This window comes from Myotis yumanensis, unplaced genomic scaffold (assembly GCF_028538775.1).
Source record: "Myotis yumanensis isolate MYYU_CA2020_CCGP unplaced genomic scaffold, mMyoYum1.0.hap1 SCAF_13, whole genome shotgun sequence".
Lineage (NCBI taxonomy): Eukaryota > Metazoa > Chordata > Mammalia > Chiroptera > Vespertilionidae > Myotis > Myotis yumanensis.
The window spans coordinates 55,023,467-55,084,901 of record NW_027223764.1 but is presented as its reverse complement, the minus strand read 5'-3'; the positions used below and the strand labels follow the sequence as shown (position 1 = coordinate 55,084,901).

Sequence of the window (61,435 nt, the reverse complement as noted above, 5' to 3'; positions counted from 1 at the left end):
TCAAAATTTTAAATGATCTGGGCAACTCTTGTGAAGATCAAGTTTTCAAATTCTTTTTTTTTACTGTAATTTTATTTTATTTTTAATTTCTTTATTGATTAAGGTATTACATATGTGTCCTTATCCCCCCATTACTCCCCTCCCCCCACTCATGCCCTCACCCCCCTGTTGTCTGTGTCCATTGGTTAGGCTTATATGCATGCATACAAGTCCTTTGGTTGATCTCTCCCCCTTACCCCCACCCTCCCCCGCCTTCCCTCTGAGGTTTGATGGTCTGATCGTTGCTTCTCTGCCTCTGGATCAGTTTTTCTTCACTGAAGGCATCCTAGGTCACTTGTGCGCCCAGGCAGTGTTCAGGTAGCAGCAGTCTAGGCCGCCAGCATCTACCTCTCCCTGCCAAGTCGGCTCGGCGATACTCATCCGGTTTCCGCCGGGTTCTGCACCTGGACACGGCGGGCAGGATCTAAACCTTAACTGGCACTTCCACGCGGGCTGATTTCACGCGTGACATGGGTGGACTTCCACGAGGCCGTTCCCTTTCACAAAAACCCCTGGCTTACATAAAAACTGCGGGCATGCAGTCGATGACCAGTAAACTCAAATGCACTCCAACCAATCTCCCCATTTCCCGGCGTGGGGCCCCCGCGGTTCCGCGTGCAACGTGGCTGAGGTCAGGCCCAGGGGCTGCCGCCCGCGCATTCGGGGCCCGACGCCGCCCCGACGCCAGAGACCACGCGGCCGCACACACCGAGCCCCCGGGGCCCCGCCACGCAGGAGCCGCAGGCGCAGCCCCACCACCCGAGCGAGCGCGGAGCCCAGAAAGCCCCACAGCGGCTTCTTGGCCTCTCCTCCGAGCCTTCCTCAACGGCCGTGCGCCGCTGTGCGCACTGTTCCCGGGGACATGTTCCCAGAGGGTGGAGCAAGCCTGCATGGGAATGGGCTGCGCGGACAACGCCAGGTAAGGAGAGAAAACGTTCAAGGAGTTGGCTGTAGAGGAGAGCAAACTAAGAGGGAAGCAGAGAAAACAACTCGTTTGTTTGTTTGTTTGTTTGAATAAAAAATTGCTATCTTTTCGTTTTCTACCAGGAAGGGGCTACCTTCCTGGGCCTTGTAAGTGGTTAGTATCTAAGTTACAGCGGGACTGGAAGAATATTCAGGTAATTTGACTAAATGTGCTCACTTTTTAAAATGATGCCTGCACCTTCAAAGGCATTTTACGGAGTCCCATCTGACTGTAGAGGGTGACCTCAACTTTCCCACATTTTGAGGATGGTGTTTTCAAAGGAAGATGCAAGCTGAATGCACATTAGACAGGCATGTTCCCATTGTACCTCCTTTGCTGCCACCTGGTGGCAGTTCTAAGGAACGTAAAGAAGTGTAAGAAGCCCAGGTCCAGAACAAGACTTGTATGGCTGAGTCCTTTGTCCATGCAGTGCCCTCGTTAAGCTGGGGTGCTTCCAACTGAGCCAGAGAAACACCCCAGATATTTACTTCTCCAACAACATGAAATTACTTTGTCTCCCTAACATGGAGAATAAATATAATGGCCATGTACTTCTATTTAGAAGAGGTACTCCTACTACCTGTTAAAAAATTCATATAGGTGTTTATTTACTTATTTATATTGGTTTTAGAAAGGAAGGGAAAGATTAATGTGAGAGAAATATTGATCTGTTGCCTCCCACACACAACCCTGATGGGGATCAAACCTGCAACCTGGGTATGTGCCCTGATCAGGAATAAAACCTGCCAGCTTTGGTGTATGAACAACACTCCAATCAACTGAGCCACACTGGCCAGGGCCGTACAGGTTCTTAAATTTCCCTTAGGAACGTATTAGGTGGTTCTGGGGAAAAATAGAACTCACCTTTAAATTTATAGAAAGTATTATTTTTGCCGACAATTTCAGATTTGGTTCAATAGCTTCTCTGCCTCTCATGATCTAAGTCAAACAGTAAATTCTAAACAATGTCCCAGACTCTATGCTAAGCTCTCTACCTGCATTATTTCATACTAGAGGCCCGGTGCATGAATTCGTGCATGGATGGAGTCCCTCGGGGTGGCCTGTGGGAATCAGGCTCTAGCTCGCACCCCTGGCCTCACAGCCCTGCAGCTCCGCCTGGCACCCTGCCTTGGCCTGGCACCGCCCCCTCACCTGTTCCACCATCCTGACTGCAGGGCAATAGGTCAGGTCTGGTCCCCCATCCCTCCCCCCCTAGCCCCCCCCAGGCTCCCTTAGCACCTGGGAGCCAGGCGGTGGCCCCACCCCCCGCAGCTGCCACTGGTCACCATCTGCCGGGCGATCAGGCCCCCACTCGCACTGGCCTTGGCCTGGAGCCACCCAGTAACTTGCTCCACCATCCCACCGAGGTCCCGCTCTCATCAGGGCCCATCGGGGCTACCAGCACCATGTCGCCTGCCATGTTCTCCGCCGCCCCCTGGTGGTCAGCCCACATCATAGCGAGCAATCAAACTCCCAGTCGAACTCTTGAGGGGACAATTTGCATATTAGGCTTTTATTATATAGGATAACTCCCCCTACAACTCAACCACAAGTATCTTATCCAACTTAAGAACACAATTCAAATTGACCAGTTGCTAAGTGACCAAGATGCAAACCCAAGTATGTTGCCCTAGGGCCCAAAGTCTTCATCATTAAATCCTGCCTATCCTTATCAAAGATTAGTATTATGTATGCTACCCTCTCACGTAGCACACACTGCCCCCAGTAAATGGGTTATAGCAGTGGTCCTCCAAGGGGGTCCTGGACCAGCATATCACCATCACCTGGGAGCTGGTTAGAAATAGAAATTTGGCTACAGCCCAGACCTACTAGAAAGCAATTCTTGGAGTGGGCCCAGAAATCAGTGTTTTAACAAGCCTTCCAGGTGATTCTGATGCACCTGAAATTGAGAACCACCGGGTCTCTCACAGTACCGTTTGCTTTACTCATTTACATTCCAATTCCTCTTCTTGACTACCCACTTACCCTTAGTTCCTTCAAGCTAAGGCTGTCTTGTCCATTTTATTTCTACTGCACTTATTAGATTGAATAAATTAATAAAGAATGTGGAAGCCAAAGGTTTTAAACATCTTATTCATTGGTGTAGGGCAGAAGAAATTTCAACAGTATTAAAAAACAAACTTGGAGCTCCCCTTTCCCTAAATAAAAAATCCAGAGATTGTATAAGGAGCCAGGGGAATAAAAGGATTCAGCTTGATAAACCTGAGTTATCGTGGAAATTCAGCAGAACATTGAGGGCAGCGTATTTTCATACAGGAGTGTAGTCAGAGGCAGTGCTTAGACTCATGTTCCACTTAGTCAATTTCTAGTAGTGGAACTTTTCCATTCACAAATCAATGTAAAGCAGTTGTAATTTCTTCTCTCCTAAGGGGCTCCTAAAAGGAGGAAAAGGCTGCAGTGCCACATGTTGGTTACCACAGGCTACCAATGTACTGACCTATTTGCTCCCGGTTTTAGGGCTCTAAGAAGAAATGCAAACCACAAACTGAGAATACGTCACACTCTGGAGTATTTGCTTTATTTTTATAGAGATCAGAGTTTATTCAGGATAAAAATGTAAACTATTCAATCTAACAATTTACAAAGGTCTTTCTGTTGCAGGATCCTATGGTTGCTGTCAAAATTGCAAAACTCATTACATTTAAGAAAGTGGTGTTGGTCCAGCCAGAAGTTACTCCAGACACAGAAGTGCTACACGCTAACGGTAGGTCCTGAAAATGGCCCTGCTTCCAAGTGACTTGGCCGATTAACAGGACACCTGCTAAGCGAAGTTCAAGTCTTTTGTGAAAGATGACTGCAATCACCGCATAGTCACACAACACTCTGTGGATATCCCGTGGATGGAACTATCGCCAGCAAGGCCATCTTCTAAGACCCCACACTAAGTACAAGGCCAGGAGGAAGACAAAGTTCAAGTTTGAGGAAATACAAAACAGGCAAAACAAGTGATTCTTCCAAAGCTGTGCTTTTAGATGTTGCTTAAATCCTTAAAATAATTTCCCGGGAGAAAAATAAACAAAAGGTGGTAGTATGCAAAATATTCCATTTTTATGAATAATTGTCATTAATAACAGTAGAAACTGACATGATTATAAAAGATACCAAAAAAACCAGAATGTTAACATTTAAGAGAATTAAAATCTGAGCTGAAGGCTGAACAGAATGTTGGACACAGCACTGTTCTGATGGTAGCTGAGATGTTTACTAGACTGTAAATAATTAATTTCACTCAGAAAAGTTTAACTTAGATTTCAAAATCTACACATTGAGCTACATTTGGACTAAGTAACTTTTGCTTTATGTAATTTACTATTACTTAAAGTTTTCCAAGGGGAAGGAAGGCAGGGAGGTGTGTACATTGTAGATTTTTATTAGCAAGTTGAGATTGTTTTGGTTAGATATGGTTTATTTATTCATGTGGGTCTAAAATGCTATCTCAGTTTGTCAGAGCACAAAAGAACATCAAAAGAAGTCAAAGGCATAGAGACGGATAAATCCATCCTAACTTCTGGAAAACAACTGACACAGTGTAACATCATCACAAAGAACTTGTGGCTTATTTCAGTTTTCATTTTGACTTTTAGAGTATCTTTTAATAAGAATTTGGTGAAAAACAGGAAAATTCTGATTTAACAGCTGTTCATAAGAAGGAAAGAAATAAAAGAAAGTTAATAGAAAGTGATGGGCCTTAAGAATCAGTGAAAAATCAATGCATTTTAATATAGTGAATCTTGAATCATACTTACAAACCAATGATTAATATACTACAAAACTTTACAAACATAAAACTTCATGTTACAGAAGTCCAAAACCAATGGAATTCACTTCTTTTCCTTTTTAATTATTCCTTCAACAGAAAGTCTTAAAACTGAAGTTAATGAAATTCCTACATTTTTATACATGTCATTAAAACATGATTGTTCTTGTCAAAATTATGCAGGGAACACTTTCAAATAAGGTCAAGAATTTTATATTCTCGAAAAAAATGTTTTTAGTTCTCTGTACTCCAGGTCACAGAAATGAGAACAGTGGGACCCAGGTCATTTCTTTCCACCCGCCCATGTCATTAAACCCCTGTGTTTCAATGTCTCCATGCTAGGGAAGGACACACAGTGTTTAAGTGCTCTATTACAAAGTATCTCCAGTTCTGAGACAGCTTTTCCTTTTCCTTTTATTTTTAAGACAGGGCTGAAATAGTGCCCTTACTTAGCGGAGGCGAGCCACCGACTTCCTTTTTGTGCCAGTTTTCCAAGCTACTAAGTGAGCTTTTGCCCTAATGTTTTTGCCTGGAGTTTTGCGCGGCTTCTCTTTGTGCACCTTCATGTGCTGCCTGAGGTGAGAGCTCTGGCTGAAGCATTTGCCACATTCACTGCACTGGTAGGGCTTCTCCCCCGTGTGGGTTCTCTGATGCTGAATAAGGTGGGAGCTCTGGCTGAAACATCGGCCGCACTGATCGCACTGATAGGGCTTTTCTCCGGTGTGAATTCTCTGGTGCTGAATGAGATTTGAGCTCTGTTTAAACCTTTCTCCACACTCATCACATTTGTAGGGCTTTTCCCCAGTATGGACCCGTCGATGCTGTATGAGGTTAGAACTCTGGAAGAAACTTTTCCCACAATCGGCACATTTATGGGATTTCTTTCCAGTGTGGATCTTCTGGTGCTGAAAAAGGGTCGAGCTCTGACTGAAACTTTTTTCACAGTGTGCACATTTATACGGCTTCTCATCCAAGATTCTCCTCCGTCTGGTCAAGCTTGAGTCAAACCGAATAGCCATTCCCCGTTTCTGCCGCTGCCAGCTTTTCTTGCGCTGGTTCTCAGAGGTCTTTCCTTGGCTTGCGCTCCGAGAAATACCTCCCTTCAGTTTTCCTAACCGCATTGTGAGAGCCAAATGTATTCTTAACAGAGTCCACTTGCTTCTTCTGAACTAACGTTTCTCTTCCTAGAGCTACAGAGCTCAGAATTTTCTGGGTGTAGAAGAAAAAACAAAAATAAATTACAGATGATTTGTTAATTATTCAACTTGATACCTCTTTAGATCCGTCAAAATTGCTTCCATTTTTAAATTTAAAAAGTATTCAATACATATGAAAACAAAAACAATTCTGGGGAAAAATACTTACAAAGTAATTTTAATAATTCCAGAGTTTAAACTTAGTATTAGCAAATAAATATCATTGTTTTAATATTTACTCCCATGTTAAATGTCTCACTGGTGGCTATCTAATTAAGGAGTCCAAATTAAAGAAATGACAAATCATGCTTTTATTAACTACAGAATGCCTCAAAATGTATACACACTTTAACAGCTAAAAGCACAATTTTGAAAATGAGATGTATTTTAATAAACACTGCCTTTATATTTAAAGTGTGTGTGTACATTTTTTGGGACACCTATATTTGCCCTTATTCATTTAGCCATTCTACTTTCACAGCTATAGATAACAACTTTGCTCTAGCTTTTAGCGTAAACTGTTTTGAAAGTAGGAACTACTCTATAAGGAGTAGTAAGTTTCTGTGAGTTAATTTAACAAATGCTGGATGAGAGAAATGTCAATAAAGAGATGCTTTATTTTTCTAGATTTGAATGATCAAAGAGGACAATTCTTTGAAAACTTGAGGATTGTGTTTTGAAAGAGAAAGATTTTTAAAAAACTTTTACAGGATAGTGAAACAGTAGAAAAAAGGGTGCAGAGAAGAAAGTTTACATATAAAAACAGGACTGGAATTTAAAAAATACCCAAATGCCAAATAAACTCAAAATTTCAAATAAATCAATTTATTTACATATAAAGTTATGTAAACTCCAAGTAGGTGAAAATGTACAAGAAGCTAGGCTGCAAAAATATTAAAATTATTTGAACTATTTTCCATATCGGATGTCAGGAAGTAGACTTTGAAAAATTAGGCTGGGTCCTTGCAAACAGGCTTCTAAAGCAAATAATGAAAACACAAATGACATCAGTGTTCCGCCGTCCCTTCATCTTATTGTATAACTGAGAGTTCAGGCTTGATAGCGCTGGGGAATTTATCTGGATATTTAATAATATCTGCTGCAAGTATGGTAAGTATCAGAGAGAGCAAACTGCATTCAAAACAAAATCACAGCGATATGGCTACTCATTCTTTAACTGTAGTAAATATTTATAGTATAGAACATCTATTACAAGGAGAGATTTATTAGGGTCCATGGTACTGGAGTTCAAAAAAACAGCTATAAGCCTGAGGGCAGCGCCCGCTGCTCTGGGAGCCGCTAACAGGACTGCGCCGGGTTTTCATGCCTGAACGGGGAGGACACTGCAGCAGCCAGGCCACCAGCGGTTAGCCTCTGTGGTTCTCAACCTTCCTAATGCCGCGACCCTTTCATACAGTTCCTCATGTTGTGGTGACCCCCAACCATAAAATTATTTTCGTTGCTACTTCATAACTGTAATTTTGCTACTGTTATGGATCGTAATGTAAATACCTGATATGCAGGATGTATTTTCATTGTTACAAATTGAACATAATTAAAGCATAGTGATTAATCACAAAAACAACGTGTAATTATATATGTTTTCCGATGCTCTTAGGCAACCCCTGTGAAGGGGTCGTTGGGCCCCTTTGGGGGTCGCGACCCACAGGTTGAGAACCGCTGGGTCAGAGGCTGAGAGTCCATGTCGGGGTTCCTCAGAGCAGCGCGGTGCTACCCGGACCTCGCGGGGCGACAGAGGCACAGGAAGCAGCCCGCCCCCCGGCCCCGCTGCAGGCCCCTTAGGGCCTCCCGCTCCCGGGGCCTCCGCCCCCGCCATGCCCGGCCCGCCCAGGCCCACTAACCCCCTACCTCCCCCCGCCCCCCGGGCCTGCCGCCCGCTCCCCGCGTCCCCCGGGCCCTCATTCCCCGCGCTCACCCCCCCGCTTCCCGCGCCCCCAGACCCCTCTCCTCGCGGGCCCCACTCACCGCGCCTCCCGGACCCCTGCCGATCCCCCCGCCGCCCCGCTCAGCGCGCCTCTCGGACCCCTGCCGACCCCCAGCTCCCCCGCTCGCCGCCCTCCAGACACCGGAAGTACAGGCCCCGCCGCCCCAGACGCTCTAGGAACGCGGCGGAGCGACTCTATGGTCGGGCCCCTCTCCCAGTGATTCGCTCCCCCCCCGTCCTCCCGCTCCCTCCGACTCCCCGCCCCCCCGGCTCCCCCCGCTCCCCCCGGCTCCCCCCCACTACCCCCCCCCCCCCGCTCCCCTCGGCTCCCCCCGCCCCCTCCTTGTGGCCCAGGAACCACGTGCAGCCCCGTGCCATCTGTCAGGGCTCATGCGCCGCCACCGAGACCCCCGCTCCAGACTTTTTTCTGCACATCTGCTGGGACTGTTTGCTCAATGTACATTAAAATAAGATAAAATTTATTTAAAAATATGTTATTAGTAAGACAGTCATTAATGAAGACTAACTCCTTCCATGTCCCACATAAAGGTGAATTGCCTCTTTTAGTTACCTGAAAACAATTTGGCCAACCACAGAAGGCCCAGATGTGTAGATCAGAGACGTAGAGAATTAGATAATGAAAAATGAATTTTGAAAAGGAGAGAGATGAAAGTCATGCAACAAAGGTGTATAGGTAGCCAAGAATGGACAGAGTAGGAGGTAAGGATGGACAAAGGCAAGAAACAAAAGGATATGGGGTGGGGAGGAGGAGAAGATGAAAAGAAAAAGGAGAAAGAGAGGGAGAGGAAACAAGCAGGGTTTTATGCCTTCTCCTTACTAGTATAATTATAGTCAGTTCTTACTGAACGCTCATCCTGTGCCGGGCACTGTTTGAAGCATCTCAGTCCATGTTCCTGTGATAGGGTTGTTTCCAAGCATTTACTCCGCCCTTTTTGTATTTTACATCCCTGCCTATTGCCGTGTGACTTCCACTGCCTCCTAGGGAACGACAGCCCATCCCACTAATGTTGACTTTAGGTGTGAATAGCATTGGCCAACTGCGTGTGAGTGAGCGGACATGAAGTATATCATGTCCCAGAAGAAGCTTTAAAGCATTGTTTCTGCCTCCACTCTTCTTGCCTCTGCCTTGAGAATACTGTGGCTGCTCCTCCAGCAGGACCTGAGAGAAGGCATGTGGAGCGGAGATACATATGCCCACCTGCAGCCACCTATAGTCCCATGTAACATGACAAATAAATGCTCTGTTTGTAGTCATTGAGATTTTTGGAGTTATTTGTTACTGTAACAAAGTTGACTTAAAAACCTCCCATAACTTTAAGAGATAGGAACTGTTATTATCCTTATTTTACAAATGAGAAAATGGGCACAAGTAACTGCCTTTGCTTTTTTTTTGGTAAAAAAAATTATCTTTATTGTTGAAAGTCTTAGAGATGTCCCCCTTTTTCCCCCATTGACCGGCTCCACCCCACAGCAGCCACCCCCTACCCCCGGCCTTCACCATACTACTAGAATGTCCATGGGTTATGCATATCTACCTATCTATCTATCTATCTATCTATCTATCTATCTATATCTATCATCTATCATCTATCTATATAAAAAGCCAGTGTCCCTGACGACCAAAACGACCAGAGACCAGAACACCATGGCCCCTCGCCCAGGCTGGCCCTGCCCCCGCCCCAGGGAGCAGTTAGGGGTGCCCCTAGGCAATGTGATAGGGTGCGAGTTTGATGGGGGAAACTCAAAGAAATAGGGGGGAAGGTCTTCAGGGTCTGCGGGGTTGAAGTGGTCGGCCCGGAGTAGGTTTGGAGTGTGCTCAAATTCATCAGTTGTCATCAGCCTATCCAGGTTTTCTGATTTTTTCCGATTCAGTTTTGGAAGATTGTATTTTTCTAGAAACTGGCCCATTTCATCCACATTGTCCAGCTGTTTTTACACTGGGAACGGGCTGGCTCTGATCGCACCTCCTGGCTGATCGTGGCTGTGGGACTGAGGCGGGCTGCTGCCCACCAGGACACCTGCTCAGGACAACCTGCTCCTGTTCTGCAGCTGCAGGGCACCTCTGCCCGCCCCCACGGGCACAGTGTGCATTGCCGGGTCCTCCACCATTCACCTGGCCTGCCCTGTGCTGTGTTTCCCTGGGACCAAGGGACCAGATGTTCCTGGGTGAAAGGCCCCATTTTATTTTGACAGTGGGAAGGTCTTGAATCCATTTTCTGGTAAACATCCCAAGCAGGTAGCGTATGGTTGTCACCAGGGGAAAAACAAGCTGTTTTTCGATGCCTTTCTATTTGTTCTGGCCAAACCACCCTGTTTTTCCTGAGTCCACTTGCTATTTTGCAATCATGTTGATTTCATCCTGTTTATTATTTTCTCTGGTTCCTGAGCCCGGGCCCGGGCAGACAGTCCTGCTGTAGGAGAGGGCAGGCTCTCACCGGAATCTTCAGTCAATCTTTGGATACACTTATTGCCTGAGACACTAGTTAGTGAAGGGGCATCTGAGAAAGACGTAAAGCCTGTGGAGGGAGGAACATGGAGCTTCCACACGAAACAGCAGGAAACCACAGAGCCCACTGGGGAGGGTCTGAAACGGAGGTGCCACAGGGAGCTGAATGAGCAGGTTTTCAAACGGCCTCTGAAGAGTAGATGTAGTGCTGATAAAAAGGCTCGAGAAGCCCTCAGATGATCGTGGAAGTGCCCGTTTCCCCTTTCCTGTGCATGTCCCCTCTTCCTGTGCTGGTGGCTTTTGTTAGCCATGATATGCAGAAGTTAGTTTTGATAATGTCTATTCTAAAAGTGACACTTATCTAGACCAGCATTAAATTAAATAATATTGTAAGAACTGCAAAAAACACCTTCAATCTCTTGTCGGTGGAATGGGGTTCTTTGACGGACTCGCAAGGGAAGCATTCTGGAAACCCAGTATGGGGGGTTGTGATGTACAAGATGTAGTGTGGCACCAGATGCAAAATCACAGGACTGCCCCTGGGATCCCCATGTCTCATCTCAGTCTGTCCCGCCATAAAAAATCCAACCTTGCTCTTCAGGCCCAGTAATAGGGCCAATGTCCAGAGATTTTGTGCCATCCTGCTACTGTAGTGAGCGGCAGCTAGGGCCGCATGGTTACTATGGAGAGAGAACGCAGGAACCAACAGGCCAGCACTGTTACCCAGCAAGAGAGAGAGCTTTGTTAAGCTTGGATTATACTGTCTCGGCCTTGGAGAAGGACCATGTATCCTTTCAAACTAACCAATCAACTTCCCAATCTTTGCTGGGCTTGTATGGGATCCTCCCCCTACAATCCATTTCCTAGGATTGTGTCCTGGGATTGTGTCCCTTATCCAATCCGATCCTTATCCCGGGCTAGACTGTCAGGCCTCTAAGTATCATCTTGGCTCCTACTGCGCATGCCTCACAGTAGAAGCACCTCTCCTGCGTCATCCACCCTCACCTTGGCTTCTGCTGCGCATGTGCCCAGCAGGGGAATTTCTCCTGCTGCTTTTACGCCTCCCTTGGTGATGACCAGTAACAACCGTTCTGCTTCCTTTGGGAATCAGAGGTCCCCCGGGGGGGGGGGGGGGGGGTGTGAAGCTGTGGCTGCCTAGTGGAGCAAGCAGGCTCAGTGTCCGATTCAGCTTCCCAGCTTATTATGCTTAATAACGTCTGCTTCCCTGTGCTCCCTTCCTTCATTAATATCTAGTTATGGCCCTGGCCGGCTGGCTCAGTTGGTTAGAGCATTTGCACGTACACCAAAAAGGTTATGGGTTCGACTCCTGGTCGGAGCACTTATGGGGTGACTGATTGATGTTTCTCTCTCACATCCATGTTTCTCTCTGTCTCCCCTCCTCTCTTTAAAAATCAATAAAGCATATCCTCTGGTAAGGATTAAAAATATATCTATATATCTAGGTGCCTACATGAACAAACCCACAAACAGGTGAGTGCTTACAGAGGGCTCCTGACCCTATGGCTCCCGCGTGCCAGGCCTGGTCTGCCCCAGGCTGGCAGGTGTCTCTCAGGCTGGCATGCCACACACAGTCGTAACCACCCAGGCTCAGCCGTGGGCCTCCTCCCAGGGCCCTTCACTGGCTCTCTGCTCTCAGGGTGCCTCCCGATGAGGGGGCCCTGAACTGCGGTGGACTGGGGCTCTGTCCTTGTCCCTCCAGGGCTGAGCAGAGGCCTGGCACAGGAAGTCACTCAATTACTGCTGAGCACTGGCTGGCAGCTGTGCTACACCTGAGGTTGTAAATAGGGGCTGGGGAGGAAAATGACCTGTTGGATTTCTTTTCTACCCTCGCCTTGGCCTTGCCGCCACTCACCTGAGCCCGTACCTGGAAGATTCCTGATGCTGAGAATCTGTGATTCGGGATGACCCTACATTCCCCGGCCAGGCCACCCACAGACCCCCACAATGGTGACCCCTCCTCCATGTCCGGCAGCCACCTCTGTCCTCAGGCCCCACACCCATCCCCAGGATATGCACAAAAATGAAGGAGTTATGTCTGTGCACGGGCAGCGATGGGGCTCAGCTCTGGCTCATCTGCCAAATTCAGCCACACACTCTCCAGGGTAAGAGTCTCAGAAATACAGCAGGGGGTCAGGTGACACACCTAAGCACAAAGAAGGCGTGGTCCTGCCTCCTCCAGCTCAGTGGAGCACACCTTTATTGAGCACCTAGGAAACCGCACTGCCAAGGGGCGCAGACAGCAAACTGCGCGGCCTGGCTGCTCCCCAGCTCTGCTCCTGTGGGCACTGCCGAGGAGCCGCTGCTGAGGCGGAGGGGGAGTCTCGCCGCCTGCATTTGGAGGCCTCGCTGGTCCTTCCCTTTAAGTCTGCCCCCCACCGGCAGTGGGGAAAGAATTTGGTCTCAGCTTGCTGACACACACGACTGACATAAACTGTTGCATAGTTTTGCAGAAGACTTCTTATTCCTTCCAGAAATTCTCCATCAGCTGAACCAACCCACATGGTTCAGTGTCTGGCCCCAGTGAATTCAAAGCCCTTTCTCCGCAGGCTGACATTTCTCCTCATCGCACGCCTTTGAGGGAAGTACTTTGCAGGGAGGCTGCAGCCCAGAGAGGGACAGTGTGGCGGGGCCTGGGCACGGCCTTCTCGAGCCGCTGACCGCAGCCCCTGGACCCCGGACTCTCCCACAAGGTGTCGTACATCAAACGCCATGTGGGCCACCTCCTCAGTGAGTTCCTTATAAGAATTCCTTCAGGTCTTGCGGAGGAAGTTTAGAGTTAGTGCTGCAGAGAGAAGAGGTGCTTGTGGTCTTATTCCTGCCCCGCCTCTGCCTCCGGCGGGCTGGACTGTGTGAGGCTCACGGAGTGACATCAGATGTTTGGAGGCCAGGAGCCAGGGACGCCACGTGAAGTGATGCTGGGAGTAGGCACATTCCATTCCTGCAGGCAGCCCCTGCCTTCCCGGCAGAGCTCCTGAGCGCAGCACAAGGTGGCTCACATGGACACAGAGGACGGGGCTGGGCCCTGCGGGGCTGAGCCAGCTCCCGGGCTCGGGTAGGCACTGCTCTCCTAAGCAGGAGGTGTGGCGTGAACAGGACTAGCCATGCCAGCCAGTGGCAGGTGTCAGTGCCAGGGCTGTTCAATGCCCAGAGCAACCTTTTACGAAGCTCCCACTGAACCAGCAGGAAACCCCACCAGCAAGTTCCTGCTACTCAGGCCAGTGTCTGGGTCCTGCGAGTGCTCACCTTGGAGATAAGAACCAGGGATGTGGGATTCGTGGTACTTAGGCAGGTAGACAGGTGCTGATTCCTCAGGTGGGTCCGCCAGTCAGGGCCCGCTTGCAGGCACTGGGTGTGCATTGGCTGCTGGTGGCTTTGGAAGAGGCGGGCTCTGGCTGGCTAGTTGGCCTCCACCAGCTGCTCCAGGCGCTGCAGCATCGTCAGACGCAGGGCTTGGAACCTGGAGGGAGACACAGCCAAGCAGACTCACTGACACTGCAAGGGCCGGGGCCGGGGAGGGGAGCAGAGCCGGGGAGCTGCAGGTGCCTGGGCCAGGAGACACAGGGTTCCTGGCTGGCTGATTAGTGCCACCGCCTGCCTTCTGCCAGGAGGGAAGAGCCAGGCGTATACCCTGTGGGACCACGGGCTGCCAGAGGCAGGCAAACAGGGCTGCACACACTGCCGGCCTCACGGCTACACGCTGCCACTTCTGTTCCAAAGACTGTCCGGTACGGACGGGCGCGTGCTGGAGTGGACAGAGCACAGAGCCAGGTTCAGAGCCCTGGGTTCAAGCCTGTGCTGCAGGCTTCCTCACCTTGGGCCTGTTTCCTCTCTACACCCTGAAAGGACTGACCGGGTGGCCCCAGGGCCTTTTCAGGTCCTAAATCCTACAGTGACCCTGCAGACTGCCCACATGGGGCTCAGCTGCACAGATGGAAGTGTGGGGGAGAGAGAGATGGGGGTAGGGGTGGGGGTGGTGGTGGGGGGGGAAGGGTGGCTTCCATGGATCATTCAGCCAGAATCCTAGCCAGTCCTCAACTTCAGGCCCTAGCAGTGAGCAGTCCGCCCCCCCACCCCACCCCTCCCTTTCTAAGAGGGACTCTTTCTGGCCCTGGCACGGTACCTCGCACATGTCCTCTCCATGCTTGGCTCTGCAGAGGGACACGTAACCTGGCTAACCTCACACAGCTGGGCCCTGTGTAGCTTCCCCAGGAGCTGCCAGGTGACACCTGCTCACCTGTCCACTAAACTGGTCCCCTGCACCTGAGTTATAACAACCGCCCCTTTCACAGGCTCAGACTCCCACTAGCATGAAAGCCCCGAGCAGGCTGACCGTGAGCAGAGCTGCATCAGCGGCAGAACTCCCAGCCCTGGTCCAGGGTCCACCCATGCTCCTGCCTGACTCTGCTGCCTGGTTTTCAGCAGCTTGTGTCCCTCCCATCTGGTGAGGTGCTGGATGGGGGTCTGGGCTGCTTCCTGCTATTTTGGCAAGTTGCCACCCAACTTGGTATCAATGCCAAGCAGGGGGCCAGAGGACCTGGCTGGAAAGCCAGGGTTGGCAGGCTTCCCTGAGCCGTGCGAGGGCACTTGGCACGTCTGGAGGAGAGAGCTCTCCCAGCCCTGGTCCTGCTGCTCTACCCTGCAGGCTGGCCTGATGGACAGGGCCCAGGACTGGCCCTTTAAGCACTGGCCCTGGATGCTCTACCCTGCAGGCTGGCCTGATGATTAGGACCCACGACTGGCCCTTTAAGTGCTGCTTACTTCATGGTCAGTTTGATTATTTCTCTTTGCTCCTCTTCTTTTAATTTTTCAATAAAACTGTCCAGCACCGGCATTTCAAACTTAATGTACTGAGCAACCTAGAAAATCCAAGAACATTTTATTGTGCTTTAAATTAGAAGCCAGGAACGTTTTCTTTTCCTCAGGGTTTCCAGAGGTCCAATTCAGCAACGTCTTACGCCCATGGAGGTGGCTGCCCTCCTCCCACCCCCAGCACTGCTCTGTGTGCTCTAGGGCGGGCGGGGGACCCTTCCCTCAAAGGCAGCTACTCTCCCTGGGAGGAAAGATTAAGCCAAGTATTAGGGAAAGCATTAGACAGTGATCAGAGGCGCGCGGGGTGCTGTCTGGGGTGCAGGTGGGGAAACACTGTTTCATACAGTGGCATCAAACTGTACTGGCCTGTGGACTTAGCTGCCTGTGGACTTAGCTGCCTGTCCACAGGCCCAGCCAGGCCCTCGCTCAGAAACCCTGTGTGGACCTTTAGTGCAGTGACAACGGAACACTGCAGTGAAGGAAAAGGTTCCACCTGCCGGGGAAAGCACAGGGGTGGCTTCCTGGAACCAACGTCTCCCTCTGAGCCAGCCCATGGTGCTGGTGGTGGCACAGAGGGGTGGGGCTGGGCTGGAGCCATCATCGCCCTTGCGTGGGGCCCTTCGGGACAGCCACGCGGTCCCTGGAGACCATGTCTGAGAGGGCTGCGGCCAAGGACACCTTTGGAGCCCTGAGAGCCCCCACGCTGTCCGCCAGCCCCCCCCCAGGAGCAGGCCTCCCAAGCCGCGGCCCCACTCACATCATGGGGCACCTCTTCGCCCAGGTCGGCTTCCATCAGGAATATCCTGGCAATTTTCTCACTGGGCCCGTGCAGGATTCTGGAAATCAGTGGGTACTCACAGTCTTTTAATTTTGTCCGCTCTGAAAAGAAAGGTGGTTTACAAAATTCAGGGGGCATGAGGAGCGCCTTGTTCCTGGACAGTTCCTGGATGGACGACAGCCGTCAGGGGCCGCAGGGGCCCTCCTCCAGGCCTGGCTGAGACCATGGCCCTGAGTGTGTGTGACCATGTCATTCACAAAGACCCACTTGGGCAGGGACCATCCCGGGAGGGGAGCGGGGAGGAAAGCAGACCCGGGCCCACAGTCGCCTTCCGGTGCTGGGCAGGGGCTGCCGAGAGGACGCAGGCTCGGCCACTGCACTGCTCGGTGCTGAGGGCTTCACTCCAGCTCGCAGACCCCGGTAACCCTCCCCAGCCCTCCCAGTAAGTGAGCTAGGATGGAAGCTTCCCACGGGGGGAAACGGGGGTTCTCACAGGGACAAGTGTGCCCTGGTCGGGCTGGGAGAGGCTTCGGGGTCCCACTGCAGGCACAGTGGGTCCCAAGGCCAGGAGAGCAGGCTGCCCTGTGCCTGCCACACAAGCCACACAGCCCCGGAGAGGGAACGTGGTGGGAGCCTGTCTTCTGTTTTTATGATCTGGGCAAAGGCCGACACTCACCCCCCGACTCGTGAACAACGTAGAGTGCGAACTCACTGGGGCCGTTCTCCACCTGCAGCGGCAGAGACTGAAGTCAGACCCGGCTTCCAAGACCAGAGACAGAGGGGCTCCTGGCAGCAACCACACCCCCGGGGCCACACACATAGATCCCCAGACCACCCGCCCCCCATCTCTGCTTCCAACCCCAGAGCCCAGCTCAGCAGAGAAAACCTTGCTAGATCTTCTACCAGGGGCTACAGACAACTCCCTCCCCACCCCCCCACCCCCCCCTACCCCCCCACCCCCCACCCCCCACCCCCCGTCGCCAACCCCTGGCGCAGCAACAGCTGGAAGTGGAAGACCACCCGCTCGGGGACCAGGCGCTCACGCCAGACTTACCCGGAACTTGCTGAGCAGCAGGCTGAGCACCTGCAGGGTGGTCATGGTGCTGTTGACCCTCACGTTGGTCACAGACCCATACGCAGGTGTAAACACGGAGGTCTGCACAGGAAGGGGGAGGTCAAGGCAGGGCCGGGGACCGGGCTGGCACGCTCAGGGCCTGGGCGCACTGTCAGCCACGTGCTGAGGAGCGCGGAGCAGCAGGCGGACGGGGCTCTGGGAACACCGGTGCCTGATCTCACACAGACCCACGTACCAGCCGTGGGCACACGCGGGAGGCTGGGACAGTTCACGTCTGACTGAGAAAGACGCCTGCAGAGCTACCAGGGCAGCCTCTGCTCCTCGGAACCAGTGGGCTGAGTAACTCACAAGGGACGGGGGACCGGCCTCTCCCTCCTCGTTCTATCCATCAGTGCACCAGGTGTTTGCTGATTCTAAGGCAGAGAGTTCTCGAGTCTGTCCACTCCGCTCCACTCTCCCATTGGTGCCCCAGCTTCCCACTTTCCCCTTCCAGGCTCAGCCCTTTCGATAATTCCACATACCAGTGCCCAGGAATAACCTTTCAAAAACGCTGCCCCACAAAGCGTGCTCTGAGCTAGCCCCATGCTTCACCCCCTTGGCACCAGGGCCTCTCGTGACCCGACTCCTGGGTGCCCCACTCCCCAGATTCAGATGCGCACATCCTGTCTGGCCCTCGCTCAGCTTTCCTCAGGAGGTAACTGGGACTTGTTGTGTGTCCCCAGCTGGTCCCATTACCAGAGCCAGGCTCAGGCTGGACTTGCCTTCTCCACAGAGAAGACGTGGAATGACTCTGGGCTACAGACGCAGCCTAGGCCTTCGGTCCCCAGGAAGTATGGGATAAAGAGAGGAGCCAGCCACTGCAAGGGGAAGAGACGCAAAGAACACCCGAGTCCTTAGAAGGCTTTACTGCATGCAGTGCCTTGGCAGCTAACCCATTCTTAATCTCTCCTTCAGCTCAGTCTGGGTCCGCTCACTCCTTCAGGAAACAAACGGCACTCTCAAGCTGTCCTGGGTCTTCCTGGGCGGAGCAAAGCTAGCCCGCTGCCCCTCAGCACTCCCCGCACCCTAGCAGGAGGGTGGGGGGCACTGGGAGGTCCCAAGAGCAGAGCAGGGTCCTGTCCACTTGCCATGCTGACGTCCTCATCCTGAGAACCAGGCCACCCCAGGCTTGGCCTGAATGGCTCCGGGCAGGCCTCGCCCGGGCTGCTGCTCTGCAGCTGACTCTGGGACCTCCCTCCCCACCCACTGATTCCTGGGCTGCTGCTCGAACTGGAAGCCCCTGCTCCATTCCCAGGGCTCCAGGATGTGCCTGTCACAGGCCACTCCATCCAGGCCTCACCCAAACTGCCACTCGTGCCTTTGCAGTAACGACCAGCTTCTCCTCTTGCCGTTCAGTGTGTTTACGGAATGATGTCACTCCCTGAGCTTGGTACAATACACGCTGGGACAAAGGCTGCGTGAGGGGAACCAGGGACAGCGCGCTTTCTCTGATGCAGCTGCATGTGCCCGGTACACCTCGGCCTTGCCGGCTCACTCGCCCTGCAAAGTGCCAGCAAGGTGCATGGTCCCCAGGACACTGAGCCCAGATGAGCCTCAGGGAACACTGCCCAACGAAGACCTGCACAGACTGAAGACAGACTCGCCCCACGTCCACGCAGCGTGTGAGTGGATGGACAGTGAGTCTGTGGTGAAAAAAGTACAGGCTTTGGGGTCAGGAACTGGGACGTTATTTTGATGGGACTCTGGGCTTGCCCTGACCCCGCTTCTCCACCTGCACGGCACCTGCACACAGGGAGGCGGAGAGGGTAACTGACGTGGCCATCCTGCCTGGTGTGTGGCGGGCCCAGGGGTTCTGCCTGTGCTTGGGGCTGGTTGTGGTCAGCGTCAGGGCCCTGGGCAGAGGCGAGGCTGGGACGTCACCTTGTGGTTGTAAAAGTGCCCGTTGATGGAGAAGCGGTGTCGCCGGGTCCTCTGAGTCTCGCCGGGTGCGCGGCACCTGGGCCTCCTCTGGATCACACAGGCCGCGTCGCTCTTGGTGCGCATCAGCTGTGGGGTCTCCTCGCCCTCCTCCAGGGGCCCTGCAGCGGGAAGGGATGCGGGGTCAGGCCCAGGTGGAGCACCGGTGACAGGGCACTGCTGTGCTGGGGTCGCGTGGTGTGCGTGGCCGCAGACGTGCTGTGACGCTGTCTCTGTGTGGAGGAGGGTCCCGGCAGGGAAGGTGACCCCCAGGTAGGACCACCTGTGCGACCACATCACCGCGCCGCAGCTGTGGGCACCCAGGGCAGGTCTTTGGCAGCTCAGCCCCTGCTCTGAACAGGTCCCTCACTGGGTATGAGGGGGGCACGGAGGCCAGGGGGGCAGTTATGGACCCCAAGTGTGAGGATGAGGCCCCGGCCTGCGCGGCCAGGAGGGCTCCAGGCCCTCTGTGAACTGTTCCCTCTTCCTATAACACTGCACGCGAGGGGCCGGTCACCAATGAACGACGTCACCACTGCTCCCTTTCTGTTGCGTGAGGAGTCGACGAGGACCCCGTGTTGCTCCTGAGGACAAGTGGGGCTCCCCGCTACTCCCGGAGCTGCTCTCAGAGGCGGGGCCACGGGCCAAGCACCCTCCCACCAGGCTGAGCGCAGGCTCCGCCACTGGGCTGCTTACCTGAGCTGTCGCTGGCACTCACAGGCCTGTGCTCGGAGGGCTGAGGGCCTGGCTGCTGGGCAGTGCCACCCTGCAGAAGTGGCTCCTTTCTGGAAAGACATGAGCACGATGCAGCAGAGAAGAGTAACCTAGAGGGCCAGCTGCCTGTGTGGACGGCACACAGGCCAGACGCCGGACAGGCCGAGTGGAGGCTGGGATTTCACACCAGAGTCAGCATAAATATTGAAAGAAAAGCACAGTATGGCCAAGTGTCTGCTGGGCAAAGGAGGGTCTGCTCCAAGGACCCCGTGGCTCTGCTTTGCCACTGCAGGACACGGGGACACCGCGGTGCTCGTGGGCACCGGGCCACCAGGTGGAGGCGGGCAGAGTCCTCTGCCCCATGCCACGTGGGCTCGGGCATCCCTCAGGCCTGGAGAGAGCTGGGCAGGGAAACCTTCAGGGGGCCGACCCCTGGGCCTCTGGGCTGGCGAAGGAATAGGTGTGATGGGAACTAGCCCCCTAACTTCGCACGTGAATGAGCTTCGTGCTGAGCCTGTGCTGCTCGGAATTTGCTACGCGTGACTGGGCACACCTGCGGGTGTGCCAGTGGGTCAAGGTGCTGAGGGTCCTTGCAGCAGCAACTTGATTTGAATATTTGAAGGGGGAAATGATGACATTAAATGTTGATAAATTTACAAACATAAATTCTGATATTAAAATAAAAGCAGAGCAGTAGCAGGTGAAATCTACAGCCTTCTCTTTGCAGACCAGGTGGCTCATGTGGATGTTTGAGAAACACAACTGGCGGGATGGACCCTGGGACATTCTCAGGAGGGCAGCGCCTCGGCTGCCATCTAGAGAGACCCCCCTGGGGCGAGGCTGCCCAGGGCAGGGGAGGCTGTAGGCTGACGCTGTCATGAGGGGGCAGGGCTGAGCCGGACTATTGTGCCCCCCTACTGGAGCGGGCTTTGCCCTGAGGCCCAGGACCTCCCACCAACATCCCAAACAGTAAGCTCAGGTTGACCAGCTGCCACGGAGGCCACCCCGCCACCCGAGCCCAGCACTCACAGGCGGCAGCTGGGCTGCCCGGCGTCCAGGCGGCCCAGGAGAGGCGCCGGCTCCCGGTCGTCCTGCATCTGGAGGCGGATGGGCCGCCTCAGCCCCCAGGCGATGTTGAGGAGCCCCTCGATGACCAGAGCTCCTTCCTCCTGTGGGACCTGCACAGTCAGCCTCTGCCCGGCCCGGCCCTCGGAGTCACTGCCCGCCCCCCTCAGTCCCCCGGGACCCAGCCCTTCGGACATGGGACTCCCCGGACACTCAAACCCCCCAACACGCACCCTCCTCCTGGGGGACCTCCCTGGGGAAACCTAGGTGCAAGGCCAGGCCAGCCAGATGAGGCCTGCTTGGCCCACACCTGGCAGGGGCACGGCGGGGGACAGAGGCTGGGACGGTGTCCCACGGGAACCCAGCCGACGTCCACACAGCAGCCAGGAAACTCGGTCTGGGAGCCGCGGCCGCACCGACATCAGCGCAGTATAGGGCGCCCCCCACCCGCACCGTGCCGGGTCGCAGCCCCATGTCACCACTGGAAAGTATTACATCTGGGAAGTAGTAAAACCAGGCCAGGGTGGACACTGTCACCTTGGCGCAGGCTTAAGCAGCAGGCCTCGGCCGCCTCCAGGCAGGGCCTCCTGGGGGGTGGGAAGGGGGACGGCAGGCTCCGGCTCTGCCACGCTGGCTCTAGGCTGGAGTGTCTGGGGCTCAGGCGCTGGTGTAACCCACAGTGGGGACGCTTCTAGGTGGTGGTAGCAGCCCCCAGGGCAGCCGCTCCCGGCCTGGGCTGAGGTGACTGGCAGTGGTGCCTGCCCCGCCCCTGCCCGGCAGAGTAAACACTTCCAGCGCCTCCCACAGCACAAACACTTGCTCCTGGTGGGCGCTGGGCCAGGCCCGCCCCGAGCTGTTTTCCTGAGCGCCTCCCTGACGGCTATTTTGGGCCTCGTGACAGTAGCTGACTAGTGGGAAGGTATAAAAGCCGCGCGGGGCCTCTGGGTTTGCCAGACAGTCGGGAGGGTTCTGCTCTGGACAGTGGCACATCGGACAGAGGGTGGCACACTGTCCTTACCCTCATCCCGACCGTCTGTCACCGGACACAGGGCTCCGACCGCTGGGCCCGCATCCGCTGCCCCCAACTTCGTGGGGCTTCCCGAGCCTGGCCTTGCTCCTCCGCATCCCTGCTACCCCCAGGGCCCCTCGGCCACAGGTAAGAGAGAGCCCCTGCCCCCTGGTTTGAGATAAAACAAATGGCTCTGTGTGTCTTCCCGGGTGGGTAGTCCTCAGCAGGGGACCTGCCCAGCCTCAGGGAGGGTGAGAGACGGGGAGCAGCCAGTGGCAGTGACTGGCTGTAGAGGGCTCTATACCACAAAGGGTTTCACAGGAGCTGCCACTCATGTGATTGTCACGCCACACGCCCCTGTGAAGCAGGTACCTACAACCCCGTTTTATGGACGAGTAAGTAGAGGCTTGGAGAGGTGACACTGCCGAAGGTCCCCGAGTCAGGAAGGGGCAGAGTCTGGTTGTAAGCCTCGTTCCCTCCGCCTGCAGTCCTAGGCTGGGTTCTCTTATTCGCATGGGCTTTAACGTTAGCAGAGAGGAGGGGCTCTGCAAACTCACACAGGCAGCCTCAGCTGGGGCGGGGGGCAGGGGGACATGGCAGACCCTCACCCCAGTTCTCTGTCACCCCACAGGTGGCTGCTTCCCAGCCGTCGGCAGCCATGAGGTCCCGGCTTCTGCTTTCTGTGGCCCGCCTGCCCACAATCCGGGAGAGCTGGGAGGAGGTGCTGCCGGGGGGGCCCAGGCAGGACGCCCTGGCTTCCCCGAGCCTGGATGACTACCGGAGGTCCATTTGTCAGCTGGCGCAGCCCACCTCAGCGCTGACCGAGGCTGCAGCCAGGGCCCGGCCCAGCAGACGCCCCTGGCAAGCCCGGGCCAGCAAGAAGAGCGGCTCCCCCGGGTCCCTCCAGGACTTCACCGCTCACTTCAGCGGCCAGCAGCCCCCAAACACGGCTGACCCCCTGGGCTGGCTCTTCGGCGAGTCCCAGGAAAAGCAGTCACGACGCAGGGACCTGCCAAGGCGGACTGGTCCCTCTGCGGACCCCTGGGGTCCTCACAGAGAGATGGAGAGCAGCAAGGCCGGCGAGTGCCCCAGAGGGAAGCTCTATGATGCCAGGGCACCGGGGCGCTGTCCGGTGGGACCGTCAAGGGACTGGCACCAGGGCTCCCAGACTTCCCGGCAACCCATCCGGGCCGCAGCCTCCCCGCCAAGCTCGCGCCCCAGCAGCGTTCTCAGAACTCTCTATTTACACCTCCCGGTGATCCATGAACTCTGACCCCTCCCCAATAAAGGCTTCGGTACAGAGCAAGCTGGCTGCGTCACCTTCCACTTTGCCTCCCCGCGGTGGGCACTGCCCCTGCAGGCCTCGGAGGGAATGAGTTTCTGAGGGGCTGCCTGCTCTGGGACCCTACCCCGAGCAGTGACAGCCTCCCTCCCGGGATGTTGTGCTGCGGGTCCCACGCACATTGCTCCTTCCTTGCTGACCATTAGTGGATAGCTTCTCGGTTTCCTCATGGCAGAAGGGGACCATGGGACCTGCCTCCTGGCTGCTCCGATGAGCAAATGAGATAAAAGTCACACATGTCATGGGGCACAGGTTGGAGCCCATACACATAGCTGCTGCCTGTGTGGGAAACAAGTTGGGGGCGAGGAGAAGCGAGATCTCACCCCGCAGTGGTTTCCGAGGGAGGCCCTGGGCGCTCCTGTCAGTCCCTTGGCCCCAGCTTCAGAGCCCAGGTTCCATGAGCCCCAAGGGAAAACGTGGTCTCAGCAAGCAGCCCCACTGTTTCAGGGGCGCTGTCACGGCGGCATCGGGGGTACCTCAGTGGCTCCAGCTTACAAGTCCTGTTGTATTATCAGGAGAGTTTTCCCCAGACTGAGGGCCAGGACAGAACCTGCACCAGCTCAGCCTGCGGATACCAAGTAACTGCATCAGCTGATCCTGCCCCCACCCATCCCTACCCCTGCCTGCCTCCACCCAGGGGACCTCAACTGTGCGGGGAGAAGTACAGGGTGTTGTCTGGCTACCCTGTTCTCAGACAAGTCCAGGGGGCAGGGCTCACTCCACATATCCTCAGGCCCAAGTCAGCCTGGGCCATTCCTGGAGCCCCAGAGACAGGCAAAACCCGTTTCCTCGAGGCATCGGGCAAGCAAGGAGGTGAGGTGAAGACTAGGGGTGAGGAAGGATTTCCCTCTCAGAGAGGCAGGTGAGGCATCAGAGAACCAAAAGGATCAGGACCGTAAACCGGCCACCTGCTCCCTGGGCTGGCAGCGCTGGCTGGCCGGGCAGGGGAGGGGACAGAGAGGAGAGAAGGACGGAGCAGGGCTGCAGCTAAGCCCTCAGCCTGCTTCACCTCCCCCACCTCCTCGCTCTGTGGACCATCAAATGTTCTTTTCTTTCTTTAAAAACGATTTGTTGTTGTTAATCCTCACCCGAGGATATTTTTCCACTGATTTTTAGGGAGAGTGGAAGAGAGAGGGAAAGACAGAGAGAAGCATTGATGTGTGAGAAACACATTGATTGGTTGCCTCCTGCAGGAGCCCTGACCAGGGCCCAGGCCTGGGAGGAGCCTGCAATGAGGCCTGAGAGTGGCCTCGAACCCGGGACCCTTTGGTCTGCAGGGCGAGGCTCTATCCACTGAGCCAAGACAGCTGGGGCTCTTCCCTTTTTTAAAGCTCCCTTTAAATTGGTTTGGACTTTTAAATCTTTTTGTCTGTGGGGTGGCAGAATGTAAACCATACATTCAAAAGAGAAAGTTTCAGACCAGCAATTTCTCAGGTTCCCCATCTTTTCAGCAGGGACACCAACACCTGCCCTCACCCCTGAGAGGAGGGGGGACTGGAAAGCCGCTTGGAGATGGAGTCGCAAGCACCGCATACAAATGTCTGTATCAGTCACACCGTGCGGCTCCAGCTTGGGGTTCCTGACTGTCCGGCAAGAACGTGTGGGAGGGCCTCCGCCAGAGCGCCCTTGGGAGGGGGCTCGAGGGCTGCCCGGCCCGGGGGGTGCCCGGGGGCGCACTGGGCTCAGCCTCGCTCAGCCCCTTCGTGAAGCGGCAGGAACGTGGGTCAGAGAATGACCTGGCCAGTCCTCCCAGCTCAGGAGCCACGCTGCTGTGGGGGGAGGGGGGGTCAGGCAGCGGTGAGGGGACCCAGGGCTCTGCTCTCCTCTGCGAACACCTCTCAATGTGAAAGAAATTAATGGCACTTTCAAAAGGTGCCAAAATAACAGCCAGAGTGAAGGGCTGGGCAGGGCTCTGGCAGGCAGCGTCCACCCTCCTGCACAGACAGCCTCGGGGAAGGGGAAGGACCTCGAGGGGGAGGGCCGGTAGAGCCTCACTCTCCTCCCACCCACGGTCAGAGCAGGGAGGACACACTGTCGCACCCAGGGCGGCGGCAGGTGGGAACTCGTCGTAGTCTGTAGTGCTCACCTGCCCCGGGGGCCAGTGGTCTGTCAGGAGCCCCTCGGGGCCTTTCTCAGGCCAAGCAGGCGGCTGGGGGTTGAGGGTGGGGACTGGGCTCACTGCCTGGTCAGGCCACCAGGGGGAGCCTTGAGCCCACGAGAGCTGAGCACAAGGTTGGGTGGGAGGACAGCTCTTGGAGGGGCCACACAGCACCCACTGGGACATGGGGTCCTGCTGCCTCTGGCTCACACACTCATTAGTGAAGGCTTTCCCCACAGGTGGGGCCCCTTTTCCTCTGGAGACGCCAGCGAATGCTCTGCTGCCTTTAAAGGCAGACTGCTCCCAGCTGCTCCCACTCTTCACTGTCGCACAAGCACAGTGACCCCGAAGGCCAGGCTCCCCACAGAGGAAGCTAGTGCTGTGGCCTCCTCAATGGAAGTCCCGCACACCCAGCTCTCCAAACACGTGCCCCAGCCATGGGCCCCGGCCCCGACCACTGACACCTTCCTCTCCCCATGTTCTATGCACCCGGTGGGACGGTGGAGGAGAAGTTGCCCCCAACAGTAGCGTTGGGGCCGCCAGGGCTCCAGGGGAGGCCGGGTGACAAAAGGGAGGGGTCTCTTCAGGGCCCCCACGGCCCTGGGAGGTGCACCTGGTGCTGAGCCCTCGGCGGCTGGAGGGCAGCTCAGGTGGGTGTCCCTGCTCGATGCTGGTGAAGGTGTTGCTGTATTAACACCTGTGCTCAGGCCTCGAAGCCACACCAGCACCTTGCGCTCTGCAGGTAGCCTGCCTTGGAGGCTTACGCGTGGGAGCCTCCATCCCTTTGTCTGGAAAATGGTGGCTCCTTTGTTGCAAAGCTCTGTGTTACAGAAAATAAAAAGAGGCAAAGTGCCTGGCGCCTGGCTGCCGGACCTCAGGGCCTACAGTGCTCACGGGGACGCTGGCCTGAACCACGAGTAACCTGGGCACCCCAAACTGCAGAGGCCTGGCCGCTGGGTGGTGGGGGGACGTGGCATCCCGGGAACCAGCCACGAGTTCCAGTGTCGGAACCCCAGGCCTCCCACGCCTGCAGCCTCACTTTTTGGTGGCTGTCACCTCCCAAGGAGGCGCACTCCCTCGGGCTGGCACCCCTTGGTTTAGGCTGCAGAAGGTTCCTGAAAAGTACACTCTGGCTCCAGGGAGATCAAGTCAGACCCTCACACGAGTTTTAGGGCTGGAACACGAAAACCCCCACTGCGGGATGTAAACTTCCCACCGCCGGGGCTGCCACCACTGCGAGTCCCCCACGTCTCCACGTGGACGTGGTCACACACAAGCACAGGGCACAGGTTCCCGGCCCCCCAGGCCCCCAGCCCTGCTCCCCACACAGCTGTTCCTACGGAGGGGTTTGTCCTGGGGAATCCCACGTGCCAACACCAAGCGCTCAGGCCAGTGACCTCAGAATGGCCTTCCTCAGGGTCCCCGGGGCCGTCACATGCACGGGGGATGCAGAGCTTCTCCCGCAGCGGGCCTGGGGGAGGACGGAGGTAAGAACTGCAGTCCTAACGAGTTCCCAGGTGAGGCTGCAGGTGTGGGAACCCCAGGACCTTAGATCAATCCCTGAATGGCCCAGAGCTGAGGACCAGGGCTGAGCCAAGAGACCACGCCCCGGCCGCCAGCACCAGAACCCAAGAGACACCGCTCCTCACTCAGCAGTGCAGGTCCACACTGCCCAGCACATGGGGCTCAGCCCCACTCACCCCGGCCTGTGGCTACTCATCCAACCCCTGTGCTCAGGACCACACTGCCTGGCCCGGGGGCTGCAGAACCAGGCAGGCATCGGGGCTCCCATTAGAGTAAGGACAAGACAGTGAGGCCAGACTTCGCAGGGCCGTGGGATCAGAGCCCCTCGCAGTAAGGAGCTGGGGCAGGTGGCTGGTGGGACAGGTGCTAGAGGCCACTCTGCAGAGGGAGAGCGTGAGGGAAGGAGCCCTCGGCAGAGCAGGGCGGGGAACAAGGTGTCAGGGGTGGCCCAGGCCCCGAGAGTGTGTGCCGTCACCGGCCATCACAGGCAGCCGGCACTGCCTGACCGGTATCCAGGTGGCCCAGCAATTCGGTCTGGCAGGTGGGTTTTAGTTGGCCTTCATGCCACTGACAGAGGACCCCCAGTGGCCCACAGCTGCCCGGACACTGGGCTCACCCTCTGGTCTTGGACCTGCAGGAGGATGCGTGGCTGTTTGAACAGCTGAAGGGAATGAAGATGGACGAGCAGTGGCCATCCCCTGGAGAAGGGGCCTGTGGGTGGACGGGGTGTGAACTGCCCATCCTGTGCTCAGCAACAGAAGGGGGCTCGGAGGCTGCTGGCTCTTACAGACACTGACAGGCCCGAGAATCCAGGAGTCACCTGGTCTCAACGGTGGAAACCCCCAATAAAACCTTACACAGTAAGTCTCCCCAGGGGGCTTTACAAGGAAATTGAGTGAGACCGAGGTGGGGCCAGTGCCCCAGCCTGGGTCCCAGGTGAACAGCCTGAGGGTTCAGAGGGCGAGAGGTCCAGGCCTCTGCTTGATCTGCTCAGTGAATGGCCCCCGAGCCTGGGCCCTGCTGGCCATTCCCCGGAGTCCGCTGGTGCAGCAGCCTCTGTATGGCCTACAGACACGCTCTGTTGAGCTCACATGGGGTTTCGAGGTTTGGGAAATTCCACATGGAATCCCAGGTGTCTATCTTCCGTTGAAATACCAGGAAGAGTCTGAGTGGGCCAGTCCCTGCTCCTGCACAGCCCATGGGCCTGATGGGTGGGCAGCAGTGGCTGCCGGTGGGACCAGTGCTCTCTGCCCTCCACGCCCTCCGCCAGGCCTGCCTTTCACTTTCCGACCTGCCTGGCCCTGGGAGCACCTTTCCCTTTCAGCCCTTCCCTCTGCTGATTCTGATTGACAGAGTAATCACCTTTCATGCCTCGATTGCCCTGTGCCAGAGCCCCGTGCTGAGCCCAGTTGTGCTGTGGGATGGCTGGTCTCAAAGATTTCAAACTCCAATGTCCTGGCAATTCACCGGGACAAGAGTCCCAGCTGGAAGGAGAAGGCCCACAGGAGGACTCCCACCGGCTCTGAATTCTCACGGGCATAGTCTGACCCTCTGCACCCCTGACAGGGGCCTCAAGGAGAGATCCTGGCTGCTGTCACCTGGTGCCCCACTCAGAGGATGGGTGACCTTATAATTCTTTAACCAAGTGGGGACACTTCTGAGAGTGAGGGACATGGGCTTAATAATTACCCTGGAAAATAGGTGTAAACTGGGGCTATCATCTGCAAATGGCAGATAAATGGTGGCTCCGAATAAAGAAGAGAACCAGGCCTTACCTCTCGGTGTCTCAGCTGAAAGCTCTTGCCCTCATGGTAGCAGTTGTAGGTTTTCAGCAGGTTTAAGAGCTCCGACCTGAGAAGAGAAGGACACGTGCATCCTGAGTGGGCAGACCTCGGACAAGGTGTTTGTCCTCCTTGGCCTCAGTTTCCTCATCTGTAGAATGGGCATAACAGCACACATCTTTCTGGCCACGCATAATTGGTTAAGAGACCAGACTGCTGTTGGACACTCGCCCTTCAGTCTTCTTGAGGGTTTCACATACCAGCTCTCATGGAAGGCGTAGGGGTGGGACTTAGAGGGAAGTGAAAACTCACAGATGGACCCCATCATTGTACAGCGAGGGTGTTTGCACACGTTCACTATTGTGGACAAAAGTTCCTGACAGTCTCCCTGTACTTTACTTCTGAGTCACTTCCTCAAATAAATCCCTGGGGCTCAGATTTTTGACATTTTGAAGACTCCAGCTTTCCTGCACATTACTGCCTACCAGGGCCGGGCATGGCTGCTGTGTGGGCACCAGGAGGGCGACCGGCCCCTTTCCCATCCCAACCTCCTGGAGGCATGACCACGGGATGAAGGTGACAGCAGTAAGACCCCGAAGGCCCAGGGAGGCCATTGGGCTCAAATGTTTTCTCCCCAGAATCAAAGGGAAACCACGCTGTGCTTGGCTGGTGTGGCAGAGAGAAGACAATGACAGCTGCCTGTGCCCGAGCTGGGCTCTGCAGGGCAGCAACCTCCAACAGATACAACATGCGAGTCACATTTAGGCGAGTCAAATCTGTAGTAGCCACAATACAAGAGAAAAACAAAACAGGTGAAATTAGTTGTAAACACATTGTGGACCAGTAGTTTTATTGCTAACTTTAGCCAGAGGCCAGATAAGTTTCTATTGAATGAGTACAAAAAACATTTTACATAAATGTTAAAGGCACACTTTAAAATTAAATACCCTTTGCATTGTGAAGTTATTTATTACATGTTCTTACAAGCTATTATCTTTTTAAAATGTGATATTTTGCAAAATACTGTGTAATAACAGGAAACACGAGAATTCTCGTGATCTGTCCACAATGTGTTAATAACACCCTTTATTGAACCCAGTATATCTAAAATATTATCATGTCAGCATGTCACCTATATAAAAATATTAACGAGACCTTGCTCATTATTTTATTTTGTAAGAAGTGTTTGCCACCTGGAGCATCTTTTACATTAACTTCGCCCCTCCAGCCACAGGGCCGTGCTGGGCGGCCACAGGGCCGTGCTGGGCAGCCACAGGGGCCGTGCTGGGCGGCCACACTTGCTGGCGGCTCCCTCCTGGACCAGCTGCCCTATATCTTCTTCAGGCAACGCCAGCAGTGGCACTGCAACAACCCGAGCTGTGGGTGAGCAGCACCCACTCTGCAACATGGGGATGACGGTAACTGACGGGAAGTGATTTACAACTTCATGGCATCAACGAAGCAGCATTCGATGTTGCATGTTCACTGGGCTTATAAGTGTGTAAATGCTAAACACAAAATTATTAGGATATACACCCCCCCCACACACATACATGAAATTAATCATGTTATGGCGATTATGACTTTTCCCAAAATGATATCTAATATTGTTCTTATTATAAAATGTAAATAAGGAAATGACGGTATGGGCAGCACTGGGAGTGATATAAGGGAATGCCGTCTGCTCTCAGGGTCTCTAGCAGGGGACCCAGGGTGCCGTCTCCACAAAAGCTAGCCCACCCCGCGGGACAGCAGGTAGGAGCTGCCCAAAGTAGACAATGTTTAGACTCCGAACTCAAAGAGCAAGATAAAATCACAACTATACTTTTCTTTAGTTCAGAAATAAATTTTAAAAAGTATCCTAAACATTTAAAAAGTATCCTAAAATAAACGTTTAAAGAGTATCCTAAAATAAAAATAAGCAAAGCTAAAAATCATCTATGATGTATCTATATAAAAGGCTAATATAGAAAGTGACCCCCTGGGAGTTCAACCGGGAGGCCGGGAGTTCGATCACTCGCTATGATGTGCACTGGCCACCAGGAGGCAGCATGGAATGAAGGAAGGCCCTGGCCAGCAGCCGGAAGGCCCCGATTGGTCCTGATCACCGGCCAGGCCTAGGGGCCCTACCTATGCACAAATTTCGTGCACCAGGCCTCTAGTTATGTCAATAAAATACACTTTCTTCAGTAAAAACTCAAAACCAATTTTGAGGGTTTTTTCCTTAACTTTTAACACAACAATAAGAATGTTAGTATTGCTCTAGTTATTTTTGTTTGTTTATTTGTTTTTCAGCATTGCTCTAGCTTTTCAATAAATACCATTTCTGCAGAGTCACAGTGGGCACTCTGGGGCTTTCCTGCTTTTGTGGGCCAGAGGGGGCAGGCGTCAAACCCACACCCTGAAGAGATCCTCCATCTCCAAAGAAAGACAACCAAGACCAGGACAGGCCCCCATCACTGTCCCTGGGGCAGGCACACCTCCCATCTAGGAACCCTTCCACCCAAAGGCTGCCCATGGAGACCTCAGGCATGCACCCCTCCCCGCACACACAGGCTTACTTCAGAATGGATTTGCTGTCGCTGATGGGCACGTGAGAACTGGGTGCACAATCTTCCTTCATCTTCTCCTCCTGTCTGCAGACCCGGAAGCTACCTGCCAGCAAGACCAGGAAGGGCACACACACAGGTGAGTGGGAAGAGCTGGCCAGTGCGGCACCCAGAGCCGGCTGCCTGGCCTCACCTCCCACCTCCATCCTCCCAATCCTGCATCCCCAGTCCCCTCCTCACTCCCAATCCCTGGCACAGGATGGCCTGCGGAAGGTCAGGCCCAGTGGACTTAAGGGGGTTCCACACCTACATGTGTCAGCCAAGCGCCCCCTGGTGGGCCAAGCTCAGAACTGCCGAGTCAGCAGTTGCCAGCTCTATCTGCCCCGCTCCCCCAACCTCTCCACAATCCCTAGGAGTCAGGATCAATCTCCTAAATGTTTCAGGACAGGTGCTTCCTTCCCTCCCTGGGACACCCTGAATAATGTTTCTGTCCCGATTACTCCTCCAAACATCCGAAGTAGCCTGGGCCTGTCTCCTCCGTTCCCGCTGAGCCCAGGGCGGGACTGGGCTGCCCCTGGAGTCTGTGCCCCGGCCAGCTCGCCGAGGGACGGGCTGACAGGTACCATGCTCACTACTTGCCACAGACTGTGGTGAGCATTTTCTATGAATTGCAGCTGTTTTGTCACCACGTTGCTGAGATGCTGCAGGAACTTAAGTCCCACATATCATTCAGCCTATTGTAAAACCGGTTTCTTTAGATGTCATTGCACTTGAAGTCACAGGACCTATTGCCAGCATTGTGAGGGCTTACTGTAATTCATTTACTCCTCACAACATTATGAGGTAAATGTTCCCATTTTGTGGGTGAGAAAACGGGGTCAGAAGGCAAGCACTTTGCCCAAGATGCCCAGCGAAGAAACAGCAAGGCCACTGTGAACACAGCACTTAGCGCCCAGATTCTGTCCTTTAGCCCTTTTTGCGTTGATCTTGAATAGTGACTCACACCCCAGAGGAAAGAGTGAAGAAGGGACTATATAAGCTGCTAAAACTTTTCACATTATGCAGCTGAGGCACAGGAAAGACTCTATCCCCTTTCTACCTCGCCTGGGAACTGAAACTTCTTGAACTTTCCAGTCTTTCATCAGTGCCTGGATATACATCTGGGCCTCCGGGTGAGCCTCTAATTACCCCCTGAGGACTTGGATCCACCCACCTGAGAGCTGTTATCCAGACCCCTGGACGTGACCAGGCCTCCTTGCACCCCTGTTCCCGATCACCTGACATACCTCTGACCGGTGACCCTCCTGGAGCGATCCCTGGGGCAAGAATGCAGGGCTGATAATGGCCAAGAATGCACTTTTTCTACAAGAACTTTTAACTTTTCTTCCTTTTTTGAAACACTCCTGGGTTTTTGCCTGTGTTTCCAGTTTGCAAACTCCAAGACCCTGGAATGAATCTATCCTTTTGTCTAGCACAGCCTCCAGACTCCGGGAGTGTGTTTGGCACCTCTGACCATCCTTTCTCGTCTATACAGTGGGGTAACCCGCCCTCCAGGGGATAGTGGGTTCACACAGGAAACTACCTCTCTCCCCACTCAGCCCGGGGAGGTCTGGGAGCTTCTCGCAGTCCTGGCCTCTGTGGGAGGGTCACTCCACTGGGGCGTTCTCTGTTGAACTGGCATCTCCTACATGGCTCCTACTTCAACTCTCTCCACGCCACCCTGGGGAGGACTCTCCTATCAAGGGCCTCTGTGTGTTAAGCAGTGAGCCACACCTCAAAATACACTCCCACCCTTGACCCTGCCTCCTCCTCCTCCCTTTTCTCACGTTGCAGCCAGGAGTCCAAGGGGTTAAGTTATCCTGGGAGGTGGCACAGACACCTCTGCTGTTCAGTTAATCCTGGGAGTGGAGTGCTCTGTCCCTTGGGCACGACTGACCTTTCGCGCACTCCCTCCCTGCTCGCTGGACACCACTCACAGATGGCGGGGCCTCTGTGCTGGCAGGAGCGCTTGATCGGGGGGGGGGGGGGGGGGGGGGGGGGGGGGGGGGCGCGGCGCGGCAGGGACACATGGTAGGTATGGAGAAAGGGAAATATTTGAAGGAGGGAGGTGGGCCTCCCAGCGACCCCAGAATCGTCCTATAAATACCTCCTCTGCCTGTGCAGTGAGGCAAGTCTCAGCACAGGCCCTACCCGTGGGCACAGGGTGAGGGACCTCCTGCTGCACTCTAGGCCCATTTCAAAAGAGGGTTTCAGTTCCTCAGCCCCTCAGCTCTCCCTCGGAAAAAGTGACCGCCAGGCTCCACCTCAGGGTCCTTCCTCAAATCCTGCCCACACAGAAGCTGGCGCAGCTGAGCCGGGTCAGGCTGGTGGCTGGCTCTCCCTCACACCGTCCTGTGGCTCACGGCACAGGGAGGCCTTGCATCCACATTACCGGAAGGACGGCGTTTACCCAGAGCTAACAGGGCGGCTCTTCTCCCGCCTTCCTCTCCTCGAGCACCCCTCCCACTCTCTCCTGCTCCCTACTGAGCTCCAGCCTCCTGAGCTGCCCACAGCCCCCTGAAGGGCTCGGTGCCCTTCCCTCCATTTGGGCTTTTGCGGTGCTGTCCTCTACTCAGAGCCCGGTATCCTCCCCGTTCTGTACCCCGATGTTAGCGCCCCTGGGCCTGCTCCTACTCCAGGCTTCCTCTCTGCTACCCCGCAGGAGCCCCCCTGCACCCCCCGTCCCAAGAGGAGGAGCACTGCCTCAGGGACTCTGTGGTGCTGCCTCACCACCTGTTTCCCCGCAGGGAACACAGCCTGGCGCGTTGCAGTAGGTTCCAGGGCTGGTAAATGACCACAAGAAGCCACACGGGGACCCAAAGCCAACTGTCCCAGAGCCGTGCATATGCAGCTGGAATGAAACCCACGGAAGTCCGAGTCAGGGAGGGGACGCAGCAGACACTGGTCCCTGGGCCCACAGGGAGCTGGGACGCTTTCCTTCTCTAGAGGGGCAGCTCTTCGGGTGTTTCACGGGACGCCAGAAAGCTGGATTTAAAAAAATCCTCACCCGGGTATATATTTATTGATTTTGGAGAGAGATAGGAAGGGAGGGAGGAGGGAGAGAAAGAGGGAGGGGGAGAGAGAGAGACTGATATGAGAGAAACATCAATCGCTTGCCTCCTGTACATGCCCTGACCAGGGATGGAACCCACAACCTAGGTATGTGCCCTGACTGGGATTTTTTTTTCTTTCTTTTTTTTTTTTTATAATTTTTATTTCTTAAAGTATTACAAACTGACTGGGATTTAATGGCAACCTTTTAGTGTACGGGACGGCGCTCCAGCCAACTGAGCCACCGGCCAGGGCAGAGATCCGGACTTTTATTGGCTGCATCTCCCTGTTTAACCGTTTGAGTCCCAAGCATGCGATCGCGCTGCTTGGTATTTCTCGACATAAAATAAAACAAGCGCTATCACGCTGTTTGGGTCTTTTTGTACTCATTTAGAGAAAGCGCGGTTGCGCTGTTTGGGATTCTTCGACAGTGTTTTTTCAATACCCCCTGGGACTCAAACGAATCATTATGTTTTCTCGACATAAAATCTCAGCAGCGTGATCTCGCTGCTTGGGACTCAAACGGTTAAACACGGTGCCTGGGAAGACAGTGCCTGCCCTCAGCTGTGGGTCCAGGTGACTAACTCTGCAGACAGAAGTGTGTGTGTCACTCCCAGGCCAGCTCATGTGACCACTGCAGCCTTGCAGCTCTTCTGTCCCAACTGGTGCACCTCCCTGAAGGGCAGCCTGGGTCCGTAAGTGCCTCTGTGGACCAGAATCCTCTGCAGCCCACAGTGGACACGGGCTGGCAAAGAGAACCCACCTCTGCTGTGAGAGCCCTGGAATGCCAAGGATCTGTGGGTGCCAAGTGACGCGGACCAGCCTGACTGTACCAGCCTGTGCAGTGCCTATTCCCACGGGCGAGTGCACACCGAGGTAACAATAACACAGCCAACAAAACACGCTGCCAGACAGGCCCTTGGTGGGGCCCCAGCCTGTGACTTCTGATTCAGGGTACAACACGTTCCTTTTCCCACAGCATGTGGGGAATACGCCCATTTTATGGGAATACTCTATGCAGCAGGAACACTTACAAGTGGGTTTCTCTGTAAGGCAGCAGCGACCAGCTACTAGCAGGTGTTTCCTACTGAGCGCCGGGCTGGGAGCTGCTAGAGACCCAGGTGCCTGCAGTTGCATGTCCTTTTCTCTGAGCCTTTATTTTCCCATCTGTACAATGGAAACACTGACCTTTGATGGGTAGAGATGATCTCAATTGAAGAACTCTGTCTAAAGCAGTGGTTCTCAACCTTGGCTGCACATTAGAATCACCTGGGAATCTTTTTAAAATCCTGATTTCTGGGCCTCATCCTCCGGAAAGTCTGTTTCTTTGTTACTAATGTTGTTGCCCCACCCCATAACAAAGAAACAGACTTTCCGGAGGGTGAGGCCCAGAAATCAGGATTTTAAAAAGTTTCCCAGGTGATTCTAATGTGCAGCCAAGGCTGAGAACCACTGGTTTAAATGGAACATGTAGACCAAATCAGGTGAAGGGGCTGCTGTTATTGACAGCGAGGTGGTTGGCGGGGAGCCCCGTCCAGGGACATGCCCTGTGCAGGACTGCGGCTGGCCTGTCACTCAGGCACAGCCTAGAAACCACAGAGTGACAGATGCAGCTGGGAAGGCCACCCCCAGCTCTGGGAGTCTAGTCTTCTCTGTCAGGTCTTCCCACACTGGCCTTCAGGGGTGTTTCGCCCCCGAGAGCCTAATTCAAAGGATGTGACTAAGGTGCTGAGGGTCTCAGGTGGAGGCGGGAGCATCAGCGGGGGAGCTGCAAGGGGAGGGAGTCCGAAGGAGGGAGAAGGAGGGCCCTGGATTGCAGTGGCAAAGTGAAGGGGGAAGGGGGCAAAGGGACATTGCTGAGCTTGGCGGGACAGGATGAGGTGCCATCTCAGGTGAGGGCGGGAGGCGAGGGAGGCTGGGGAGGCAGTGAAGGGCCAACGTCAGCAAAGGGGGCTCTTCCAACTTGCCCAGCTGGGTCTCCAGCCCTCAGGGCGGGCACCATGGCCCCACGGAGAAACGGCCTCTCCTCTGAGAGAGCACCCATTTCCGTGTCCCCTGGTGCTCACCCGCTGTGCGGCCCCAAGCAAATCACATGGTCTCTCTGGTTCCACCTGTCCCAACCCTCCACCCAAGCAGGCCACATCCCTGCTCCTGAGTTCCAGCCCTGAGCTCTGGGGTCACTCCCAAGTTCCACTTCGAATCCGTGCACTGTGCGTGTGTGTCGCTCACCAGACTGAAGGGTGGGAGCTTTGCATTCCCTGTAATGATCCCAGTGTGCTGAGTGGTACGTATACCTCACGGGTGTCCCAGAGATCCCTGAATGCGAGCGTCAGGGAGAGAGAGCAAACACGCACCCCAGCAAGAAAGCGAATGGGATTTTCCTCCCTCTGGACATGTTCTGGAAACTGCCCCTTGAACTCTCCCTCTCCTGGCACATTTGGCCGGCCCTAGAGAATCTCTACGGAGTGTTGTTCAATCTTTTGTATTAAAAAAAAGCACAATTGTATCTTTAAATAAAACCAAGGCAGAAGCCCAGTATACAAATGGATCAAGCATGTCAAACTCACAGATGGCGGGCCGCATGCTTTGTCCACCGGACACCAGTTTGACATGCTTGAATGGATTACAGTGCCTTACTTGAAGCATGACTGGGGAGATGCGCTGGGCTGGCCTGCCTCTGGGGCACAGCCTGGAAACTGCAGTGACAGATGCAGCTGGGAACGCCAACCCCCAGCTCCTGGGAGCCCAGCCTTCTTTGTCCCTGTCTGCTCCCCTCCCCCAGCCCCAGGGCATGGAGGCCTCTGGGCTGGCTTCCCGGTTAGAGGCTCCCATCCTCAACCAAAGGCCCAGCTTCAGCCAGGGTTCCCTGCCCCTGAGGAGGGGCGGGAGTGTGCCACTCGGTCACCTGCCGCCGGGCACAGGCAGGGAATTGTTTCAGCTTTCCACTTCAGTGGCTGCTGGGCCCTGAGCAGGGGCTGCTGGCAGCAGCCGGCACCACAGCCCGCCCTGCTATTGTCCCTGGCCTCTGGTTTGGGACAAAGGGCACTGAAGCCTTTCCAACTGCTAGGCTTGGCCCATCTTTCCTCTTTGGGGCCCATGAGCTCTGTGGCTCTTCGGTCCCACTTCAGCCCAGTGGCAGAGGAGCAAAAGAAGGCTAATGCAGGGGCAATATCATAGAGCCAAACGAATGCACCTGAAAGCCTTTTACTCCAGGCTGCGAGCTGCCTGCTCCTCGGTCTACAATGCCCCCTCTCGTAAAATAACGGCACAAAAGCTGGTCACTGCGGTCCTTACCTGGCAAAATGGAAAATGTGTCAGTATCCACATTACACTGTCTCCAGGACCTCTGGGCAATCTGAAAGCTCGGTAGCCTCTGTTCTAACATTGAAAACATTACGATTCTTATCTTCTTATTTAGGCCTGATTAAAATCAAATACGCAACAGAAGTGGCGGGGGAACAGGAAGGACAGAGCACGTGGGGCCCGGACTGCTCTCACTAGGAGGGAAGGCAGCTCCGAGGGAGGGCAGGTGCGGGGACACTGCTGGGCATTCCCGGGAGCCGCATCCGGGCCACAGCTTCCAGCTGCCAGGCAGGGCCAGCAGGAAGGCATGGAAAACAATGCCTTGAAAACAGGCCCCCCTGGCACCTGCTGGCCGGCAAGTGGCAGGAGCTAGGCCAGGAAGGTGCTGGCACCAGCTGCCTGCAGAGGGTCTGGCTGGACAGAGGCTGCTCCTCAGTGACACATTTTGGCTGAGAAAGCCAGCTGTTGGGATGTGGACCGCAGGCAACAGCTCAGCAGCTGCAGATCCCATCCGCTTCCAAGCTGTTCTTCTCCCCGCTCCCCGCAATGCTACCCCTCCCACTCCCTGTGGCTCAGCCACAGACCTCCCTGCCCCAGTGCTGATGGCTAGGAAGGCCTGGGAGGACACTGCCCAGCAGGAGAGGTGGCCGCAGAGCCACCAGCACCTCCATCCCCACCTTCCTCGGGCTGACTTTTACTATACACCCTCCCCACTGTGCGGTCCCGAGTCCCATTGACAGGTCTCCCTGAGCCCATTCTGGCCTTCCTTCCAAGGCACGGCAGGCTGGGCCACACAGCTGCCTACAGTCCTCCTGCTCTCCCTCCCGTCTGCACACCCCCGGCCCCTGGGACCCTCCCCCAACCTGGGCTCTCCTCTCCTATGAAGGGGGATAGGGGAACAGGAATCCTCTTAGCTGTGCTTTTTGGGCCAAAGAGATGCTCAGAAGGACCACTGAGGCCTGGAGCAGGAGTGCGGCCTCTTTGCGGGCTCAGTGCCCACTGTGCCAGGCTGTACTGGGTGCTCTCCACAGCTGCCTCCGCCCGTGCCACCCACTGTGCCAGGCCTGAGGGCCATTGCAGCTCCGGGCTGGCTCCCTGTGAGGCATGTTGTGCTTTAAAACTTCTGGGTCACGGAACCCTTTGGAGTCTGGAGAGTTTAACACACGATCCCCAGGAAGATGTGTGTGTGCGCATGTGTGTGTGTGCACACACTGAATTTGCACACCACTGCAGGGGGTCAAGGAGCTCCTCAGATCCCGGTTAAGAACTTCTGCTGAAAAGTGTCGCAGCAAAAGACAGGAAGCAGGGGTGTCTTGGAGAGGAGTCTGGGTGGGAGTTTTGCTGGAGAATCAGCTAGTGGGTGACTTCAGCGTGCTGTGCCATCTCTTGGGCCTTGGGTTAGCTGGGACTGTCCTGGCATCTGGTCTAGAGTGTCCTTAGGGCTCTTTCCACTTCGGGGGCCACAGGCCTCATGACACTCCACCCACCCGCAAGGTCAGGCAGGGCAAAGAGAGGGGGCTGTCCATCCCCCTCAGCAGTACATCCCGGGAAGGAGGTCAGACGGCTAGGAGACTGAGCAATCTGCAAGTTCCCCTTCAACAAGAGTGAGAACACTGCAGAGGCTTTGGGAAGTGCAGCCACTTCCTATTTGACTTTATTTTACTTTAAAGCAATTTCAAAGTATTTTCTTCAGAGCACCGTGCACCGGGATAACCCCCAACCTTCCCAGGGATCTGGGTTTCAAGCTCTGCTCCGTGACTCTGGAGCTGCGTGACCTTAGGCGAGTCCCTTCCCTCCTCAGCCTTAGGTTCCTCATTAGTTGAATCACTGGCTGTGAAGGTGAGTGAGGAGACATGTGAGCTGCGCCTCACATGAGCTCACATGTGATCAACAGAAGCTCCCATTACAGGTCGTAAGGGCCAGGGCCTCTGGAGAGACCGCGAGGCTCTGGAGATGGGAATGTGGGACCGAAAGAGGGTGGCGGTCCTCCCGAGAGGAGCGGCTGTGAGTGAGGACATATGACCAAGTTTACTCTCAAGACCTGGCCTGGCCCCCAGAGGTACACTCAGAGGGCTTTCTGGTCGACCCCATAGCCAGGGTCTCCCCTGTGAGGCTTTGCCTGTACAGGATCTGACTGCGATGGCGCTGCTCCATTCATGTTCTTTGTTATGAGTCGTTGTCTAGCTGCCCTGACCCAGGAGGACCCTGGCCCTTCACTGTTCTTGACCTCTAGGCTACCAGCTGGGTCTCAGGGTGGAACTACAACCACACCTCCCACCTTTCACACTGACACTGTAATCTGTGGCCTCCCCCTCATGTTCATTGTAAAGTCGAACCACCAGCACTACGGAGAGAACCACAACGAGAACGAATGAAAACACTTAAACACTGACAAAGCGCTGAGACACACCCATTACTACTCCCAGCAGGCAGTGTTTTGACCTCAGTTTAACATGTTCCCTTTTCTCTTCTCTCCCTTTCCCTTCTTTCCTTCCCCTTTCTCTTCTCTCTAGCCCCCTCCTTCCTCCCTCCTTCTCCCTAGTATCTCCCGTCCTGGTGCCAGCAGCAGCTCAGGAATGACACAGGGGAGTAGGAGGCAGGCAGACCTCCATGTACCTGTTAGTTCTACCAATTCATTTACCTCTCTCTCTCTCTCTCTCTCTCTCTCTCTCTCTCTCTCTCTCTAAAAAACCAGGGCTCTGGCAGCACATCTTGACTGTGCTGTGCACGGTGACACTATAAAGTAGTCAGTGAGGGTCTCTTCTGCAAGCACAAGTGCCTGGCTGTGTAGTCTAACCTGCTTGGATTCAAACGACAGAACTGCAGCTTTGTTTGCTGTGACCTGATTTAACTCTTTTGTGAAGCTCTCCTTACAGTGTGTTCAGATCGCACTGGCTCTGCCCGGTATTCATGCCCAGTGGGGACAGGTAAACAGGGCTGTGCAGAGTGAAAACAGGGAGGCATCTCACAGGCGGAAGCATAGGCCTGAGAGTCGGGAGCAGGGGGAGACCAGAGTGAGCTCTGACATTAGTGGGCCAAACGAATGGGACCTGGCACAATAAAGCCTGGGTTCGAATCCTGACTCCACTACCGACTCATCTGGGTAAAACTGGATAATTCCACAAGTCTTTGAACATCAGTTTTCTCATCTGGAAATGGGTTTAATGAAAGTACTGGGGCTGTAAGAAGTAGAGGGCATACTATGCTAAACCCCTTACTTAGCACAGGTCAGGGAACAAGGCAAATCCTCTATCAATAGCGATGTGGGGCAAGCCCCTCCTTCTGCTATTATCTTGGCGATGGATGGGTTTCCATGTGTGAAACCAGAGGCTTGTGCCAGAGGCGCCTGGAGCCTCGCCCCCAACTCTAAGATCAATGCATCTAAGAAACTGGCTCAGGAGAGCGCCAGCGCGGCAGGTGTAGCTGCGGTTGCGTCACCTGTCGTGCTCAGACTTTAGCCCCTACAGTGCCCTCCCCGTGGTGGATGCGCCCGGCGCAATGCCCACTCCCGACTCCGCTCTGGTCCACGGGATCTGGAGGAGCCAGGCTGGCAGAGGGAGGGGACCCTGCTTGCGGCAGCCGCGGGCATCAGTGCCCAGGCGCCGGCGCTCACTGCTGGGGGCAGCCTCGGGGGCGGGGGGGTGTCAGTGCGAGCCGGACGCCCCGAACTCTCCTGCCCACGTGTCACTCACCGTCCTCCCGTGGCGCAGACCGGAGATCGCTGGCAGAGCTGTGCCCTCGCCGGCACCGCGCCGCGTCCTGGGCGCCCACTGCCCCAGGCCTCCCGGGTTCGGTGCGTCGGGCCGCCTCTCCCCGCCCCTCGCCGCTCTGGCCAATGGTGAGGCCCGTCCGCCCCGCCCCGCCCTGCGCGGGCCAATGGTGAGGCCCGTCCGCCCCGCCCCGCCCTGCGCGGGCCAATGGTGAGGCCCGTCCGCCCCGCCCCGCCCGCCGCGCCCGGGCGCACTGGGAAGGGTCGGCTTTAGGCGGCACCCTAGGTGCAGCCCAGCAGGTTGGGGCGTCGGGCTGCGGGGTGTCCTCGGGCCACCACCAGGGCGCCTGGAGGCTCACGGAGGAAGCAGCCTGCGAGTTATCGGCTGGGAGGGTCCAAATTCCTTGGGTTTCCAACCGAGGCCGCTGCGTGGGCGCCGCGGTCACTAGGGCACTGGAGGGCGGGGGGAGGGGGGGGGGGCCGCCTGTAAGGCCCGAGCATTGTTAATTTTTGCTCCAGGGGCACCCGTTGTACTCGGCTGGGTGCTTGAGGTGGCCTCTCAGGGCTCCACTGGGTTTAAGAAATCGGATCCGATGATAAAGAGGAAAAGATAAACTTCTCTCCTCACCGCCACATTAGTTGCCTGCGCGGAGGCTGAGGGGACAGAGACCACAGGCCTATTGGGGAACTCAGGCCGGGCAGGGAAGGGGTTAATGGAAACATTTGCGATTTCTTTTTTATCTCCTGATTCCCAATCCTGACTTCGGGATGGACCTCCTCTTTCCTATCCCCAGCATAAATCCCTTTAGTTTCATTCTATCTGTGGCTCAATCTACAAAGATTAAGAGTCACATGGCCATTTTAGAATCTGGACCTTCTGGAAAATTTAGGCACCCACATAGGCAAAAATCAGGTCAGTGAAGTCTCCGGGCCTGCACCCCACTTTAGAGGGGCTGCGCTGGGTTTGGGGTAAAGAGACTGGGCTCTGCCATCTACTTCCTGTAAGCCCTTGCCATAATGCAACTCCTCTGGGCCTCAGTTTCCCCACCTGCAAAGATGGGGGGTAAGGATGACCAGCCCGGGGGTCCTTCAGCTCTACCTTTGTGTGAATTCATGGAGAATGGCCCAGCTCAGGGCGTACCTGTGGTTCAGGACCTCCTCTTGCATAGTCCAAAGATCTGGTCATCAAGGCTGAGGCCAATAACTAGTGCTTCTAAAAGGACTTTTATTTTTTATTTTATTTATTTTTTTTGAAAAAATATTTTATTGATTTCTTACAGAGAGGAAGGGGGAGGGACAGAGAGTTAGAAACATCAATGAGAGAAACATCAATCAGCTGCCTCCTACACACCCCCTACTGGGGATGTGCCTGTAACCAAGGTACATGACCTTGACCGGAATTGAACCTGGGACCCTTCAGTCCACAGGCCGACACTCTATCCACTGAGCCAAACTGGCCAGGGCTAAAAGGACTTTTAAAACAGTGGGTAAATGCAACTCAACTCTCCACCTGTGAGCATTTACCCCCACCCAGTAGGGAAATGAAACAGCACCAAGCTTACACACAATTCCCTGGGGCTTTCCAGCTCTTGAAAGTGAATCAGTCTTTCATCTAGTTGGTGCTGCCCCATGGCCAGGCCTAGCCTGGAGTGAGGAATGGATTTGAGGAAGCGACCCAATATGTCCTGCAAGCCCGGGGTGTTTGCACTGTGCTATGTGCCTTCCATCAGGGACACCAAGCAGTCTCCTCCACAGTCCTGGGAAGGGGGTGTATCTACCTGAGTTTTACATGGAACACAGTGCCCATCACCAGGGTCCTCATTCCTTCAGAAAGAGGATCACCTTTTCCTTCAATTTTCATGGAGCTCCAGCTCATTTATGGTGCATGTTGTGGATACTGTTAGTTGCAAACCTAATATCTATTTCCTTCTTTGGGAAAAGGAAGAGAGGGAGGAAAGAAGAAAGGGAAAGGAAAGGAAAAGAAGAGATAAGAAAGGAGAGAGAAGAAGAAGAAGAAGAAGAAGAAGAAGAAGAAGAAGAAGAAGAAGAAGAAGAAGAAGAAGAAGAAGAAGAAGGAGGAGGAGGAGGAGGAGGAAGAGGAGGAGGAGGAAGAGGAGGAGAAGGAGAAAAGAGAAGAGGGGAGAAAGAGAGGAGAGAGAGAAGCTTGTTGGAGCAGCAACGTGTAGGCCCCTCCTGACAGATGATCACTTGTATTTTTCATGCTGTGCTCACAACTCAATAGTGAGTCATGAAATTAAGTTAGTATTAGGCTGTGATAGAAAAATGTGTTTCTCACTGTGGACCACAGTCAGAAATATTTGAAGGCCATTCTCTGTCGATCTTGACAGTTGTTTTCAGGGCTTTCCCAGCTTCCTTTGAAACTAGAGGTGGCCGTCTGACCCACTTCTGGGCAATGAAATAGGGAAGAATGTGGGGGCTGAGGGGAGACCCGAGGGAGAGAATACAACTTCTGCTTTCCCGGTAGGAACAGATGCTCCTTTCTCCTGCCTTCTGTCTCAAAGGTGGATACAGCGTGTAATGTCGGATGCACTGGCAGTCATTTTAGAGCACAGGCTGAAAGCATACAGATTTTAACACCATGGGCTGCTGCGCCACGGCTGTGTACCCTAGACGTTTTGCCACGGAGAAAAGCCCCTATTGTTTAAGCCAGAGGTTGATAAGTCTTTTCTACTTAGCTTGTTGCTATGATTTGAAAGCTTCCGTAGACAACTCGTAAACCAAAGTCATGGCTGTGGTGCCACATGTAACCCATGGACTGTTTGCTGGCTCTTCCCCTGGGTGATCTTGCTGCCTTTATTGCTCTCTCCCATCGTCTCCTCTTACCTCCTCTCCTCTCTGCTCTGGCCACACTCTTCCTCCCACACATCAGGCCCTCTCCCTCCGGAGGGCCTTTGCACTTGCTGTTCCCTCAGCCTGAAGGCTCTTCCCCCAAAAGTCCACAGGACTTGCTTCTTCACTTCCTTCTGATCTTGACTCACAAATCACCTCTCTTCAAGGCCTTCCCTGGTCCCCTAACTAAAGTGCCCCCTGCTGGCCCACAGGCACTATTCCGTGGTGTGCTGTATATTTCACTTCTTTACTCTGAGCTTCTTGAGGGAGGAAACTGTCTGTTCCTTGGATTTGGGATATAGATTCCGCCTGCAATGTCATAGTGTTTAATCAGTATTTGGTATATAATTGACTTTTTCCCTTTCTGCCAGATTCAGGTAAGAAAACAGACTCAGGGAGGCTCATTACCCCATCCAAGGGGACACAGTGGGTAAAGCGGTGGAATCTGGGTTTGCACCCTGGGGACCCTGTGCGGTGGTGTTTGTGGCACCAGGGAGAGAGGGAGAACAGCCACCCCCATTGGAGGAGCAGGCGTTAGGGGCCTGAAGCCACATAGAGATTCCTGCATGACTCCTTGCCCTGGGGCATCGCCCAGTAAAGGAGGCCCCTGGGAGTCCATTAAGGGAACCAGGCGCTATCCAGTTCATCTAGGGCAGGCTCACTCTTACAGCATTCCCACATCAGAGAGTCTTTAGAAAAGTCATTATTTGGTGAACAGTCCAGACTGACTTGCAAGATCATAAAAAGCCAAATGGAAACACTTACAATTCAACATTTTTAGTCAAGAAAACCCGCAAAGAGTGAATTTATATTTGATGTACACGTGGGGGAACCTAAAGGAGCCTAACAGGCATAAAACACACTGACATCTTGTGTCAGGAAACAGGACGAGGTGTCCTGATGGCTTTCGCTTGAAGCTTGTCGGCACCAGGCGCTGCTCCAGAGAGCCTGAGAAATTACCTTCTTCCGCTGCGGCTTTGAGAGGCGAGCCCTGAAAATGCCTCGGTATAATCATTTGGTGAGGTGCAATTTGGATCTCACTGCGCCTTCAAAAATTATGTATTTTAACATAAATAATATTATTTATGAGGGTCATTTCCAAGGCCATTTCTTTACACAGCAAAGGGGAGTTTTAGTTAAAATTACTGGTTACTTGCCTAAGGCCTTTAATGGATAACTTTGTATGATTTTTTCCCTTCATCGTCTGACATCAGATTTAGAACAAATGACTTTTTAAAGCAATTTTTTCAAAAAAAGTCTGCACGATTCTAAATGAAATTCTTTAGAAAACAATGGAATGATTGAATTTGATTGTGATCTGTAAGATCCAGTTTAAACCAAACAGCGTTTCTTTGCTTTTAATGGGCTCTGTTGTAGGAAACTGACCCACAGGAAGAGGCCACTTACAGAAGCTTCTTTGGTGGAATCCTTGAGTAGTGAGGTCACCCCATTGCATGATCTTAGCATATAGACATATTTGCCATCGGTTTTCAGATGCTTTCTCAAATAATCTGCATACCATCAATTCTTCTTTCCTATGTGAAATGGTTTGCATTAACTCCATTTGTTAGCATATAAATAATAACTTGTTAATATATAGAACTCTTTAACCCATACCAGAGGAGAATCTATCTCCAAATGGACATAAATTCCAATGATGTATATCACAGAGGTGCTTTTTTATTACACACACACACACACACACACACACACATGCCTGCTTTATGTATTATTTGTTCTTTATGATTGTGCTTTGGAAAAGCTTTTGTATCCTACCTTGTAGAACTAATAAGTGCTGAGGCACAGGGTTTCCTAGAGGGGAGAGAACTTGCTTTAAAAGGTGACCTAGCGCCTGGTCCGTGTGGCTCAGTGGTTGAGCATCGACCCATGAACCAGGTCACCATTTGATTCCTGGTTGGGGCTCATGCCCAGACCTGTTTGGCTCATCCCCAGTAGGGGCCATGCAGAAGGCAGCTGATTAATAATTCTCTCTCCTCCTCCTCCTTCCTCCTTCTGAAATCAATAAATACATTTTTTTAAAAAGCGATATCGCTAAAATTTGCTGCTGAAATTTCCTTTGGGGGAAAAATAACGGTTTAGCTCAAGAGCTACCCCCACTTGTCATTGAGAAAGGCTGTGACTGTCCCGGGGTCTGCTCCGAAGCCTGAGTGAGCATGCGCACGGCATGGACATCTACGGGCAGAGAGCGGAAACAGGCCTGGTTGGCTGATGAGTCCCAGGCCTTTCTCTTCACCCTCCCCTCTTATCTTCCTGGCGCTGGACATAGGTAATTTTTTTGGAAGGTTTTATTCCAACAGTACAAATCAAAACGCTAGGGGAAAGACATCTTCCACTTCCTCGGGCTTTCCTGCCTTCTCAAGCCTCCCCCAGACCCGACCCCCACCCAGCCATGCTTCGTGCATCCTTCCACCTTCTACTTGGCCATGCTCCCAGAGGATGCGGACAACGGGGGCTGCTAGAAAGTCCATTATTAAAAATAATATGAAAATAATTATGGCGAGAAAAGATTCCTAAACAAACTGCGTTTTCAATCTAACTATAATTTTAATAATAGAAAATGATGTTGTTTGATATTTTGATTAATTTAACAAATAGCAGGACTGTTTACTGGGTACAGGAGAATTTATAGGATGATGCTTCCCAAAGGAGAATGTTTTAAGTAAGGATTTATCTGCACAAAGAGTCTGGTCTGGCCTGGGAGCCAGAATTTCTATGAATAGCAAGATACGAAGATTCAAGGCTGAGAACTCATAAGCCATTAGGACCTTCCCTCAAGCCATATGTTAAACACCCGAAAGAAGTGGAAACCTTCCAGATGGAAAATAGAGGAACTCTGAGAATGCAGAGCATTTGCAAGACAAGGGCCGTTTGTCCAGCTTCTGGGCTGTGTATTTCAGAACAGGTCAGCCTCAGAGAGTGTGGCTGCGGCTGTGTCCTGGAGGGAAGAGCAGTCCCTCCACCTCTTCTTCCACAGGCAGCTTCCGGAGGAGCAAGGCATGCCCAGCGGGTAGGGCAAGCCGCCCAGACTTGACCTGTTAACCCTGTGACCTGTTGACCCTGTGTTTAAAACGATGTTTCAGCTGAGTCGACCTCACCTCTGAACCTGACATCAAAGCTGCCTCTACTCAGCCCCTGGTGCAACAGGGGCTGCCATCCCCAAGTTGCCTTCCAACCTTTGTAACTAAGGGCCTGTGTGCTTAAGGAAGGACAGTCTCATATAATTGCTAAACTTAAATTTTGTGTCCATTTAGGAAACAGTTTTCAAAGTGAAGCTGGGACAGAATTAGAATAACCAGTGTATTAGGGTTCTCCAGCTAAACAGAATCAATAAGCTATCTCCTATTGATAGAGAGAGAGAGAGAGCGAGCGATTTTAAGAAACTGGCTCATGTGACTGTGGGGGCTGACAGGTTTGGATTCGTTTGGATGACACAGCAGTCTGAAGATTCAGGTAGCAGTGAATGTTGCAATCGTGTCTGGAACCTGCAAGCCAGTTTAGCTGGAAACAGGCAGGGTTCTCTGTAGAACAGGGGCCCTCAAACTTTTTAAACAGGGGGCCAGTTCACTGTCCCTCAGACCGTTGGAGGGCCGGACTATAGTTCAAAAAAAAACTATGAACAAATTCCTATGCACACTGCACATATCTTATTTTGAAGTAAAAAAACAAAATGGGAACAAATAGAACATTTGTATTTGCATGTGGCCCGCGAGCCGTAGTTTGAGGACCCCTGCTGTAGAATATTGGGGCAGAATTGCTTCTTCTTTGGGAAATCTCAGTCTACTCTTTTAAGGCCTCCCACTGATTGGAGGAGGCCCACCCACCACATTATGGAGGGTAACTTGCTTTGCTCAAAGCCTACTGAACGTGGGGATCTGGGTACAGACTTCTCATGGGTTCTTGTCTTACAAAGATGAAGAATAAATTCGTGGACTAACAAATTTCTTTAATAAAAATGTAGAAGTTTATTGGAAGCAGATACAAACTTCATCTGGGCAGGGGTGTTCCCAAAGGGGACCCTCTGGGGAGAGGGCCCCCAATGGGAAAAGCCTGCTTTCTCTCTCTCTCTTTCTCTCTCTCTCTCGAAAAAAAATCCTCCTCATGTCCCCTTGTCTCCAGGTTATATATGCTGCAGTTCTTTGTTTGAACCTGACCCTTTCATTAATTTAGGGCCCCCATACTCTCCTCATTGGTTATTTGTTACATAGTATCAGTTTCAAAGGCCAAAGCCCATGTGGTGCCCTCTTCTTTCTCTCCCCTTATCTTGAAACATTCCTCTATTTTCTGTAAAAATGTCTTCGTTTCCCATCATTCTGTGATTTTTCTTTTTTTTTTTAATTAAATCTTTATTGTTCAGATTATTGCATTGGTTCCTCTTTTTTCCCACCATAACTCCCCTCCACCCAGTTCCCACCCCACCCTCCGCCCTCACTCCCCACCCACTGTCCTCATCCATAGGTGCACGATTATTGTCCAATCTCTTCCCGCATCCCCCACACCCCTTCCCCCCGCAAGAATAGTCAGTCCATTCCCTTTCTATGTCCCTGATTCTATTACAATCACCAGTTCATACTGTTCATCAGATTATTTATTCACTTGATTTTTAGATTCACTTGTTGATATATGTATATTTGTTGTTCATAATTTGTATCTTTACCTTTTTCTTCTTCTTCCTCTTCTTAAAGGATACCTTTCAGCATTTCATATAATACTGGTTTGGTGATGATGAACTCCTTTAGCTTTTTCTTATCTGTGAAGCTCTTTATCTGACCTTCACTTCTGAATGATAGCTTTGCTGGATAAAGTAGCCTTGGTTGTAGGTTCTTGGTATTCATCACTTTGAATATTTCTCGCCACTCCCTTCTGGCCTGCAAAGTTTCTGTTGAGAAATCAGCTGACATTCGTATGGGTACTCCCTTGTAGGTAACTGATTTTCTTTCTCTTGCTGCTTTTAGGATTCTCTCTTTGTCTTTTGCTCTTGGCATTTTAATTATGATGTGTCTTGGTGTGGTCCTCTTTGGATTCCTTTTGTTTGGGGTTCTCTGCGCTTCCTGGACTTGGAAGTCTATTTCTTTCACCAGGTAGGGGAAGTTTTCTGTCATTATTTCTTCAAATAGGTTTTCAATATCTTGCTCTCTCTCTTCTTCTGGCATCCCTATAATTCAGATGTTGGTACGCTTGAAGCTGTCCCAGAGGCTCCTTACACTATCTTCGTATTTTTGGATTCTTTTTTCATTTTGATTTTCTGGTTGGGTGTTTTTTGCTTCTTCATATTTCAAATCTTTGACTTGATTCTTGCGATCTTCTGGTCTGCTGTTGTGAATCTGTATAATATTCTTTATTTCAGTCAGTGTATGCTTAATTTCTAGTTGGTTCTTTATCACAACATCGAGGGTCTCACTAGATTTCTTGAAGATCTCACTACATTTATCGGTGGTCTCACCAGTCTTTTTGAGGGCCTTACTAAATTTATCAGCAGCTTCTAGACAGTTATTTAAAGACCTTAAAAGTGTGGTTTTGAACTCTATATCCAGCAGTTTGCTTTCCTCCATTTCTGTCATTTGTGTCCTGTTTCTTTGTCTTGGCATTTTTTTATGCTTCTCTGTGTCGATAAAGTGCCTTTCTGTGCTAAGTATCCCAATTACCTGAGGTAGACACTCTTGGTGCACCCCCTTGTGGGCTTTGTGCACAATCTTGTTGTAATTAAGCCTTGATTGTTGTAGTTATCACTGGGAGGAATTGACCTCCAGGCCAATTGGCTGTGAGAATCAGCTGTGTCTGCAGTGGGAGAACTTCTGTGCTGGAGACACCCCTCTGGGGCAAGACTTGCTTCAATAGGGCTTTGGTGCTCACTGAGTCTACCCCTGAGTGTGTCTTTTATGGTTCCTCGGAGCTGCAAACTGGATGGTCCCACTCTGACCTCTGGGCTTCCTGGCTCCTGGATCTCTAGGGAGGTGCTAATCTAGCCTTTGCCTGCTGCTATCCAGCAAAAGCCTCCCTGCAGGGCTTGGGCGGTGCAGGTCCCACGGGATCTAGCAGTTATGGTTGCTCTCAGTCTTGCTCTCAGAGGCTCTGCTTCCCAGTGTCCTGGTAATCGCTGCAAGCCCCTCGGACAGAAAGCTGCCCTTGGGTTCTGACCGATGCCAGACAGTCCCACTTCTCCCGTATGAGTCTGGGTCCCTAGAGACTCGCCTGGAACTGGAGCTCAGAGCCTGAGGCTCCCTCCTGATTGAAAACGACAACCGCGCCCTCAGCCGCCAGCTCGCTCCACATGCACTCCGCACCTTAGTATTTTACTTCCGCACTGCGCCTCCTCTGAGTCTCAGTATGCTTTTCTCTTTCCTTCTAGTTGTAGAATTTCCACTCAGCCAGCCTTCCTGTGGTTCTGGATGATGTCCTTTCTGTCTTTTAGTTGTATTTTTGAAGTGGTTGTTCGAGGCAGCAAACTCCGGTGTTTACCTATGCCGCCATCTTGGTTCTCCTGTGATTTTTCTTTATCCTCTGTGAATGTGTGTCTTCCTCCCCCCTTATCCTGTGTCCTTTTTCTATCCTTTGTAACTACTCAGGCCAGAGATACCTCGTCCTTCACATATGCATTCCTCCCCCATGGACTCTCTTTATTCCCTAAACCTGACTATTTTGTCCTTAGAATTCCTTTCACTACTGATTTAAATGACTCATCACATCTAAAAAATACCAGCCCGCAACCTCTGGACTGGTATTTGATCAAACAGCGGGCACCATGGCTCAGCCAAGGCACTCATAACATGCACCGTCACAACCAGTGAGTTTGACCAACAGCTTGTCCCTGGCATGCCCCTCTCAGGAGAGATTCCATGGCAGGGAATGGCCTGGTACTAGGCGTTCGGAGATTTCACGTTTGCAGGTACCTGTATAACCTGTGGCAATTTCTGAGGAACTTCTGTTGTCTATCGGCCTATTGGGTCTAAATTGGGGGTTGGCCAGATAGTATGTATTTTCATCTCTCTTGCTACCACTCAAGCAAAAGCAGCCATAGGCAATCTGACTGACATTGCTGTGTTCTGATAAAACTTTATTCATGCAAACAGACAAAGGGCCTGATTTGGTCCACGGGTAAAGGGAGAATTTGGGGTGATATCAGACCTTTTCTGTCTGCCAAACCTGGCAAAGGGGGTGGCTAAGCTATACTCTGAGTGGGGATACTTTCATCTATGGGGGTTGAAAAGCCCAAAGGGAGCTTTGCTATCTCACACAGGAAAAACCTGGGACTGGGTACGTCCAGGTTGGGTAAGTCAATGTCTCAAAGACATTTTCAAGGACTGGTGCTCTCCAGGTCTTCGCTCCGGCATCTTCAGCACGCTGGTTTAGGGCACCCAGGTACTTAAAAAGAGTTCCTGTATTCCTTCCACATTCAGTAGAAGAAGAGGAAGAGTGTGCCCCAGTGAGACTCATTTTAGTAGCAAGAAATCCCTTCCCAGAAGGCACTGGGCCATCTCCCCTCACTTCTTGGCCAGAGCTAGGGTGTGGGTGCTGCAGAGGACGGACTCTCTGTGACTGGCTGGGAGAAGTGTTTGGCTGGCCAAGTGGAAGATGGTAGATCAGCCACGAAAATTCAGGCTGTGACAGCAAGCAAAGCTCAGTGTGCCCTGGGAACAAGCCCCAGCAATGCCACCCTAACTGCAGAACCCTCGCAGCTGAGGTGGCTCATTCCGGGTGGCCCACACCTGGGATGTGAGCAGGTCTGCAGGTAGAGGAGGGCAGCAGGAGGGAGAGAGTTCAGGAGAGCAATGTCCCCTGTTGAGTGCCAGGTAGGAGGCTCTGGGCCACTGAGAATACCCGGGACAGAGGAAAGTTAGTGAGACCCTGAGCATGGAGAGCGGCCCAGCCACCAGACACAGGGGAACTGCAAATGCCCAGAAGAAATGCAGAGCAGCTGCAGGGGCCTGAGGCCAGAAAGGCCCTCGCCCCCAGCTGCTGGGCCTGGGCTTCAGTCACGGAGCTGTTAACGTAACCATTCAAACCTGTAAAGAATTTTTGTGAGTTTATTTGAGCCAAACTGACAACAATTGCTGGGAAGCAGAATCTCAACGGATTGAGAAAATGCTCCAGAGAATGGCGGCTTTTTTCCATCTATTTTTATACGTTGCAATAAAAGGAGGGGACATAATCCATTGGTGATAGATTAGAGAGGCGGGAGAAAGAAAGCAGGGAAACCTCTGGGACTGGATAAAAAGTAAAATGATAGACACATAACAGTCAATAATTAATATGATAATAATAACAATGAAGGAATTTATGGTCTCCTGTCCTGGAGCCCAGGCACATTAGGTTGTGCCCCAAGGGGTCTGGAAAAAGGGAAGTTATAAGTTACCCAGATATTTCAAGAATATGTTATCATAGATGCAAAAAGACAGATAGGCTCAGTTAAGGTAAAGGTTGATCTTGTCAGTGAAGATACTGGCCTAGGATGTAACTACCCACCATCACTGCTTCTTGTTAAAGTTTAATTTCAGACCATCCTTTGTGGTGACTTTAGGTCTCTGAGTTTGCAAGACTGCCATGCAGGCCTTCCCTGAGCTTGTCAGGTCAGCATGTGGCCCCCTTCATCCACAGAGCTCTGGCTGAGCTCTCTGCTAACCTTCCAAGAGCTCCAGGGACTGGAGCACAGCAAGTAGGAGCCGCAGGAGACCTGGGCCCAAGAATGAAACTTACCTGCATTGGCGCAGGGAAGACCCTGCTGAGGTTGGGACTTTTGTCCTGGGCTTGGAGGCTGGGCCGGGCCCGATTCCCAGGCTCGCTGGGTCCAGCTCTGCTCAGGGCCATCAGCAACCCAGGGGGAACTCAAAGGCCCCAGGCCTCTGGCAGGATGAGCGATCAGCAGAGCCCCGAAGCACTACCTGTGTTGGGGCAGGTAGGGGTGCTTGGTGCTCAGGATAGAAACTGCCCCTGGGCATTTGAGCACCAGAGTGATAATGAGCAAACATATTCACAACCAAAGTGGGGGCTGGTCTTCCGCCTTGTTCCACCTAAGCTAGCTCTCCCCGTGCTCTTACCTCCTTTATCCCCCCCTGTCTTCCTCCCCACTTACTCCTGAGAAAAATTCGAATCTCAGATGATTTAGTTGAAAGGAACCTCAGGGTCAATGGTCGACACCCTTCTCATTCCAAAGATGGGGCGAGAGAGGCCCGGAGAAAGTGATGTGGCCAAGGCCATGGGCTGGTGAGGTATGTGGCCCGTGTCAGATCTTGGACTGATGGCGTTAGGAACCCCAGGAGCCTGGGTTGAATACTGGCCCTCCTGCTCTTTAGCTGTGTGCAGTGTTCAAGTTACTAACTTCTCCATTCTACGGCTTCTCATCTATAAACGTGGTCATAACAGACCCCAACTCATAGGCGAGAAGACTAGGAACGCTGGAACCCGCACAGCACTGCATGCCGGCACATTACAATTTTATGGTACCGCTGATTCCTGCCTCCTGTCAGCCACACTTAACTGTCCATCTATCCTATGGGATCAGACAGCATGCCTGATCCACCCTCCAGCCAGCTCCTGGCATGCTCCTGGCCTCCCTGTAGGTGCTGAATGAATTTTTGTTGCGTTAAATGGACCTTGTTCCTGGCAACCTGTTCTCTAAGTTTGCACTGGCGCTCCTCGTGTAAAAGAAAGGAAGGTGTTCTACTCTGGAAAGAGGAACCCAAGACCTGGGGCCTGTAAACATTTTACTGAGTTTCCTGGAAACTGACAACTGAAGCAAAATGAAGCTGGTGGCCCCCTCACCCGCGCTGGGCCACGTGCAGCTCAGGCAGAAGCAGCTGTGCAGGGACGAATGAATCAGCACAGGCACTGCCCATTCGCTTACTTGTTACTCTCTCTTTGAAGGGAAATTTGATTTGAGACTCACAGGGGCTTTCCATATACATTAGGCGCTCGCAATCCATTGGTTGGGCTTTGCACCTGCCCCAGGGTATTCCCAGGATAGTTCTCCAGCTGTAATGCTCCCCGCTTTCCCAGATCACTGTCCCAAGAAACTATGCAAATTTCCAGGATCTCATGCTATAAAAAATTGTGCAGCTTATTTTTAACTCAGTATTGGGTTTTCCCTGGGCCTGCTCTGAAGTCTGGGCAAAGGCTCTCTGTCTCTGAGCCTTACAGCTGGCAAGTCCTGTAAAGGTGACCTCATTCCCTCAGGCGGCATTTGAGGAAGCTCAGCAGAGCCAGGGAGACCATGTTGTTGGGCTCTTGGAAGCTTCTCTCAGTGAAGTGTTTTCACTCGTCATAATGTGAAAGAGACTCAGAACACAATGTTACACTCAAATGAGACCCAGCCTCTCTGAATTCCACATTTCCCCTGTGCAAAGGTCTCGGCTTATCAGTTCTTCCTTCTTCTCAGGACAATGGTAAGATAACCAGCCAGGAAGACTCTATGGAAGCAGCCCATATCCAGTCAATGGGGACAGTCCCTCCTTGTCTCTCAAGACATGTCTTCCCCTTCCAGGTGGTCAACCAGCTGGCTGTTAACTGGCTGGCCAGCAGCTATTGGCTCCAGCTGAGCCCAGGACTCTAAGGGGAAAATGCAGCCTGGATACTGACTAATTTAAAGAGAAAGCTAGACATTTTGTACAGGCAGAGGAGGGGGCTTTCCCATTTTGACACACAAAATGCTAGTTTCCTTTGAGAGATCAATGGAGTGTGGGATGGGTAGAATCCTGGGAAAACAGGCTCAAGTGTATTCCTGAGACAAACATGCTGTCAGCAAGGAATTGGCTCTGGGCTGAGCGAGAAGGAGCAGGTGGGACTTGGCAGAGAGATCTGCATCCCAGGAAAACTGACCCAGGAGAAAGGAAAAGCTTCCAGAGTGGTTGTAGGCCCTCATGTCCAGGAAGGAGCGTTCAGGAACCAGGTAGACCAGGGGGCTGGTGTTTACTGAGTCCCTGCCAGCTACCAGGTGCAGTCCTTTGCTTAGATCATCATTTTTAACCCTCAGTCAATTCTTATTATACTCCCTTTACAAATGGGGAAGTAGCAGGCTCAGGGGTGCTACATGAGCTCTGACCACCCAGCTGGTGAAGAACAGAACTATAGCTCAAGTCTTGGTCTTGTGCCCTTGATGGCCAACATTATCCCTAAATGCATTCCATTTCTTCCTGTTCATGGCAAAAAAAAAAAAAAAAAAAAAAAAAAAGGAGTAAGACTTCCAGACTGGCAGGCCAAGGAGCTCAGGGCTGTTTCCAACAAAACAGCTATTTAACAAAATATTTAAATACCAATTATTCTGGCAATTGTCCTAAGGGCATATAGTAAATGGAGACATATTCATTTAAGAAGATCTACTAAATCTTGTCTAAGAACAGGGAGGTTGCAGCATTTGAACTATCATCCATTCCCTTATTCCTCATCAGCTCTGTCTCTTGGAAATTACTCCAGGCACTCTCCTCTGGGCAGATATGGCCAATAACACAGGGGCTCTCTCTCCCTACAGCTGCAAGAGAGCCAAGATGCTAGTATTTCTCATCCCCTGAGGCCCTGTGTTGAGGAAATTCTATTCTGGGGGGCCTAACCAAGATGACTGAGACCCCCTTCTTACTGCACCCTCACTTATACAGCAGAAGCTCTGGTCCACGTGCAGCCAGCTGAGAATGCTGGGGGTTTCATGCTGGGGGGCGGGGGGAGCGGGGAACCAGCTAAGAATAGCAAGGCTATCGCACACCCCAGTACCCACTAGTGGAGCAGATGTCGGTCCCCATCTCTGGCTCCTGTGCAGTGCTGCAAAGGTTCTGCCCGAGAGAAAAGCAGACAGTAAGGATAAAGAGCCCACAGTTTGGCCTGAGGGGGCTAATTTTATCTAGAACAGAATGTGGAGAATTCTATATACAGTAGGTCCTTGGGTTACGTTGGAGATCCATTCCTATGGCGGGAAGTAATGCTATTTTCCCCGTAAGTCGGAACCCACCTACATAAGCACTTACGTCACTCACATGGAGCACATACACAGCAGTGATGAAGTGAAACAGTAAAAAAGATTTAAAAGAAAGATAAAAATTCCTGACCTTTACTTGTGGTAAATAAATATTATAAAACATAGAGCACATATGTACATACATTAAAATGACAGAACTTTTTAAAAAATAAATAAATGGGTGATGGCAATGTAACCACGAAACGACGTACGTTGAGTCTGACGTAACCCGAGGACTGTCTGTATCAGGAAGTTGCTGAAAACAATGGAAATCTTGGGGGGAAGCAAGTAAAAGGATGCTCATAACTCCCTGGTGCTGGGAACAACAGGCAAAGGGTAGAGTAGCAGAAATTTTACCAGAGAACTGAGTGAAGTGACAGCCAGGAAGAGTCCTCTTGAGGTCACAGTCCACTCTGGGGATCAGGAAGGTTGTGTGCAAGTGCCAGGCTGCATCCCCCAGGAGCAACAGGGGCAATCAGCACATGCGGGTCAGACTCGAAAACCTCCGGCCCACACACGGGTTCATCAGCAAAGGGGAATGCCTAGCTGTCACAAAGGGCTTACTCACACTCCGACCAAACACTGGGACAGGCAATGCTCAGAAATCCAGGCTCAATATTAAATCACAAATTTCATGTGCCTAAGGTGTGCCACTCTCTGGAGTTATTTTAGAGAAGAAATATCCAAGTTACTAGTTCCTGGCTGAAGGTGGAGGGAAATGTAAATTCTTGGAATCATGGTAGAAGTCTCCAAGTTCTCTCTCTCTCTCTCTCTCTCTCTCTCACACACACACACACACGCACACACACACACACACATACAATGCAATGGTAAGGGGTAAATACATTAACTTGTCAAAGGCCTTAATCACAATTTTGGACAAATAAGTGGCTATGCTGATACTGGGGGGAAACCTAGTTAACCAGGCTAAAATATTAAACACAAGTCTGAGCAAAGATACTGGAGGCTGAGCACGGGGGCAAATGGATTGACTTCAGAGACTTGGTCCAGCCAAGTCAGTAAACAAACAAATGAGTAAACAAACAACAAGAGACCCAGGCAGGGATGAGGGGAAAACTAGTATTTAGAGTAGCTGTCACATGTCACCTAAAATGTCCAGTTTAGAGATATACAGAAAAAGAACTTGTGGTACACAGTGGAAAGAAGCAGGCAGTAGACACAGTGTTTGAGGTGGCCCAGAAATGAGACTTAGTTGACAAAAACTTCAAAGCAGCTTTTTTTTTTTCTTTTTAATTCAAAGAACTAAAGGAAACCATGCTTAAAGAATGAAAGGAAAATATAATGATATCTTACCAAATAGAGAATAAGAATAAATATAATAAATAAAACAAAGCAAGATAAATTATTTTTAAAAAGAACCAAATGGAAATCTTAGAGTTGAAAAGTACAATAAGCAAAATGAAAAATTAGACTCAACAGGAGATTTAACATAGAGGATGAAAGAATAAGCAAACTTGAAGATTAATAAAGATTATGCAATCCTGCCATAACCGGTTTGGCTCAGTGGGTAGAGCGTCAGCCTGGGGACTCAAGGGTCCCAGGTTCGATTCCGGTCAAGGGCATGTACCTTGGTTGCAGGCACATCCCCAGTAGGAGATGTGCAGGAGGCAGCTGATTGATGTTTCTCTCTCATCGATGTTTCTAACTCTCTATCCCTCTCCCTTCCTCTCTGTAAAAAATCAATAAAATATATTAAAAAAAAAAAAAGATTATGCAATCCTATCTAATAATAGACAGACATGGTAATTGATCGTACCTTCGCTACGCCTCCCATTGGCTAATCAGCATGATATGCAAATTAACCACCAACAAAGATGGCAGTTAATTTGCATACATAGGCTCCAAGTGGTGGAGCGAAGCTTGATGGCCCTGGGCCGGCGGAGCAGCGAGGCCTGACGTTTCTGGGGCCGGCAGAGCAGTGGGAGCAGCGAGGCCTCATGGCCCCAGGATCGGTGGAGCAGCGAGGCTACATGGACCCGGCGCCAGGCAGAGCAGTGAGGCCTCACGGCCCCGGAATCGGCGGAACGGCAAGGCCACAGGGCCCTGGGGCCAGCCGAGCAGCAAAGCCTGAGGGCTCCAGAGCGGCTCTGGCTGGAGCCCAGCCAGAGTGAAGGCCTGGGTCTTAGGCTCCGGAGGAAAACCGGTGCCAGCAGCCAAGGGAAGGGAAGGCCTATTGCACGAATCTCTTCATGCAACAGGCCTCTAGTCTGATTATAAAGATTATGCAATCTGAAGAAAAGGGAAGAAAAAGGAATAAAGAAAAATTAACAGAATCTCATACTAATGTGGAGAACCATTATGAACACCAACATATGTATAATGAGACTACCAGAAGGGGAGGAGAGAGAAAAGGGGGAGGAAGAAATATTCTAAGAAATAATGGCTAAGAAATTCACAAGTTTGATGAAAAACATTAATGTGCACATGCAAGAAACTCAATCAATTCCAAGTAAAATAATTCAAATAACTTAACATTCAGTCAGATCATAGCCAAAACGTTGAAAGATAAAAATGAAGAGAAAATCTTGAAAGCTTTAGAGAAAATGACATCCTGTACAAGAGAAGCTCATAAAAGTAACAGCTCACTTTCTATCAGAGACAATGGAGGCCAGAAGGCAGTGTGAGGATATACTTTCTCACCCAAGGATATTTTTCCATTGCTCTTAGATAGAGTGGAACGAGGTGGGGGTGGGGGGACGGGGAGGGGGGGAAGAGTGAGAAATATTGATGTGAGGCACATCATTTGGTTGCCTCTCACACATGCCCCTACCAGGCCAGGGATCAAGTCTGCAACTGAAGTACATGCCCTTGAATGGGACTAGAATCCAACAGCCTTTGGCTGACACTGTAATCACTGAAAAAAACTGACCAGGGCATTGTGAGGACATATTTAAAGTGTTGAAAGTTGACCCAAAGTGTAAAAATATTAAACTGTTAAACAAAAACATTATATCCAGCAAAACTATTTTTCTAAACTAAATGAAAAAAAAGACACTCCCAGACAAACAAAATCTGAGAGAACTAATTACCAGAAGATCTGCCTAACAAGAAATACTAAAGGAAGTTCTTCAGGCACTGACAATAATAGCAAAAGAGAGGCAGTTGGGAACAAAGCTATTTTGAAGTAAAGACATGACACCAGATGGTAACTTGAACCTAAAGGAGAAAATGAAATGGCAGATAAAAAGGTTAATACAGAAAATGATAAATATATACTTGATATATTTTCTTCCCTTAGCTTCTTTAAAAGACATTAAGATTGTAAAAGTTATAATTACAACAGTGTATTATTGGGTTTATTGTATTTATAGACCCATAACAATAATGCCACAAAAAAGTGGGGCAGAATGGAGGTATATAGAAGTAACCTTTCTCTGTTTCAATGGAATTAAAGTTAGTATAAATGTAAACTAAATTTTGATATTTTAAAGTGCATATTGTAATCCCTAAGACAACCACTAAGAAAATCATTCAAAATGTAATTAAAAAACTTGTTAAATGAATAAATATTTTAAAAATTGATTTCAGAGAGGAAGGGAGAGGGAGGGAGAGAGATAGAAACATCAATGATGAGAAAGAATCACTGATTGGCTGCCTCCTGCATGCCCCCTACTGTGGATCAAGCCCACAACCCCGGGCATGTGCCCTGACCAGGAATCTGACCATGACCTCCTGGTTCATAGGTTGACGCTCAACCACTGAGCCACATGGGCCAGGCAAATAAATCAAAATTTTACACTAGAAAATATGTACTTAATTAAAAGAAATCAGTAAAGAAGGAGCAGCAATAAAGGCTCAACTACAACAAGACTGTGCACCCAGCCCACACAGGGGCGCACTTAGAGTGACCAGCTCAGGTGACAGGGGAGGCTGAGCCACATGGTCTTACAGAACACCTACTGCACAAGGTCACTATACCAATTCCAGGAGACATAGCAGCTCTACCTGATACATAGAAACAAACACGGGAAAGCAGCCAAAATGCAAAGACAAAGAAACGTCACAAATGAAAGAAATGGAAGCTACACACTAGCATCTGAAATGAAGTTTTAGAGAAAGTTATGTGAGGTGATAGGTTAATTAACTTGACTGTGGAAATCATTTCACAATGTATATGTATATCAAATCATCACATTGTACACTTAAATGAATATAATTTATTTGTCAATTATACCTCAATAAAGCTGGAAAATGGAAAACCATTCCATTTACAAAACCATAAAAAAGAATAAACTACTTAGAAATAATTTTAACAAAAGAAGTGTAGGACTTGCACATAGGAAACTATAAAACATTATTGAAAGAAATTAAAGATCTATATAAAAGGAAGGGCACCCTATAATCATGGATTGGAATATTTAACATTGTCAAGATGGGAATACCCACAATGTGATCTAGAACAAGCATGTCAAACGCAAAGGCTAACACGGGCCAAATAAACAAGGTTTACGTTTATGTGGCCGCAAAAAACCACAAGCTTCAATTTTCATAGAAACGTAGGTTTATTTAGAAAAATATAGTATAAAATAGAACAAGAGCAATGATAAAATTAACGTTTTCTTACATACCATTATATTGGCTGGGTCACAAAAATATTCATTGTGGGCCACATGCAGCCCATGGGCCTCGAGTTTGACATGCTTAATCTTAAGAGTCAATTAAATTTCTATCAAAATCCAAGATTCCTTTTTTGCAGATATTGACAAGTTGATCTTAAAATTCACATGGAAGTGAGAGGGACCTCGTATTGACAAATAGTCTTGAAAAAGAAGAACAAAAGTGACAGCTTCATTCCCAGGGCCTCAGTCCAAATGTTTACTACATGTGCCAGTCCCTGGATTCAATGCTTCACATGCATTATTATTTCAAGGTAAATAATAAAAGAGATGATTCTCCTATGAACGTAAAAAAAAAAAAAAAAAAAAAAAAAAAAAAAAAGAAAAAGAAGAACAAAGTTGGGGGCTCACACATCCTGGCTTCAAAATGTATTCATTACAAAGCTACAGTAATCAAAACAGTGTGGTAATGTGATAAGGACAGACATACAGATGAATGGAACAGGTTGAAAAGGGAAATTTATGACCTATAAGTTTTCGACAAAGATGCTGAGACAATTCAACGAATGGTGCTGGAACAATAGGATGCCGTGTAAGAGAATTAAGTTAGACTCTCATTGTGAGAACTAACATTTACTCTAAAACTCTTAGAAGGAAACATAGAAATAAATCTTAATGACCTTTGGTTAGCCAATGGTTTCTTAGATTTGACCACAAAAGAAAAAGCAGCAAAAGAAAAAAAATAGATAAATTAGATTTTACCAAAATTAAATCCTTTGAGCTTCAAAGGACACTATCAAAAAAGTAAAAGGCGACCCACAGAATGGGTAAAAATATTTG

General features: G+C 51.9%; 3 protein-coding genes across 5 annotated transcripts; 1 reads left to right on the top strand and 2 right to left on the bottom strand.

Moving 5' to 3' along the window:
* Nucleotides 1-3,520: 3,520 nt before the first annotated feature.
* On the bottom strand, nt 3,521-5,902 carry ZNF22 (zinc finger protein 22). The gene has a single exon (XM_070433154.1). The coding sequence runs from the start codon at nt 5,900-5,902 to the stop codon at nt 5,231-5,233; it is 672 nt and encodes a 223-aa protein (XP_070289255.1). The 3' UTR covers nt 3,521-5,230.
* Nucleotides 5,903-5,907: 5 nt separating this feature from the next.
* Nucleotides 5,908-41,262, bottom strand: RASSF4 (Ras association domain family member 4). Of its 3 annotated transcripts, XR_011473607.1 has the most exons (12): nt 41,196-41,262; nt 31,123-31,216; nt 28,556-28,631; nt 20,772-20,911; nt 19,725-19,813; nt 18,993-19,150; nt 17,052-17,153; nt 16,674-16,725; nt 15,977-16,098; nt 15,169-15,266; nt 13,654-13,867; nt 5,908-5,990 (listed from the first exon to the last, which is right to left on the bottom strand). XR_011473607.1 is itself a non-coding variant. In XM_070433151.1 (11 exons), the coding sequence occupies exons 2-11, from the start codon at nt 31,182-31,184 to the stop codon at nt 13,807-13,809; spliced, it is 960 nt and encodes a 319-aa protein (XP_070289252.1). In that variant the 5' UTR covers nt 31,185-31,216; nt 41,196-41,262; the 3' UTR covers nt 12,541-13,806. The 3 variants fall into 3 exon arrangements, 2 of the variants coding, with proteins under 2 accessions (XP_070289252.1, XP_070289254.1); XM_070433151.1 differs by lacking the exon at nt 5,908-5,990 and having other exon boundaries at nt 12,541-13,867; XM_070433153.1 differs by lacking the exons at nt 5,908-5,990; nt 15,169-15,266 and having other exon boundaries at nt 12,541-13,867.
* On the top strand, nt 21,754-23,118 carry DEPP1 (DEPP autophagy regulator 1). Its single transcript, XM_070433155.1, has 2 exons — nt 21,754-21,963; nt 22,448-23,118. Exon 2 carries the CDS (start codon nt 22,475-22,477, stop codon nt 23,087-23,089), a length of 615 nt encoding a protein of 204 aa, XP_070289256.1. The 5' UTR covers nt 21,754-21,963; nt 22,448-22,474; the 3' UTR covers nt 23,090-23,118.
* Nucleotides 41,263-61,435: the final 20,173 nt, after the last annotated feature.

Coding starts and splice junctions, on each gene's coding strand:
- ZNF22 (XM_070433154.1), bottom strand. CDS start 5,902: ATGCGGTTAGGAAAACTGAAGGGAGGTATTTCTCGGAGCGCAAGCCAA.
- DEPP1 (XM_070433155.1), top strand. CDS start 22,475: ATGAGGTCCCGGCTTCTGCTTTCTGTGGCCCGCCTGCCCACAATCCGG.
- RASSF4 (XM_070433151.1), bottom strand. CDS start 31,184: ATGAAGGAAGATTGTGCACCCAGTTCTCACGTGCCCATCAGCGACAGC. Junction 16,726..17,051: donor TGCTGCTCAGCAAGTTCCGG/GTAAGTCTGGCG, acceptor CTGCCGCTGCAG/GTGGAGAACGGCCCCAGTGA. Junction 16,099..16,673: donor CGTTGTTCACGAGTCGGGGG/GTGAGTGTCGGC, acceptor CTTTCTTTTCAG/AGCGGACAAAATTAAAAGAC.